We start from the raw sequence: 72,089 nt of genomic DNA, 5'->3' as shown, positions 1-72,089 counted from the left end.
AATTGCTGCGAGGAAATCCCAGACACAAGCTTCCAACAGAGAGTCATAACTAGACCTCAACCTTCCAGTGGATTGAACACCTACTTTGCCTCTGCCTTCACCCAAAAGGAAAGTGATGCCCAACCTGGTGATACATTTCCAAGCACAATTCAAAGTGTTGGTGCTGACCTTTAAAGCCCTAAACGGCCCCAGTCCTGTATATCTGAAGGAGCGCCTCCACCCCCATCATTCAGCCCGGACACTGAAGTCCAGCGCTGAGGGCCTTTTGGTGGTTCCCTCATTGCGAGAAGTAAGGTTACAGGGAACCAGGCAGATGGCCTTCTCGGTAGTGGCGCCCACCCTGTGGAACGCCCTCCCATCAAATGTCAAAGAGATAAACAACTACCGGTACCTGACATTTAGAAGACATCTGAAGGCAGACCTGTTTAGGGAAGTTTTTAATGATTGATGTTTTAATGTACTTTTAATCTTTTGCTGGACTCTCCTTCCTTGGAGGTTTTTAAACAGAGGTTGGATGGTCTTCTGTCATGGATGCTTTAGCTGAGATTCCTGCATTGCAGGGGGTTGGACTAGATGACCCTTGGGTCCCTTCCAACTCTAAGATTCTGTGATTCTATGAACAGCTTTTGATATTTTGCTTAGTGATGGGGAAGTGGATCAACGAAGGAAATGGCTTGTGAATCCACAGAGGAAATGGCTTGTGAGTCCACAGCTTCTTCAAGAAAAAGTAACAGGGGGAAAAAGAGGTTTATTTAAGAACACTCTCAATGTTAAAAATGCATTTCTAATGCATAAATATTTACTTATTAATGTGCATTGGATCTAGTAAGGGCCCAAACTGCACTTCTTCAGAAACGAACATCCAAAATACTCTTGAGCTATTATCTTTTCGTACCACTTATATATGCATTCTGCCTGCCAGTTTCTCAAGCTGTGTTTTCAAATTGTTTCTGCTGAGAATGGCAGAAGGAAATACTGTGATATTGTCAAATGGCCTGATGGCTACCTCCATTCTAAAGGAGATTTTCAGCTAGAAACAGTTGGTTTTATTATGCTAACTTGATGCTTTGGATTTAAAATAGGTTGCATGAGGCTACAAGGGTGTTCCATTTGAGGAAGGTGAGAGTTGTTGACAGATTGCATCACAAGCAAGCAAATTTAAAGTGCCTATGTGAGTTAGTCTCTTGGATACAGGCAGGACTAGGATTACAGGAATAGAAAGAAAGTTGGTAGGGTGTTGAACATGATGTCCTGAATGGGCAGAAGTATGTAAATTAATTTAGAGGGACAGGAGACAGGCAAGTAGCCTCTGTGAGAAAGGTACCAATGTGCAGATTTGCAGAACAATAATTTTGAGGCAGTGGAAGACAGGAGTGGCTGGTGTGCTCTGGTCCATGGGGTCACGAAGATTCGGACACGACTAAACGACTAAACAACAACAACAACAATTTTGAGTAACTACACGAGTCCTTGATCCAATGTGATCTACGTTACTAGAGCAACATGAAACAGAGCTGCAGGGGGAAAGCAAATACAGAAACATAAGCACAGACCCTGAAACATGGATTTTCAAGAACCTCTGCAATATAGTCAGACATAGCTGAAAATCAGGGCAGGCAGACTGAAATCTGTTTCTGTCATACTGCTAAAACTGTGATATAAATAGGTCTTCAGGTCTGAAACTGCAAGTGGAACGGTAGATGAGAGTTTGTGGCATCCATCATCTCAGGGCACCTGGTGTAAGTGTCATTTTCTTTCCCTTGAAATTAGCTCAGTTATGAATATATAGAATAAAGGAGCCTCATTTCCATAGTTAACTAAGGAAGCTTATTGCTTTAAGGTGTAATTGACCATATTGCACAGAAACATCATAAAATTTGTTACCCATCTGGCAATGTGTTTTGGAGTAAAGAAGCAGATTCATGGAAAGCATAAATTTTGAACCGAGTCCAACGAAACTTCTGTTTCTGATGATTGGGGAAAGGAGGAGATGGAGATTATGAGAGAGAGCTAGTGGGGATAGGATGACAGATATCATCTTTAAAAGAAAAGAAGGATTTGGTTCCAAGTTGCCTGGCTATCCACTGGGCATTTTGGGTTATTTTTGCTACTGTTTCCTAATAGATCACCACCATAGTCTAGTGGAAGTTTCAACATATTTTGAGATAAGCCAACAAACATTGGACAGGCATCATTCTATAGACTACAAAACAAGTATATGTCTGCAATACAAAACATGCATGTAATTACATTCAAATGGATCAAATGATTATTTGAATTACCATTAATAAAGGTTTTGTCTTTGTACGTGTCCACTCATACTTTGTCTTAGCCGACCCACCAATGTTTTGAAAAATAAATAATTTCATCTTCAATAATGTGGAGATCATTTTCTCATCTTTTTCAATTTCCCATAAGCAAAGAGCTTATTGAAGATATTTTGATACAGGATAAAGGATATTAAAAAAACACACCATGATTATTAATCTGGTCTTCAACTATGCCCCAAGCAGGAAACATGTTTGAAATATTTCAGCAGTGAACAAGAGAATTGCTTCCTAGTTGGACAGCAGAATGTCAAAAAGCAAGAGATTGGTTTTGGAAGAATAAAATAGGTTTAAGTATGCTTACTGGGATGCGAGTTTGACTTTTAAATAAACACATTTATGATCATGCTGCTAATCACCATGTGGTTCCGTTTCAAGCATTAGTGAGGCATTGAAGAGGACTGTTGGTGACACCAAAGTATGGGAACAGGCAGAAAAGAAAAAGGGAAATCAATCTGAACATTGACAGCAATGTATAAGTGTCGGGGGGGGGGGGCTCCACTCATTCAGATACTATGACCTTGGAGATCAATTTTATTTATATGCTTGAGAATATTCCAGTGTAGTATATCTTATACCAGCCTGCCAAACACTGATGAATCTTACATAATATTAGTAGTTAATATAGCGTGTACAAGAATGGAGTCTCATTAGTCATTACACCAATATTTTATTGCTATAGGGTGCCATCACTGTAGAAAGTAAACCTCCAAGTTGCAAAGTGGAGGACAAGGCATAAAAATATGGTCAAAATTAACAATTATTTCAATGAGTTAGGCTAATTGATGGCTCATCGCTGGAAAGCCAAGCAGGTCCATGGCCCCCCTAAGCAGGAAGCTGATACCTGAAAAGTCAGGATCTCTGTGTTGTGGGAAGCCAGCAGAGACCTCACCAGCTCAGTGTGTTGGGAGAAGGAGCTTCCAGCATAATGGTGTCTCTCTCTGGGATCAGACAGAGAAGTTCCTGGATTGTATTAAGGTACAGTGGTACCTCGGGTTAAGAACTTAATTTGTTCTGGAGGTCCGTTCTTAACCTGAAACTGTTCTTAACCTGAAGCACTACTTTAGCTAATGGGGCCTCCTGCTGCTGCCGTGCCGCCGCCACACGATTTCTGTTCTCATCGTGAAGCAAAGTTCTTAACCTGAGGTACTATTTCTAGATTAGCGGAGTCTGTAACCGGAAGCATCTGTAATCTGAAGCATCAGTAACCCGAGGTACCACTGTACTTGAAGTACTGAACTACATTGCCTGCTACTTAACTGCATTTTGCTCCTAGTAATGTAGTTTTAAGACTGTACTGCAGTAAAGCTTTGAAATTCATCCTTTGGGTCAAAAGCTTATTTATTTCTACATGAGTTCCAGAGTAGGGATTCCACTGAACAACTCTAATAAATATTTCTGCGTTAATATTGCATAACCTAAGTAAATAAAATATTGGCAGATAGCAACTCTGGGTTAAATTGTGGTGAAAGTGAAGATTGGTCCATTGTTATTTTGCATTCTTTCTGGACAGTTTGTAAGATTTGCTCAGTTGTACTTCAACTCAACTTTGCTCTAAAAATGCATGTGTAAAAGTGTTCCTTTTCAACCTGAATAGAAATGAAACATTAATGCGCCGCTCATACAGGACAACTTTGCTGTAATTGAAACTGGGGGATAATAGCTATAGATTTCAGAAACCAAATAAACCTCATCTCACTGTAACATGCAAATACTGATGCTCTCTGGAGCCTTTTCGCAGTCAGGTTGCACAGTGCTAACAAGAAAACAGAGAGGGCCATTATTCCAGTGTCAGGGACATCTTAAAATTAACAAGAATTCATGCAGGCTAATTACATTTTCTGCTGCTTCCTGGGAAAGAAAATATTCTGAATCAAATCAAGCAACTAAGTTGTCTTTCATGACCAATGGCAACATATGTTGTGCAGGATGGGTGAAAACATAAAGTAGTGTATGAGATCTTTTTCTTTGTGTTTGCAAGACTATGCTACAGAAAACAAAATAAAGGGAAATATATTTTTAAATAAATTTGTTATTCTGTGAATGATACACACAAGCTAGGCTTACAGAAACCAAACTCCTGATTGAACTGTAATTTTGCTTGCCAAGAGTCCCAATAAAATGTGTTTACAGAAAATTAATAAGGCAATAGGGACTCACAGAGGGTAGAGAGAGAAGAATGGAAGTAAGCAGTAGAAATACAAATGCAAAGCTAATTGGTATAAAGGAGCAAAACCAAACCAAATCACAATTAACCCCAAATGGGACCCTTTTTGTTGGTAGAGCTGGAGCCGCATTTCTTTATTTATAGTCAGAATCAAATTCCCATGACTAATATGTTTAATCAGTTTCATCACAGTTGGTAAGTGGCTTATGGGTTTATTTAAACAGAGAAAATGCTTATAAAAATGTGTTTCAATGGAAGCCAGATTATAATGAAGGTTTGGGTAATCAACTATTCTGCGAGTCCAACCCACCTGCTAGGATGTACACATGGAACTATGGCTCTGAATGGTTTCAACAACCCTAGGTGAGATTTAATTAGATACATTCACACAGGACTTTCGCAAGCTCCAAAATAATGTCTCTAGAATGCAAAGTCTCTCATTTATCCTCATAGCTATATTGCTACAGCTTCCTTCTAACAAATGGGGGGGAGGAGCAGAGAGAAACAGAAAGAACTACTGTATTCAGGACTAAGGCTGGATCTACACTGACCTATTTAACGTTATTAGAATGACATTAGATATATCGTTCTAAAACGTCCCAAGGCATACTGGTAAAATAAAGAAGTTCCTTGCCTTGTTTCCTCCGTAACAACGCAGTTTCCCTTACTGGAGGTTCCTGGTTGCTCTGCAGCACTCTCTGGTGTCACATTTTAATAACACTTTATTAACATTACAAGCAAAATGTAATGTGTCTACGTTATGATAGCCATTCCTTCTCTTCTTCCTCCTGCTGCAAAGGGAAAGGGGGGTTGAAGCAACTTCTGGTCAGTGGCAGCAGCAAGAGGAGGAAGAGGAGCCACTGGCCATTGAAGCCCCACAGCCGCCACGTTTGGCTTTGCCCCCAGCTCCCCGTGATGTCCTGACATATCATGTTGGGCCCCCAATGTCCTTTGCAAGCTGGTGCCTCTGATGCACAGATTGTCTCTCTTGTACCTCCAGAGTGAGTAAAATGGAAATGTTTCATTTGCGCTTTATTTCTGAAAGGCAGACTAATCCAGATATGAGTAAGCTATGTAATTCTGCCATATGGTACTTGAATTTGTTTCAACATATCACGAAACAACAGACATCCCAAAAACCACTTTGGGTAAAGTGTGTTCTTTCTTTAAAAAGGCTTAAAAAATAATAATAGAGCGGACAAGGGGGGTATACAGCGTGTCTGCAACTCTTCAAGTGACTGCAAATTCAGAAAGGAAACAAAAACAGGATTATATTTTATCAAGGCCTTTTCTCAACAGATTTCCTTATGCTTCCATTATTCTCTGCAGAGGATAAAGCATTATTTTTAATTGCCTCTATCGCTGATGTTTTGCCTATGAGTGCATGGTGTAGTGGTTAGAGTGTTGGTCTAGGACCTGGAATGCAATAATGCATTATATTAGGATAAATTACCTGCAAGAATGTGAACATTAGCCAAAAGTACATACAAAAATAACTGAATTCAAGACTGGAAAAATAGGAAAGTGAGAGAACCAAACTGACAGATCCATCTATCCCTACTAGTAAATAAATACACCGACTGTGTAGTGTGCATGCTGCACAAAAATAATGTGACATGAAACTAAAATCAATTTTTAAGTAATATTATTGTGTGTGCAGTACTAAAATCACATTCCTTCTTAAAGGACAACCATTTCTACTTTGAAAAGAGATTGCAAATGTGTTTGTTTTTCTATAGAAATGTCTTTTCGTATGAACTCTTTCTCATGCTACAGAATGGGACTCACATCTAAGCAGTAATGGCTGGTGATCTGATCTGCCTAGTCAACAATTAGTTTTACTGGAAGGAGGATTTGGAACTGGAGCCCAGTCACCAACACTATGCTCCAGATGGACTTCCAACATGTTCTGGATGGGTAATGAACAGGTTCCCACTCTACAGTCTCCTTCCCCTGAGCTGACAATTGGGAATGGGACAGGACAAGAAATGGCATCCCTTGGGGTCCAATTTAACCCAAAGGCTTAACTGGGATGCAGATCTTCCGTATGCAAGCTCTGGTCACCAGCTCTCCATCTGTGTGCACACATGCACATGCACACACCACACCCTTTTCTTTTTGCCCTGTCGGTTCTCTTTCACCCCAAAGTTCTTCTCTTTGCAACATGAGGGCTCCTTGCAACCCCTTGCTTGATAAACTTAGCAGTTCCTGAACCAGAAGGTTTTCCATCAATGGGCTCCTACTGCTCAGCAAGAGCATGAGCACATGCTATTTAAGTGGAAGTTCACATTCAAGCTGAACCTCCTCACACAGTAAAATCATATTAGGAGGGTTCCTTCTCACCTTGTCACACACACGCTTGGTTGGTGGTGGCTAGCAGATGTATCAGTGGCAGGATCAGGGCTAGCTCACCTCACTTTGCAAGCCCATTACATGTGAGAGGGCTTCTCTCCATATCCAAGGTCGACAGTTCTAGAAGCTGACTGGGCACCTAATGGTTAATAATTATTTTTAATATGCCAGAGTTAATTAGCCCAAACCATCTTTCACATTATATGTACCTGCTCTCTATCTCACCAAAGAAGGCAAATGAACAATTCTCAGTTGACCTTCTGTAGAAAGAAGAATGCATAGTTTTGAATATCCTAGAGAGAACATTTTATTTGCAAGCCAAAATTAAAACAAGGCAATCATTTAATTTTCTTCCTTTCCAATGCTTTGTATGTCGTTTGAACAGAAAAAAAACACACTTATTTTTCTTCTTTGCTTTAAAAGGCTTAGGAGGCATTTTTCTTGTTATATGATATGTATCAGGTTGTATGGCTCTCAGACCTATAATTTAGAGCTTTGGAATATCTATTCCAAAAGAAGGGTAAGTGGACCGAATGATGTAGCATTGTGCTGGTCTTTATTGCTACAAGGCATTGCCATAACTGCATTTTTTTACCTTGATTCTGCACAAGCCATAAATAATAAAAAAAGCCTTCACAAATCCCCTGAAATCGGCATTCTGATCTTTACCGGAGAAGTTCCCTCTGTCCTTTCCCACATAAATGTGAGGCTCTCGGCTTTGCAACCAACTTGCTTTTTCAAGATGTTCTAAATGTGACAGCTCCAAGACTGATTGGGCGTGTGGGCATGTGTGTTCACTGTGGATGCGTGTCTAGGGAAACTGTTAAAAGCTTTGTACAGCTTGAAGAAGTGAATGTGAGGTAATAGGAAGCTGTGTCATGTACACTTTCATTCACTTCCTCCTAGGAAAAGGCCGAGAGGAAAGTATGCTTTTAAAACTGATGAATATTTTACAGGCAATTCAAAGAGTGTCGGGGGGGGGGGGGGCACAGAAGCAATGATTGAGGACAAGGCGAAGAAAAACACTAGAAACGGAATCCATTTCCCCCCCACATGAATTCTAGCAGAACTGAATATGCCTCATCTCCAGCAACTAATGGATATTAATGATATTGAAGACACACTGAGAAACAGCCAAGGTCAAATAATTTCAATTTCAGTGCAGCACAAGTGGCTATAAAATCCCTTTGTCACAACTTCTTTCCATGTGAATACTTATAGGGATGAAATGTGAGTAGCCATGCAGCCTTTGTTGCTGAATTTGTTGCTTTCCTTTATCTTATGCTAGCAGCTTTTCCTGCATGAACATAATAGAATCATGGAATTATAGAGTTGGAAGGTACCCAAAGGGTCATCTACTCCAGCCTCCTGCATTGCAGGAATCTCAACTAGATCATACATGAGAGGTGGCTATCCAAATAATAGTTGTGCTGTTTGGACACTTCCACCACTGCTTGGCAGTGGGGAAGTCATCACACCGCAAGGAAAACACCAGAGGCTGTGGAATCTGAAGTAATGATGTAAGACATAAGAAGAGCCGGCTGGATCAGACCAGTGACCCATCTAGCCCAGCATCCTGTTCTCACAGTTGCCAACTGTAGGAAACTGGCAAGAAGGACATGAGTATAAGAGCACCCCCATTTTAGCTTCCAGAAAATATTGGCCAACAACCGTCCATGGTAATGGAACACATTCCTATCCTTGCTCCAGCCACAACAAAACATGTCTTTCCCATATTGGTCTCTAAAGCCACAGTTGGAGCTGTAACCAATGGTTTCATTTCACCACCAACCCCCCACACTCTTCCATTGACTCCCAAGATAGACTGAAGCCAACCACAAGGAACCCTGGGTGGGCCCTCTCCTTAAGTACTACTGCAGCAGACATGACACAGAACAGCCTCCAGTAAGTTCCACTGAGTCTTTGCCTCTCAAGGAGCCCAGGCTGGAAGCTGACAGGCTCCCCAAGTTTTGCTTGGTTCCTTACTGGAAAGCACACAAAGCAGGGGAACAGGTATTCCAAAAAGGCTAAAATCTCAGTCATTTAACTTTTTATTCAACCAAGCCTATGTTCACCAAATTCCTGCACCCTCAAAAAGGTAATGACCGCTCCCCGCTTAAAATGGGGGCGCCCTTTGCGTGGACGTGCGCAGCCCTAGATCTGGAGCGGCCCCATCAGCATAGGCTTGGCTTTGCCTTCCCTCAGGTGGGATACCTGGAGGTCTCTGCCTATCTCAGTCAGTTGTCCAATCCCACCTGGGGGAAGCGTTGCCAAGGAGACCAGGCCAGGTAGGGAAGGGATTACCTGCCCACACAATACAGGGAGGATCTTACCTGGGAATCCTCACTTGGCTCCAGAGCTTCTCCCACCCTACCCACCCTCAGTTAATGTCTTCTTTTGCAGGTTAACTTTTCTTCATAGGTTTTGCAGGTTAACCTATCTTCACAGGTATGCGGGTGCTGCTACGTTAAGGTCGCTGTTAAAGGGCCAGAAAGGAATTTCCCTGCATTGGCAGGTTTCGCCTTTCCCGTAGCAAAACGTCACAACTTTGGCGGTATCAGGCCTTGGGCGGAATCCTTTAGTCCATCTTTCTCTTTGCAGCGGCGATACCAGGGTTCCCCGTTAAAGGGGTTTCTGAAGGGAGGCTTTGACCGTACACCGAAAGGTCATCATTGCTCTCCCCAGCGATGGCAGCATAATGGGGGCGGCTATTTCTGCTTGAACATATGTTCTCCAGAGCCGGCCCATCCCCCCCCCCACACACTGGATAACCCTGAAGCTCCCTAGGTCCCCGGCTGGGGACTGGGGAGGGAGAACGCCCAATGCCTGAGCCAAGGTCTACCCACATTTGAAATTTAATAAAGTTGTGGCCAATTTAATCCCATAGCACATTGTCTTGAGTCGTTATTCCACATGACGGGGGTGGGGGGGTGGGGACCGCTCGGGATCTGGGGTCTCCGCCTGTCCAAGCAATGGAATTTCTCATCCCTTTGCTCAGTTTCCATGGGACATTACTTTTTGGCATCCCGCTCCCCAGTGGTTGAAATGGCTGAAAAAATATTAGCGTAGTTCTAGTTCTATGTATAGGCCCTGACATACATGGACAAGTTGTCTGATGTGCCATCCTTCTCTGTACCTAATGAAGCTAAGCCTTCTTAAGTTGTGTTGATCTCAATAGAGAAATTTGTCTGAAATCACTGGGATTTAAAAGTGCTTCGCTATGGTTGGATTGTGCTTCTTATCTTGCATTTCATTCTGGTAAAAAACAACAACACACAAATAGGTTTCCCCCCATGCCCTTGTTATGATATACACATGAATTACATTGTAATTTACCATGAAGTAACTTCCGTTTGCTGTATAAGGGCGCACCCATTAAAGAAGGAATTACATCAACAGGAAAAAAGGATGATTAAGTTGAACACTGAAACAATTCCAAAAAGCAAAACATAAGAGGCACATCATCTGCAAGATCTCAAAACACCTGGGCCATGAAGTCGTAAAATAATATTTCTTTTTGTGTAAGTAGTTTGTTTCCCCTCATACTGTGCTTTAAATGCTCACGGTAGTTACTTGCTTCTTTGCATCTGACTCCCATCTGCACTTCTGTGCTGATGGCTATCTCAGGAACACAAGAGCAGATGGAAGAATACTTTTACACCCCATACAGGAAGCACCAGTTATTGCAATATGGACACCCTTTATTACAAGTGATTATACACAGCAGTTGCTTTGTGTCTGGAAAACCATGGGATTTGATCATAATCCCAATTTCTTGGCCACACAGCTACATTAATACTTCTGAATATGAAGTTATCTGCTTCTATTCAGAGATAAAAAGGCAAGCTAGATTGGTGCATTATGATTAAAAATGAATGATACTATTCTGGATATATTGCACCCTCAATAGATCATTGAAGTTACAGCTGTTGTTTACCCAAATTATGTATTGCAATATTTTTCACCCTCTCTCCCTCCCCCCAAAAAACAAGGATCTGTGCTTCTCAACAGTAGCTGAATGTGTTGTTTCCTATTTGTCATTCTAACTTCCACACTGAATCCATTCTTTCCTGTCAACAGTGCTTATATCTCTAAGGCTCCTGCTGAGCACACCAGAAAACCTTAGAAGATAATAAAGTGTTTCAAAGAATCTTCTGTAGTTTTGCAGAGCAGGCAGAGACTTAAATGGATTCTCCTGCCAAACCCCTTGTTACAGTTCCTGGTCAGCACAATCCTGTTATTCTGAGTAGCATAGACCAGACTCCCTTCAGTGCAGGGATCTCAACAAGATCATACATGACAGAGGGCCAACCAACGTTTGCTTAAAAACCTCCAATGAAGGAGTCTATCACCTTCCAAGGGAGACAGCTCTTAATCAGAAAGTTCTTCCTGATGAAGAATCTCATTTCTTGTAACTTGAAGCCATTGGTTTGGTTCTACTTTCCGGAGCAGGAGAAAACAAGCTTGTTTCATCTTCCATGTGGCAGCAGTTTAGCTATTTGAAGATGGCTATCATATCTCCTCTCACTCTCTTCTTTCCCAGGCTAAACATACCTAGTTCCCCCAACTATTCCCCATAAGGCTTGGTTTCCAGTCCCCTGATCATCTTGTTTGCCCTCTTCTGCACACATTCCAGCTTGTCAATGGCCTTCTTAAACTGTGGTGCCCAGAACTGGACACAGTACTCCAAGTGTGGTCTGATCAAGGCAGAACAGAGTGGTACTATTACTTCCCTTGATCTGGACATTATACTTCTGTTGATGCAGTCTAGAATAGCTTTAGCATTTTTTGCTGCTACATCACACTATTGACTCATGTTAAGCTTGGGGTCTGCTAAGACCCCTAAATCCTCTTCATAAGCCATGTGTCTCACCTGTACTCACTCATAACATAGGTAGAAGGAAGGTCACCTATTCCTGAACCTTTCTCCACCAGCAGAAATTAACCAATTATTTTGGAAAGAAAGATAAATTCCATTTAGCACATTCATAGTTTGTAACTTCCTAAGTTGTTTATGAGCAAACAATGGAAGATATGTGGCCAGGTAATAACAAGAACCAGATAGATTGCTGTGGAATTTTTCCAAAGTAACTAGACTGTTTGATCCACTGATGATTGCTTCTTTTGCTACTGATTACTCAAGATGATTATGCAGCAATGAAAGATGATTGTACAATAATGAAAACTGCATTATAAAAAGCGTGATCTTTTTGATAAGCTACTTTATTAAAATGTGTTCTCTTATTGTAAAATATTAAAATATAATATTTTTATATTTTAAGATTGATGTTCTGGCATGCATGAGATGCAACCTTTCTCTCCTGTTAATTCCCTCTTCATTTTCCCCACAAGCAAATAATACAGGTTTGGAACTGCAGGCTGATCTTTACATGAATTGTCCCTAGTGAAGAAGACTATACTATCTTTCTTACTAAAATGAAATGGTACAAAACATGCTTAAAACCCCACCCCACCCCAAGCTTGGAGCTTTCTTTAGAGAAGTAAAACCAGCAACATGTTAAAACAAATACAATGTTTAAGGGTACGATCCATTCTCCTGAGGAGGTAGCTGGGATTTGCCTTAGGATCTGATGAAGCCATCTTTTCTCTCCTCCTCTCCCCAACCCTTCAATGTATGGACAGAGGCATATACCCAGCGCAGTGTACGAGCTAGTATTCACAGGGGAAGGCTGTTGGGTGCTTCCTATACAGTAGGGGTGGCTAACCTGTGGTCCTCCACATGTTGATGGACTTCAAATCAAATCATGGTTAGGGATAATGGAAGTTTGAGTCCAGCAACATCCAGAGGAGTTAGCCATCTCTGCTGTTTAGGATCCACCCACATCACTTTTCCACAGAATACATTCCAGACTATATTTACAATGGGAGGCTTGTGATCTCTCCTGTTTAAAGATGTATCCTCCATGATGTCTGAATTGTAGCACTGACTGCAGGGCAGAGAGCAAAGGGTTTCCATAGGGCTTACTTCAAATATCTACCTTTTCAAATACTGGCATATAGGGATGGGTGACTATGTCAATTTTGGTTAATCTCTGGTTCTTAGTTTTCTAGTCTTAAGTTAGTGGTCCACATTTCCACATCAGCTTGCATGATGTTGGTGTTTTTTAATAATCTGCTTGAATTCCATCAGCATTTTGATGCCAATTTCTCCTACTATATACATGTTTGAAGGAAACTTTCCTAATATACAAATTTTTGCAAACCAATTTCCAATCATATCATGGATTCTTGCATGTTATTTTCATGAATATATGCATTTACTATAAGCGTAATTTAGTCTGTGCATTTAAGCATAATTTAGTCTGTGCATTTTTGTACACGTGGCTGGAGAACCACTTTGCAAAATTGGGATACACGAGAATTTTGAAGGATGGCTGTGTTTCAGTTCACATCTTGTTTTGGAAATTGTGAAGTAGGTAGGTTCACCTTTAAATGTGAACTGTGTTGTGTTTCTCTGTCATCTCTACCATTTCTATTCTCACGGCTCTATGATACTCACAAAACATACTTACGGATCAGTGAAAATGTTTCTTCCCAAGCTTATGCTAACAAGATGAACAACTTCCAAAACCCATTTCTTAGAGAGAAGAATGTGATATTTTAAATTCTAGAGCAGTCTGCCGTGGCAAAATTTACTATGAATACAGTACACAGACTTACACTGTGTCACCCACCAGTAAAGAAAGCTATGCACAAGTACCAATAGCCTGTCCTAGACTTGACTAGAAACCTTGAGTGATCACTAAATTTCATTAGAGCTTATTAGAGTTTATGTTATACATGAATTGTGAGCTGGATAAGAAAAGGCATTTCATCTTAACTCCTTGTCTCCAATAAAATTCACAAAAAGGGCATCTTTGTAAAACCTTTTTTAACACACACAAATAGAGCCTATCTCACTCACTACAAAAAAGAATGTTTGGATCTTTGTAAAAAGAAAATGATCTGTGAGGTTTGTGGCAAATGCAATCTTTATGGAATTAGTTTTTTAAATGAAAATTAATGAACTTTGAATGAGACACCTAGCTTTCAGGAACTGTTAAGTTTTTGTCCAGGTATGTGACAGAACGGCATTCCGTTTTTGCTTCTAGTACAAGGGCTAATTCTAGGACTTAAAAAGGAAGGAAAATAATCTGTGACAAATCAGAGGGCTCAGTCACAGAATGATATGTTATCCTGTGACATTGACATTTGGCAGTGCGGGCTCAGGAGGATATTGAGCAGCCTTCTATACAAATTTTGTTGTACAAAATCTGGCCAATGATCTGCTGTAAATATGCAAATTCCAGTCTCCAGGCTGCTCCTCCACTGCTCTGGGCAGCTGGGCAATATGGCTCCTTGCCAAGGGCACAAGAGTGCCTAGGTACGCGTCTGATGGGCTATGGCTAATGTCATGTGTATTCTGCTTCAAATATCAGCAGTGGGAGTGCACTGGAGCTAGAGTAAACAGAAATGGGTACACCAAAAATTACACCATAAATTTAAAGCATTTGCCATTGCCCAAACAATTTGGGAACTGTACCTTACCCACCCACAGAGCTATAATTTACAGAAGACTCAGCGAACTGCAGTTCCCATGAGCCTTTGGGGCAAGTCTGTTGCTTTAAATTTGCTCTACATGTATGGTGTATATGCAGCCCAAGTTTACAAACAACCTAAGCTCTCTGCTTCCAGCCACTGCCACTACACACATATAAAACTTTTGCTTTACGCATTCTGGATACCATGTAATTGTGAAATAAATTTGTGCTGATATCCTTTAGTTTTCTTCAAGGTGATTTTTTTAAAAAATAAAAAAGAAAAAGCATTCTTCCACATTTTGAAAGACAGCCTCAGGATATACCTAGTTATTAAGTTATTGAAGAAAGGAGAGAGGTTAATATTTTTGTCTGTTTGCAATTGTTATCCTAGAGAAGATTTCAGAACTTGGATTAAACTGGAAGAACCAGCCTTATAGCTGACGTTCCCCACAGCGAAACATCCTGGAAACTGCACTGTGGTAGACTTTGCCCTATGCCTTGAATAATTTTGTCAATAACTTTAATATGCAGGTGAATGTCAGTCCCATGTATCAGCGGCATTCAAAGGCATTGCTCAGCAGTGGAAACATATTAGGCTATGTTTTTGACCAAAAGAAAATCAGAGCCTATCCTTTTACAAGCTGGTTTCAATTTTCTTCCAGGGTTGAGACAGGGGCAATCCAATAAATTCTAACTCTTATTATGAAATCTAGCTTTGTAATTCTTCTTACACAGAGCTGAATTGCACAGCTACAGAAATCTTATTAAGTTCATCTTGTCTTTTTAATGAAAATCACAAATAAATGTAAGGATATAATTCCCCAGAGTTTTCTAACAGCTCACATCAGAAGCAGAGAGCCAGTGCCCACAGCTCTGTAACAGTTCGCCAGCCAGATTATAGCAACCACCTTTCTGTGCCCTTGGCAGCTGCCTACTTGTGGCAAACAAGTCATCCTGATTCATTTCAGAAGAAGCTGAAATTTTGCCTGCCGCCGCAAATAGAACAATTTGTGTGGAACTGTATGCAAGCTGCTGTATGGTCAGATGGTTTGTCAACTCATTTGCTGCACAGAAGATTGTAAGTTCAGGATTCTTGTGGGAGGGATGGGGAGCCGTTTAACTTTCAGATGGGCAACAGATTAGGGTCAAACTACACATGATATGGAAATTGAATGGCTGGAATTGGAGCCTTGACTCAGCGAGAAGAGGGGAATCGAATCCTTTGTTCCTGTGTTATCATGGCAAGCCAAACCTCCCTCTCTCACAAACACATTTTACACATGCAATATTTGTGTGTATTCCTGCAGAGGGGGGAATTTATTTGCTTAAATTCCTGCTTCTGCAACAATAGAGGATTCAGTGTACCATTCTGAAAGAGCTGCTTGATGCAGCCTGGACATGCTGTGATTTCTGGGAATGACTTAAAAGGCTACAACCACTTCCATACTTCCTCTGGCCTGGTGAATGAAAGACCATAAACTTCATTTACCTACATAAAAGTTGATTTACCTGCATAAAACCTAAGGCGGAGTATGATTAATGTTATGTAAAGTACAACCTTGAAACACTCAGTGGGTGATTTGGATGGGAATATGGCTTGGGCACAAAGTTACATAATGGATTATGGCTTTACAAGAGCCATCTGCCTGGCCACTGAGGCTTGAATTTTGTTCCTAGTGCCCCCAATTTTACTTCCTTCCATAGGAGTTAATCCAATAACTATGAATGAGCAACTGCCATCAGCACAGAAAATAGTAGAGATCCTATGAGCACAAACACAAGGCAACAGCTTAATCAATGGAATGTGAACTTCAGAACATGTTTTTCTCAAAGAAGAAGCAGAGGAGCCCAGAATAATGGAAGCCTATTGATTCCACATAAACTTAAAAAGTCCACATCTGGAGACAAGAAACACTTCCAGCCAAAATTGCTACCACCCAATCAGCCATAGCAGCCACTCCATGCAAAAATGATGCATGGGTTCTTCAACCAAAGCTTCCTAAAATGGTATAATAATTATACAAACTTGAACCACTCCAGAGCCAATACAGTGGTACCTCGGGTTACAGATGCTTCAGGTTACATACGCTTCAGGTTACAGACTCCGCTAACCCAGAAATAGTATCTCAGGTTAAGAACTTAGCTTCAGGATGAGAACAGAAATCACACAGCAGCAGCGCAGCGGCAGCAGGAGGCCCCATTAGCTAAAGTGGTGCTTCGGGTTAAGAGCGGACTTCCGGAACGAATTAAGTTCTTAACCCGAGGTATCACTGTATCTGGAATCAGACTTAGCATTAACCTTCTTGCTGGGAGCACGACATGGAAGCACTGCCTTTGGTGATGACTGTGAAACCTTCAAGGCAGACTGTTAGGCTCCAGTCATCACTCACCCAATCAGTTGTGAGGGTTGAGGTCTTAGTATTGTTATGAGTGTTTGAGAGTGGGGGGTTAGGCTGAATGCCTGGGGCCCCATCTAATTATTGGAATAGCCAAGCTAGCTTCCTGGTGAGGTGATAGTCTTGGTAATGGGTCATTAAGACAGATGGCAAGTTAGAATGGCAAAAGCAGAGCTGAGAGTTGAGTGATGTGAGCCAGAAGCTAGAAGAAGAAAAGCTGCAGTCTGGGGAGCCAGAGAGAATCAGAGCAATGCTTGATTTCTCTTTGAATCCAAGGACATGGCACTTTTTTGGTGTGAAAATGTTGGTATCAGACTCTGCTGACCCATTCTTGCTTTGGTTCATTCTTCCCCTTTCAGAAGCTCTGATAACTGGACATTTTTCAGGAAATGGCCGCTAAAGGGCTCAGCAGCTAAGAAGAAAATTCTTGTCTGCTTTGCTTACCGCAGAGAGGACTGTGTGTGTATCATGCCTCAAGACTGAAAGGAGATGTGTTCAAATCACTGCCATCAATAACCATAATGATCTGGCTATTCCTGAAGCAGCAAATATTGATCACTCCAGTGCAACTCCTGTATGAGAATATTCAAAGTCAACACATACCATTGTACTTTTAAGATAAAGTTACCAGACATCCCCGTTTCCTGGGGACAATCCCCGGATTTACAAATCAGTTCCCTGACAAAATCCATCTATTTAGTAGGAAGTTGAAAAGTCTCCCCAGATTCATTGAAAAAAATCTCTTAACTTTATTTTAAGACTGTGTAGAAAGGATAATTTTTGGCAGAACAGTTTCTGCATTATTGTATTAAGGTAGTGGGTCTTGGCATTTGCCAACCATTTTCCTGTTTTAGGTCTGTGATTTCATCATCTATTTTATGTTTTGCTTTTGTGCTAGCAAGACGTAAACTACCAAATGTGTGGCTGTAGGAATGTGAGCTGATATAGGACATGTCAGAGATAGCAAACAGGAAGAATCAAGGTCAGTTACAATATACACAAGATTAAGCAAAGATAACTTCCCACTTGTTTGGAAATCTTACTAAACTCATTAGAGGTTAAATTATACTTAGAAAAACTTAAGATTTCATCTGGTTCATGAAAGATATTAAAGTGATGACCCAAAGCATGTTTTAAAGCCACAACATTTTTGTTGTTGTTAAGAAAAGTGTTTTTGGAAGGAAGTGATTGAAAAGAGAAAACCAGGCAAAGCAAGGGACAGTGAATGCCTCTCATTTTAAGATCCTATACATTCTCACTGCAAATACTAGAAATAAAACCTGCCAACATTCTCCTTTCCATACTGACTTTGTAAGGTCCCATCCCATATTGCCTGAGACCACTCCAGTCCACAATTGTGATTTATGCTTTACTTTGCAGCTGCAAAAATATTACAGACCTGCAGAAGGTTGTGTTGCCAAACCCTTCCCAAGCTATAGAACTCCCTGCCCCTTTACCCACACATTTGCTGTAGTCTGCAGTCAAACTGAGATATCACTAAACTTTAATGTGACTTGGCATGGTATGAATAATTTAATGTGATGAGCTGGCTGAAATGTAGAGAAAGGGAAGCCATGCTGGTCTTGATTGGATTGCCACTTTTGATCTGTTTTCTCTGCTCCCTCTGACCTGATACAGGACAAGGTGAATGGCTGAGCGAGAAGCCTGCAGCATTTAGCAATTGGCTCATACTGAAAACATCAAGCCTAAGTGAATTATTCATTAGTGATTCAGCATATCCCTTCTGCTTACAGGGAAGGGGAACCCCTGAACAAATGAGAATAGGCTCTTGCTTATTTTCAAACATCTAGGAAACAAATCTTATTAAGATTTTTTTTTAAAGAAGTGGGAGACAAACATAATTTACGGATGGCGTGTGTGTGTGTCTGGAGCCTATAAATAACTATGGTAAAGTAATATGTACTGATTATGTGCCTTGAAGTTATCTTAAAGGTACAGCATCATTTCACATTAAATCTAAACTACATTATAATGCAGTTAACTGCAGGATAGATAGCTGACCTTGCACTTCTTCCTTGTATCTCCAGGGGGAAATGGCTGCAGGGAAGATTAATTCAAAAAGTATAGATAGTTTTCCAAGACAGCAAAGCACTCATAATTTGGTTAGCTTTTAAACGTATCTCTGTCCGAAGGGCTTAGAGTAGGTTAAAGATCAGGACTAAACTATTGTAAAAGGAAGCCTTAACGATTAGCAGAAAGTGCCTGATGTCAGGGCCAGCCTGTTCATGAGGCAGGCTGAGGCAGCCACCTTGGGCAGTGGAGCACAGGAGCTCTGCCCACTCTGCCATCTCCACTGCTGGTGGAAAAGCAGTGGTGGCTTCCAGCGAGACCTTGTAAGAACTTAATGAGATATTGCTGGAACTTGCCTCTGCTATGCAGGTGCTACCATGTGACCCAGGTAAGGGAGGTTGTGGGGAAGGAGTTGGCAGCACAGTGGTGGCAGGGTAACACCTTCCCATTTTGCCTGGTGATATGGGATGCACCACCCCTGTGTGGTGTTGCTCAGGAAAGCCAAGAAACCAAGTGAGTCGGTGCAGTTCTGAAATCAGAGGATAAAACCAGTGCAGTTGGGAAAGGTTCCTTCCGCCATCTTGATTCAAATTGGTGCCCAGTTGTATCCAACCATAGGCAAAAATTTGCTCCTCAGTCTCAGCAATAATCATGCAAAATTAGATTATGATATCCCAAGAGGTGTCCAAATGCACAGAGGGCAGACAAAGAGACAAACAGCTTCCCCAAAAATATAGTGGGGGGGGGGGGGAATCTGTTTTTGATATATGTCACTTTCCCATGACATTTTCCCTAATTCTGCTCTATTGCATTTCTGGCTTGGTTCCAATCATTCTATTAGTCCAATCAGGTCATTTCATATAGGAATTCGCCACAATGAAGTTCCTTAGCCAAATCTAATTAAGCCAGATTAGGCCTAATGAGGCCTGTGGGCAAGACGTTCCCCACCATGGATAGACTTTGCCTCAACACTCACTCTGGCATCTACTCCTGATCTGGAAGACTCTAGTTAATTAACCCCCCCCCCCAATTATTTACTCATTTATTTATTTCAAAAGATGGGAGCCCAGTCTGCTACAATGGGCTAGCTGCATCTAAGAGACGAGTGCAATAGGACAGACTTTCTCTCCTTCAAAGGAGCATTTTAGTTTTGCTGCTATGCCTAGCTTTTTATGCAAGAATGTTGGTGGCATCTCTTTCACCCCTAAACTGAAATGCTTGAACATGATAGAAATCTGAGTCTACCTAATTCATGCAAACTAGCCAATGCATCACCAGCATCAGCCAGCAAGCCTGGGAAAATGAGACAAAAACTGTTGTGTAGAATCAAATAAAGCACAATGACAAAGGGAAAGGAATTCAGAAGGGAAGGAAATGAATTTGTTTTATGTTGAAGTATTGGTACCCCACAGCAGAAAGCAAAACATACCAATTTGGCAATTGTAAGGATTATCAATAGCTCAGAGGAATCTGTTGTGCTAGATAATATGCACAGTCCCTCTGGTTTTATAGATCATTTCAATAAGCTGTATGCAGGATATAAACCTTTTAGTAACTATATTAAGACTGATTTGTCTGGTGGTGGGTTTTGTAGAGATGGATAATAAAGCATACAGCAAACAGAGGGTCACAAAGCAGCAAGCATGCCCTCTTAAATACCACTTTGTCCCTGTAAGCCAATGCAGCAGGGCTTGTAGATGGTCCTAGGTGAACCATTTGCATTGATTTTCCCCACACAACATGCTAAACCATTCATCCATTGTCCAGAAAAATATATATTTGTTGCTGGGAGAGCATGGTGAATGAATGCCACTAGTTTACTCACCGAAATACTATGAACAGAAGACATCCTCTGGCTTGTCATTTATAAAAGCATCTCTTATGTGGATCTGAGCATGAGATCATTTAGAATTCTCAAGAAACACAAGATGAACACTTTAAATCGCCCTCATGCACCCATTGTCCATTAACTGTGCCGTTTGCTCCTCACAGATGGAAACAGGGACACCTCAGTCCTTTTACAAAGGAGCACTTCCCAAGTCACATATGCAGAGACACATCATTTCACAGGCTGAAAGCCCATATGTGCCATATACTGCTTTCATTTACTTGGCAATAGCCTGCCTTTGAAAGAATTAAAACCAGGAGAGTGTTTATGGGATATAAGGGGCGGGCACGTACCTTTGGTGCGTGACACGCAGTGCTCCTTCTGGAATAGATTGTTCACTTTTGGTTCCCATCCTGCACCCAGCTCTTACCTGTGGCTCCTAGAAGCTGTAAGCATGCAACAGTGGTCACAACACCAGGAAGAGCTTTGACTGGCTGGCTAAACGAGGCGAGAGGGAGGGTCGTCAATGGGTCTCAAACCCTCGGTGAGTTAGGGACTTTCCCTGCATGTAAAGACAAGATCTAGCAGATCGAGCAGATGAGACCAATAGTGGGTTCAACAGTCAAGAAGGTGATTTCTGCACATGCTTTGAGGAGCAGATGGAGCTCATCAACCTGGGAAGGTAGCCCACCTTGGAGAAGGAAAACTCTGACCCTAAACCTCTGCTGCCCTGTGAGATATCTTTAGGAGAAGAAAAGGTTAATGAGTAAACTACACAATTCCAGTCCAGCTGGTGCCAATCATATTGCTCTGCTTTCCTTTGAACCGTATCAGCAAGGCTGAGTTGGGCCATGGGTCTGGGCAGCCTAGGGACTCCATATACACTACCCAAGCTTGTGCCTTATGGAGGTCACTTCGGTGCTGCTATTACATCCATTTGACTTTGCCCCCATGTGGCCCTTGTCTTCATTTCTTGCAGGTGGGACTGGGGAAATAGGACAAACAAAAAACAAAAAAAGGGGAAGGAAGTGAAGGAAGGATGAGGAGGAGGAGAAGGCCTCTGGGGGTGTTCAGTTCTGAACTTTGCAACAGTGATCCTTTGGCAACATGGAGAAAATTGGGGTGGGAGAAAGGAGGAGGCAGAAATAGAGAGAAAGGGATGGCCATGAAAATTGTTGGTTTTGATTCTGCCTACCACTGGCTTTGACCTCTGAGGGAATGTGATGCTCAACAGAGAAAAAATTCCTCATGCCTGGAAGGTGAAAACACCCAGCTAATCTCTGCTTGGTATTTGTCATCTCTAGACTCAGATTTCTATGTAGTTAAAAAGAAAAAAAGGAAAATTAGGATGCTCTGAAGCAAGATTTAGTTTCCGGTTACTGTTAAGAATAATACCTTTCCCACTTAAAGAAGAAAAAAAATATCTCTTTGAATAGATATGCCTGAGCTGCATAGGGATTAATTTGAATATCCCGATTGGCTGCATGCTGTGGTTTCCTGAAAGGATTTATTATTTCATTTGAAGGAACTCTAAACACAACTCACGTTCTGTCTACAATCCTGTGAACCTCAACTCTAACCTCAAAATTGTTATATTTGCTAAGCTGGAAGGGCCAGTTAACTATGATGGAGATATGCAAAAGAGAGTTGGAAAAATACTGCTTACAAAGTTGTTACAATATAGCAATGAACATCACTGCAAACCTACCATTTTCTAAGGGAGAGGAAGAATCTAATTCATATATTTTTACACAGCATATTTATATAAAACGTTAGTTTTCGAACCATCATCCATGGCTGCATTCTATTTTGTTTTTTTGTTTTTACCCAGAAACAGTTGAGTTGCATCTATATATCATTTTCATATATCTTCAAGCTGTAGAAGGAAATGTACTCCTGTTTAAAGTAAGAAGTGTGAGGCGAGGAGAGAAGAGTCTGAAGAGCCTGCAAAATATGTCAAAGAAGAAAGGTTATAGGGGTGCATGGACTGCAACCTCCTTGTTACTCATCAATTACCTAACAGACAAGATTCAAGCACAAAGGAAAACCTATTTTGCATCTTTTGTTGGTTGTGGTCAGAATGATCATCTTATGGGTATCCACCCCCCCCCCCCAGCTTTTTCCTTCATAACTATACTGCCTCATATTTTCTTTCTAACAAATCTAGGAAAAAAACACCAGGAACCCAGCAAGTAACTGAATCCCCTTTTGTTAGCTGAACAATGCACCCTCTATTTCAGCCTACTTTGACTTGCTTGTGTTACAGTGCTACTGGAACTATTTTCTAAAGTGTGTATTGCTCATCCAAGCAGAAAAGGTGGCTTTTTCACACACATCCCACCTGATGTTAATGCAGATGTTCACAGAGCATGGTTCTGCAAGCCCCTGCATGCCAGGGTCCAATTTGTGGGGCAGTGCAGCTGACTCCAGTTATGCAGGAGGCCTGGTCTTTCCCTGGAACTTGCAAGGTCTCACATGGCCTTACAGGATATTGGGGAGGGGTGGAGGGCCAGCCTTTTAAAGGACCTTCTCATGTGCCAAACCAGACCTTTGCCCATCATTGAGCTCTCCCAACCTACTCTCCCTCAGTTTAGCACCTTTTACTGAGGTTTTAGGTGGTCACTGGTTTTTCAGGGCCAGGAAGGAATTTTACTCTCTTTCACAATTGGTTCTTGGTTGTGAGGTTTTTTCCTTTTCTCTCAGGGGCAAGCTGGCTTTGTCTCCACTTGGGCAGAAATGGCATCTCAAATATAGGGAGGACTCTCATATAGAATCCTGAGGTGTTCCACCTGGTCTCAGCCATAGCTTGGGTGGTGATGTCATTCACTTCAGGTTTGCCAGCTGAATCCCAGGTACATGACCTGCTCCATGTTGGGTTCTCAGCAGCTGTGCTAAGAAAGATTTTCCTTGAACAAAACATTGGATGATTGAAGTCGAAACAGATTCTTGCCACAATGCCCTGCCAAACCTCACCTACCTTGCTGTGTTATGATGTAATACATGTATTTTGGTATTTTGGATGTATGTTACCCACATCCTTGTCTCTAGAGCAGCATAATGCATCTCTCCCAGAAATATCCAGTCCTGTTGAACTGGCTGGATGTACCTTTCGATGAGGATAAGATACACAACTCTATCTAATGACCAAAGTTGAGTACGACTGAAATCGTATGTATGAGTTGCTACAGCTAGATCAGGGCCTATTACAGCATGCCACACAGACTGGAACTCGGGGAGGCGGAATTGCATTTGCTTGCTGTTTTGAACAATCATTCCCTACAGCAGATATTTGTATTTAGAACATATTCTAAAAACAACAACAAAACTGTCAAAAGAGTTTTCTTTATCTAAGGGGAATTCAGCAGTTTCAAAGCATGTGATTTTATTAAGATAAAGTTCAAGATGAAAAGAGGGGTTTTTATATATAAAAAAAGTGATAAGGAAGAGTTAAGTATTTTTCAAAACAGAAACTGGTTTCCTGCTGTAACTGCAAGTTCCTTTGTAGTGAAACAGCAGCACTAGCAGCTAAGTAACAGTTGTGTACACAGAAATAAATCTCTCAGAATTCTAGCTGTTTGTGTAGCCTTAAAATAGATTAAATGTAAGCATAATCCATAGCACAAATCATTCAGAAGGAAAACAGGAGTAGGATAAAAAGGATGGCAATTGATAAGGTATTGTTACAAATTTATGCTTCATTTCAGACATCAAAATACCAGGTAAAACAGAAGAATGACACAGTATTGTCTATTAACCCAGTTTTTCTCTTCAGTTCAAGGTATTAATTATGCATGCATGCTTCTAGATACACCCAGTTCCTACAAAAGTGAATGATAAAATTCTTCAATTTTGGGGGGGCCTGGGATTGCTTTCATTAAGTGAATTAATACTACCAGAAACATACCCACTGTTTCTCCATTTTGGGGTACAGAGGCTACTACTTGTGGCTCAGGTCCTCAGGTCCATAGCTTACAACGAAACTGAACTTTGGAAACAATTAACTAGATCTCAGTAATTTGCTGCATCTGGGGAATATCAGCATGTCTTCTGTGATGATACCAATTTAGTAATATTGTTCTGTGTCAAAAGCGGAGGAGGGGGTAGGAAGGCAAACAACAGATTTATTATAAAAATGTGTCCTTTATAAGTAAGAGAAGGGAAAGCTCAATGTTAACGTCTTGTAATGGTATAATGCAAATAGTGGCCAAGTACAAATGGAAATGATGATTAAAGAACATGCAAATTGTCAGATGTTTCTGTTAAGCAATCCACTTGGTTTCAATTGTCAACGATAAATTATCTGAGGCACTGATGTAGAATACTAACAGTAGTGCAAATGTTCCCAAATATATAAATTAAAATCTAAGCCTCTGCTGTATTGCATCCCACTAACCTGTCACTGTGTTCTCAGTTGTTGCCAGAATCCTCTTTCAGTATCTTCAACCACATGAGCCTTTGAAAGAATGCATGAAGTATTGGCAGTAACACAAGGGCCAGTGTGGTGTAGTGGTTAAGAGTCTTGTAATCTGGTGAACCGGGTTCGCATCCCTACTCCTCCACATGCAGCTGCTGGGTGACCTTGGGCTAGTCACACTTCTCTGAAGTCTCTCAGCCCCACTCACCTCACAGAGTGTGTGTTGTGGGGGAGGAAGGGAAAGGAGAATGTTAGCCGCTTTGAGACTCCTTCAGGTAGTGATAAAGCGGGATATCAAATCCAAACTCCTCCTCCTCCTCTTCTTCTTCTCCATGGCATTTCCCAATATTATATGAAACATCCCTTTGACAAATAGACCTTATAACAGACCTTAAAACTGGAAGTGATAGCTGAGATTTACAAAATCAATGAAGAAGTTAGTAGAAGATTGTGACCACGAGTGGTTTTGGGGGACATTTATGATGTGAAAAGTAAACAGGATATGTGAGGTCATAACAAAAATTACAGAGTCACAATTTACAGGTGAGGGTGAAAGATACAGACTTTTAGGAATATGAACTATAGATAAAGAACAACTGGCTAACTCCAAATACAGGAAAGGGCTTTTACTGTGCCTGATTTTTAATCTATAATTTTAATGTTTTTCATACTGAGTCATTTCATTATCTTTGAAGAATATCCTATTGTCTCATTATATTGTGCTGGTTCCAGATTTTGGGGAGTACTTGGACAAGACACTCTCAGAAAAAAGAGCAGGGCAAACAGGCAGCGCCTTGTTTAACAACAGGGCTTTACTGGAGCATAGGCCTCAGCAATGTCATTATGCCATACTCAAGGAACTATCTGACTGGGTTCTTAATACTAATATACTGTATTGCTATATTAAATGTGTTGATCTAAGTCAAGGATTCCCAAACAGTGGTCCATAGAACTATGCATCTTTCAGGAGGTCCATGGCCTGACTGCAGAGTTGTGGTTGACGATGGGAGAGGGCACACCCATTGCATTACATTTTCATTTTGATTTTCAATTGTATTTTTATTTCTTCTTTTACTTCTTATATTGTTTTTTCTTGTATTGCAATTAAAAGCCATGCAGTGTCTAGCACAGCACATTATAATTGCTGCAACAGGCAGATAAATTGTTAAGTGGTTTTCCAAGACCCTCAGCAATTTTCAAGTAGCTGGGAGGGGGAAAAGTTTGGTAATCATTGATTTAAATCATGTTTGATTATGTGCTTATGGGGAATGAATTTATCATATTTGGATGCCATATTCCTAATAAACTTCATTAACATGCACTTAGCAACCAGCAAGTACAGAAAAGTACTGTATTTTGCCCTATAGACAAAAATGAAATTTTATTTCACTGGCCAGGGGATAGTCTGTAGGTACATGAGACCGTCACCATGCTGAAGCAATGCAGACCTGAAGCTCAGTGCCTAGGTGGGTGAACGTCTGGGAATGACTTCCACATTGCTTTGGGTTTCATAACATAAGAAAGGTGGAATATAACTATGAGAAAACTACAACAACTCCATTCATCCATGCTGCCTGCAGTCCAAGATTCAAGACCAGAATAAGCAAGAGAGTACATATCCATTCATTTACTATTCCCCTTAGATTTAATTTAATTTGATATTTTTTCATTATTTATGACCCTCAGTATATTGTTAGGGCATGTAACAATATTCTCTACCTCTCTGCAGACCCCCCCCCCCCCCCGTTCCCTGCTTTAATGCGGATGGTTTCTCCCTCTGCTGTTTTGTTACAATTCACTTGCCATCTCCACACCAGGAAAGCAGTCTTGTTTTAGTGACAACTACATTCTGGAACAATTTGTGTATGTTTGGCATGTGCTAAACCGATAACTTGTCATCTTTATGGCATTTGACTTTGCACTGAAAGCTAGCCATGCTGAATCACAGAAGAAACAATGTTAACAAACTTGGAAGAAAAATACAATTTAAAATATTGATTTCTGAACAACAACAGTAGTTCCCAGGAAAGCTAGTGTTAAAAAGCCTGTTCCACAGAATTATAGTATCAAAGGGATGAAAATAACCTGGAGAGTATCCAGTCCAGTCTTGACAAGAATTAGTATTATAAAGTGATACCTCGGGTTACAAACGCTTCGGGTTACAAACGCTTTGGGTTACAAACTCTGCTAACCCGGAAGTAGTACCTCGGGTTGAGAACTTTGCCCCAGGATGAGAACAGAAATCGTGTAGTGGTGGCGCAGCGGCAGCGGGAGGCCCCATTAGCAAAAGTGCGTCTCAGGTTAAGAATGGTTTCGGGTTAAGAACGGACCTCTGGAACGAATTAAGTTCGTAACCCGAGGTACCACTGTACAGAACTTTTCAAAGGACCCAAGGCATACCACACAACAAAAATCCTTCCTCACTTCACTTCCTCATTAAGTGAACATTTTTTAATAAAAAAAAAATGGGGGAGGGAGCAAATTTGTAAAGGTTTTGTAGAGGGCAAGCTTACTACTGACTGTAATGCAGCACCCGATTCTTCTTTCTTTTTCTTAATACTAAGAATGACTTCAATGAGTTTCTCTTGGTGACTACCTGTTCAGCAGCACCAGCTGCTATTTCCACCTCCCTGAGAACATTCTGTATCAAGGCAGTTTCGGTCTCCACCCCGGACTAGAAACCAGACTAGAATGGATTCAAATAATGAGTTTATCTACACTCATTTATGAATGATTAGGAACTGAGTGTTTATGATTTATAGGTGGTATTGTACATTATTTTTTGGGGGTATAAAATTTTATTTTAAAGAGAATCTGAGCTTGCAAATTCATAGCATAAATGTTGCCCAAACACTTGTGTTTTTAGGGAGCTTGTATTCACAATGGCTATTTTCTATCTCCACTGCTGAGAGGCAGGGTGCCTCTGAATACCAGTGGCTGGGAACTGCAGGTGGGAGCAGGCTACCATGCTCAGGTCCAGACTGTGGGCTTCCTATGAGCATCTGGTTGGCCTTTGTGAGAACAAGAAGCTGGACTAGATGGGCTCTTGACTGATCCAGCAGCTTTCTTCATATGCTTCAATGTCAAAATCAGTGGTGTATGACAGAGTATTGGTGAAAAGGTATGCAGGTATTTCACATTATCACATTTTGTGAACTCAGTGGGATTAGATAATGTGCTAGAGTGATTGGGGGAGAGGCCTGGGAATAATCTAAAAGAGTACTTCAGCAGGCTTAAGTCTCAAGCTGCCTTGTTAATAAAAAAAAGTTCCTCAACCATGGATAAAATTGCTGAGGCACAGCAAGGTGTATTGGAAAGCTTTTGCACTCTGCAGTAATGCAGTTATTAAAAAAGAAGGCACAGCTAGTATTGGGAAAGGCTAGGTGAATGAACGATAGTCATGGTTAATATTACTGAAGATGAATAGCAAAGTCATATCTTCTTCCCTGCCCCCCAGCACATACAATTTTTTGAAATGAACCCATCCAAAAAGAGATGAAGTGTGTCTAAACAAAATGATACCACCTGTGCAATCTGTATTACCTGCAGCATTTGTAAGCCATATGCATGGTGTCTTCTTACTGCCAAGTTGGACACTCTGAGAGCTTGTAACTATTCATTTTATATCTATGAAGGAAAGTGGCCTGTTGTGCCAACACCGAGCCAAGTTATTGCAATATCCTACAATCTGAATCCCCCCTTTTTTTAACAGAATGGATTATTGTAGTTCCCCCAAGGAATATGATATCTTTATTTCCTGCTAGTAAAACCCTGCAAGACCATGGCTTAAAAAGTTTCCACTAGGACACTGTAAAGAATTCTGTTCACCCAGTGTAGGTAAAGTAGCTATCAAGTGATATGATGGATTTGTAAAAATGATTGGCACAGAACAGTGGCAGCAATAAAATATTGCATTATAATCTGCATGAGAAAATAATTGCTGTGGGCTGAAGTCTTTGAAAGAAGGACGGATGTGCTCTCAAATGATGGAATGTGGTTGCAGCTGAATGCAGAATATAGGAAAGCTTTTTACCCAGTAAGATAATAATATGAGGTAGTCACTTTACCTTCTGTGGCAGAAGCAGAAGCTTATGTCATTTTGATTATTCTGAAGCTTTATCTCCCACCCTTCCAGCAGGTTGCTGAAATAGGAAGGGAGGGGGCCAAACAAATCCCAAGTAGATCAGAGAAATGGAGCAATAATGCCCTTCTTGCCACTGTGATTGTTCCACCCTCCCTATGTTTCCTTCAGCACTATGACTCAACAATTGGATATTGTGCCTGTGCTGGGCACAATCCAGCCCATTGTGAAGCTTTGATATATGCCTTTATGTATAGAGTTTTGTGTAGGTCTTTTGTCTGCCTGACTGTCTCACTGCTCTGTTTCACAGATGAAGAGTTTCATTATTTCATTTTTTCATTTGAAATAATAATAATAATAATAATAATAATAATAATAGTACGAAATACAAGGCCCAGAGAGGCCAGTGACGTAAGACTAACAGGGTTAGCATCTAGTCTCCCCATAGTTAATACATGCAGATCAGAGTATCACATTCCTCTTACCCATATGGTGTAGTGGTTAAGAGTAGTAGTCTCGTAATCTGGTGAACCGGGTTCGCGTCTCCGCTCCTCCACATGCAGCTGCTGGGTGACCTTGGGCTAGTCACACTTCTCTGAAGTCTCTCAGCCCCACTCACCTCACAAAGTGTTTGTTGTGGGGGAAGAAGGGAAAGGAGATTGTTAGCCGCTTTGAGACTCCTTAGGGTAGTGATAAAGTGGGATATCAAATCCAAACTACTCCTCCTCCTCCTCCTCTTCTTCTTCTTCTTCTTCTTCTTCTTCTTCTTCTTCTTCCATGACCACATCTCTTTATCAGAACCCTTACCACACCTTCATTTTGGCATGTTATGGAATAGGGGTGAAAGGATTGGCTTAGTTCCAGTCCATTATTCTTCTGACGTTCCAATATCCTTTGGGTTCCTCTTTGCTTAAATTCTGGTGGGAACTGCAGATTTTGGATTGTCAGTAACAGACTATAGGTATGTACAGTAATAAAAAATTAAAAATCCCAGGGAAGTAGTATTGCGATCCTTGTTTTATTTTTCTTTAGCATTCTTGGTTACCTAACCTATTATTATTTCAACAGTTCCAGCACATGCTAAAATAGTTTTTTTTATTATTATTAAAGGAAAGCTCCAGCCTTAATTGGTAGAGGTGCCTTCATAATATATATTTTATAAATGTGTGCTGTCTTTAACTGGCAAATAGTAGAGAGCTTATTCAGTATGTCTGCCAGAGCTAAGGTCAGCAGCACAGACAGAGTTGGACAAAGAACACCATTTTCCAGCTTTTTTGTTAGTCTTGGCTTGAAAAGACCACACATTTCCTTCCCCGCTGAACAGTTTAGCCTTTGTTCGGTACAATTAATATGCTAGGCTGAGAGCGAAAAATGTGTGAACCTTAAGAACACCGTATGATTGTCAGGTAATTAACAACTGGAGAAGCTATGCTTTAAGAACCATAGATAGGACTGGCTGTGGACACAGCTTTAGTTAATCTTAGTCCTTTGTATTTTTTCTTCATCTACCAAGTGTATTGTGGCTATGAGAAGCAACTGTGTTTTTTTCACATGTCAGCTGTCTGAATCCCAGTACATCCAGTTAGCTTAGTGCAGACCATGTTGTCTTGACTGTAGAAAAATTAATTAACTAAACTGCTTTCAGGCTTCTCAATAAATTATGAAAACTATTTTTTATATTAAAAAAAACTTGCTCAAGAGACAATTGTAAGGCTTGTTAATTATTTCCTAGTATCTATTGTCTTGGCACTGAAATCAAATAAAAACTTTGGATTTTTGTTTTTAATCGTTGACTATATTGCCCACACTATACTTCAAACATTTAATTTAAAAGTGTGGCATCCTGCAATGTGTAATCAAACCTCACTTCCATGTTTACTTGCAACATACAGCCTCCTTTATTAAGATAACAGTTTTTAATACTCATGCACGCTTTCAGCTATTGATCCACAACATTCTGACTTGGAAACACTTGGAATTAAGATTTCAGCAAACTTCTGTGGTGCTCAGTTGGCTTAAATTCATGAATGCAACATGTAAGTCCATCAGCTTGCTACAATTTCAGTGACTTGAAGAACATATATGTCATTAGAGGTTAAATTGGAAAAGTGCTTTCACTTGGTTTTCTGGAACATTTTAACAGGCTAGCCAAAGTATATGTGTAATGGTCACAATTTAGAAAACTGTTTAACTAGCTGTGATGCTGATGCTTTTTTCTAATGGCCCAGTATCTGTATTGTGCAAAACAGATATCCTGATAAGTTAAGTTTCTGCAGGAGCCCTGCAAAGCACAGTGATCAATTGGGTATAAAAGGAGTGAGGTTATCTTTCAGGTATCCTGGTTCCAAGCTGTACACCTTGAACTTAGCTTGGTCGCTAATGGGCTACCAGTGCATGTTTTTTCAGCAGCTGAGTAACATGGTGGCAATACCCTGGTGGTCTTCAACTAGTGGGTCAAGTCAGGAGTGAGTACCAAGTTGCAGTCTGATCTAAGGTGGGTCACACCAGCAGGTAGACTACTAACCTAGACCATATTGAATGGCAAAAAGACTTCTGAAATGTGAAAGCTTAAACTGCTGTTTAAGGAAATATATCCCATGGAAAACATTTGATCACATCTAGGAGCTAAGAAAGTAGCCCATCTAGGAGAAGGAAAACTCTGATCCTAAACCTCCACTGTATTACAAGATATGTTCAGAAGAAAAGACTGAGGAGTAAACCCTACACAAATCCAGAGTGGAGGGTCTAAGACAGTTGGATTGCGCCTTGTATGCCTCCTTCCAGCAACTCCTGCAGCCAAGCTGATGCCAAATGTATTGCTCTGCTTTCCATTGGAGCACATTAGCAAGGCCTGGGGGAGGTCCTGTTGTCTGGGCAGCCCAGGACCTCCATACACACTGTCCAGGCTTGAACCCCAGGGTGGTCATTTTGGCATTGCTAACACAGTGGTTTGACTTCAGCCCCAGAGGCACACTCCATTGTCTCTCGAAACAGACAAGATTCCAACAACATTTCCAGGCTTCTAATGTTTCATTTTAATGTAGTCTTGTGGCATAGACTGAAAGAATGGTATTGTTTTCCTGTTGTTGTTTCCCACAACAAACTACAGTAACTCAGAAAGCTTGGTATAAGAGACTGGGACTGCCATTCTCTACCATCTACCTTGGAGCAAGCCCAAGTTAATCAGATAAATAAGATGAGCGACATGACAAGTTGCACAAGAATGGAAACCAATCAGTGCCTAGTTTCTGTTCCTTTGGCCAGGTCACCAAACTAAGTTTAGTTCATGCATTTTTAATGTCTGAGGGCCATTACCAGGCAGGACACTGCAGAGGAGGGTTCCAACCATATGGTGCTTAGCTTGATGCCATGCATTCATCTCACACATTTCATTACTCCACAGGTGCATCTAAGGAAGCTGGTAATACTTGAAATCTGTACATAAGACAAACAGTGTGTTACATTTATGTATCAGGATTTTTTTTTTATTTGGATTACTTTTTCAACATACAACCTAATGTTAGCTACAAAAGTTGTGAAATGGTAATACTACGAACTGAAAGAGGGGTGGGGAAACCACCCCACCAAGTTTTGATTTCTTCTTTTTCTTTTAAAAAAGTACATTTACAGCTTTCCCCATGACTAAGATAAACCACATTTTGATGGATCGTTTAATAAAACATAGCATACATTTAGAAAAAAAATAAATTATAAAAACATTAAAGAAACTAATACCATCAACAGCATGAAGAACCCTTCATTGTTCATTGTCAAGAGACAGAAATGAAATCTCTAGGCACAGTTTTAGGCATTATAGAGGACACAGAGGCAATAGGTTAGTGTGCACTGTTCTGTACAAAAATACAGTCTGAATAAATTACATTGCTAGCCATAAGATTAAACTTCACTTTATCAGTCAGTTCATTGCATGTTTAATAATATACAGTTTACATGCTAATCCATATATATATATATCTATATATCTCTCACTTATATTTCAAACACATAGTTCTCTCTATATTTATGTCTTTAAAATTTACATGTTGAGCTTACAAAAGCTGAACGTAGTTGTGCAGGAAATCCAAGAGAGGTCCTAGATAGTTGTCAGCACCGGACAGAATACTTTAAGCTTTAAAAATACAAATATCTAGCCCTGGTTGCAGCTTTGCTATATATAGTTTTATGTGTGTGCACGCGCATCTGTAAGTTAAAACAATATATGTGTAGTGTGAGAATTCATCCCGTTAGTGACATAAAGCCAAATACAACTGAGTGCTAACAGTTCAATACAATAATGATAATCATACATTAAAATGTGATCTTTTACACATACAATCAAACACTAAAGTGTCTAATCCTGTAGATAGAAAAGGGTATTTCTGATGTGCATTATAATTCAGTACAGAAATCCTATGCAAGGTAGAACTGTCAATGTTTCAAAGAAGGTGTAAATGAAGCATTAAAATCTGCACTGAGGTAACAGGGACAACAGGGTGGGGCAAGATGTAATCTTTTTCATTCCTTATTTTTTCCCCCCTGGATTTCTTATGGTAAAGACTCAAAAACATTGTACTCATGCTATAGTTAATTGTTCTGATTCTATGTTACAAAAACACAGTAAAATTACCGAGCTGTATCCAATTAAGCCATACTCAGAGTAGACCCACAGAATTTAACACAGCTAAAATAGTTTTGTCCATTAATTTTAAGGGGTCTTCTCTAACTTTGAATGCAATGCTATAGTACTAAAAGAATACTAATAAGAATCCTGGGTTCGCATCTCATAGTGATTCATAAGGTTAACCAATCAACCTTGTCAGTTTGTCACTGTGATTTCCATTTTCTTTCAATGGAAGCTGGAGAATCTAGTCAAGACCAAACTATTTCCCCACCGATCTAAACCATGGGCACAATAAGAAACCTGTATATAATGTGCGGTAAATCAAATCACACAAACAGTAGGACTCTGTGGCACAAGTTGTCAAAGGAAGTTAAACCTATGGAACAGAGTCAGGCCTTCACTTCAGCTACAAGTTACCACTGTTTACAGCTTGAAATAAAATGAAAGCCCCACACTGGCAACTGCTTATAAAAAGATGAAGCTGCCTTTTGTACTATCTTTTCTGGCAGCATCTATCCAAACTCTTAGCCATAAATCTTTCTCAGCACTTCTAATGTTGTTGGATCACAACCCCAATGACCCCTGGCTGAAGCTGATCACATCTGAAGTCCCACAACATCCAGAAGGCCACAGGTTTCCCATCCTTGCTGTACATGAACGAACTTATGCCTTTCATCATACAAAGCATTGTCACTGGGCTCTAGTGCATATGGGAGTATGCACAGAAATAGAGTATCTTATATTATGGAATGAAAAAATGGCACAATCATTGAAAATGGTAGCCACTACTGGGCTTACCAATGCCATAAGCTCCAAATTTTATATTATCGCATATATATTTACAGTTCTGCAGAGCCAAACAATAGCCTAACATCCCAGTCCAGAATATAATAATAATATGCCACCATACTTGCTAAACCCTATTCAAAATCCTTTGGCTTATTTAAGCTTCAGTCACCTGTGAATGTACATTATAGTCTCAGTTGCCAAAATCCCTTTATCCTTTGCTACTGGTGCTGCACATTCAGTGATTCTCCTTTTCATTCTAAACACCCTCCTATCTTTCTTGGATGAATTTATAGCTACATACTTTTTTTTGTTTTGTCTTATCGTACTCCATCAGCTACCTACCACCATAGATAGCATCTGTTGCAGGATGAAAGGTAAGAGGGAGCTGACCACAGTAATAAGTCCGTTCTGCCAGTGTATGTGTAGTGTAGCAGGGGTGGGGAAACCTGTGGCCATTCAGATGTTGCTGGACTCCCAACTCCAGCCAGCGTGGTCAATGGTCAGGAATGGGGAGAGCTGTAGTCCATCAACATCTGGAAGGCTGTGGTTTTTATAGCCCTGAAGTACAGGATCACCACAGATGCACTCTTGCTCCTGAACGTGCATGTTCTTACTGCTCCCTCTGCCTCATGCACATACCTATGTTTGCACACAGAAGGAGTACAATTTATTTTTTATAAAACAATATTGCATTTTTAATAATGGCATGGGTAAACATATTTATCATGGTTTTATGATTTATAAAACATACCTTTAATCTCTCTCTGATTTGCTGTAATTAAAATTACTTCTGAGGTCTTAACATTAAAGAACTATAGTTCTATAGTTTTGAGGACTGTGCTCTTAAAGAAAATCCATGCTAGGATATATCTTAATTTCCATTTAACAAAAATAATTGTTTCTAAATATGTATCTTAGAATTGTATACACTGTATAAAAATATTTTCAGAATTGAAAATACTCAATAAGCTGATTGTAAATAAAAATAAATGTTATGTTGTGTAAATCAATTTAAATTTTCTACCCCAGATATTAATCTTGGGTCTTAAATACTTCATATATTTTCTGCAAAATTTAAGTAAGAAATAACTTAAACAAGCTGAGATAAATGCAAATAATTGTCAGCCAATCCATTACATTTTGAGGATAAAATAGTGATACTGATACTATACTGTTAAATTATAATTTTCGTAACAGCTAGTCTCCTACAGAAAACATATGTTCACTGGATTACTTTTAAAAATAAAATATAAGTGAAACAGCAATTTGCCACATTAGTATATTTTTCTTCTTCTTCAGGAACTTTTGGTTGTGTCGTAGAAAGCATTATTTATTTTAATGATTTCATTTACCAATGAAACTCTGTAATAACTTCCCTCCATTGGGACCCACCTATCAGTATATGTTTTTGAGCCAATTGTTACCATTAGGAAATTAGATATTTTTCTTCTACTCCATCTTAATATCATATTAACTTCTATAGAAGTTTTCATTTTAAAACAATATTAAAGAAGATATCATTACATTGGCCTTTTTATATACATAACTATCATTACCATAGTGCCTCTGCCAAATAGACATCATGGCTGCATTGGGACATCATGATTAACCATGGTTTATCATGATGTGAAAAAGCCAAACTGAAGCCCTCTTCTCTGGTGTAGCTGTGATATCAGATGAACTGATATTTTGATTAACTGCACTTTAGTGTTATGTCTAACCTAAAATGTGGTTAATTATCACTTTGATTTTTTGAAATGAACCAGCTTCATAATCCACAGTTTGCAGGTGGCTTGTTTTGAACAAAACATTATTAGGATTAACTACCGGTACGTTTTGTTGGGTTTTAACAAGACAACAAACCTCAGTTAATAAAAAGCCATATCAAAAGATTTTAAACCACTTCATGGTTCTGAACCAGAAGAGGAGATGGCATGGGGGTCTCCCACAAGTCTGAGGGTTGCCTATGCTCATTCCTGTTATAATAAACCATGGGTAGAATTCCATGTAGTGCTAAAGAGTTTGTTCCATCAGTGCAAACATTTCTGCTTTTCTGATAGGACAATCTCCCATCACGTGCTGTTCTGGGGGTTCTCCCAACTCTCCATAATAGATTTGGAGGAGGAGGGACTAGAGAATGGGGAAAATCCTATTGCATTAGCAAGAGTCCTTGCACTGGTTTCTGCTAACAGAACAGGTAGTTGAATCCAGCTTCATCATCTAAATGAAGCCAACGCCATGTTTTCTAACTTTGCAAGCACTTGGTTCACCCCATCCTAATCTGGCACATCAAGCTTTAAATCAAGCATTTTGAGAAGAAATTCATATGGGAAAGCATTCATTAAAATATTTTGAAGACTACTCAATATTCAGAAACAGTTCTTGAAAATCTAGTTTCATTTCGAACCTTTACTGTTTCAGCCCGCTGTTAGGAATAGGTTGAGCTGACCTATGTTCTCTCTTGATAGTAATACCAATAAACGCCTTCTATAAAAATAGTTGTCCCTTATGGAAACCTTACTGCAGTGTTTGGAAATCAAAAGATGGTCAGGACTAGCACATCTCATGCATGTATTCTCTTCTTTTTATTCTCTCACGGGAGTCAACGGATTCAGTGTCCTTCTCTGCTTATACTTGGTTACAGCCGAGACACAAAGTCCAACCACATAATTAGAAGAATGCACTCCAAGTTTTGACTTCCTGATACCACAGCTGGCTGGAAAATGTGGATCGCCAAATGTACAAACTTGTGTTGTCAGGAAATAGCAGATTAATATGTACTTTCAACTATGTTCGCTTTTCTCAGCATCCAATCATTTAGAAGTTTGTTTCAGCAAAAGTCCCAATGCACCAATACAACATAGTGGTGTAACTCAGTGACCAACAGAGAATTTGAATCATGTATAATACAAAGGAGCGTCTACTTAGGCCAGCTACTCCCTTGCAGGCGACAGCAAATGCAGGTGCCATATTTTCATTCCAGCTTGTTTCTCATGACGACTGCTGCCATCTTCGTCCTCGAGTGGTACATCTTTGCTTACCAAAGGTAATGTATCAGTAGCTTATAGCATTTGCCAATGTACTGATGAACAGGTGTAATTTTTGCCATTCTTTTAAAGGGGTGTTAAAAAAGTTAATTGCAAGAGTTGTAGCCCAAAGTAAAGGCTGATAAATCAACAGGGCAGACTGCTGGACAATCTACAAAACTTCTAAAAACACAGAGTTAGAAAAAACAGGACAATCCTTGTGTTATTTCTTCTTCTTCTGCTGCTTTTTAAAGTAGCTCCCTTTAATAGTAGTCTTCATAGTTCTTAGGGTTTAGGCAATACAGTATGGCACCCCCAAATGAAAATATAGTTGCACCCCAAGCTAGTCCATAGCCCCAGTTGAACTCATGGTATATTCTCAAATTGACTGTTTCGATGAACTTGATTGGATACAGGACGAGACTGCACACCTGAAGAACCACTGGGAAAAAAAGAAAAGGGGGGAAAGGTCAAATATGAGGCTTCATCTATTTTCTTAGAATAAATAAAATGCTAAATCACTAATACTTTGGTGGAGTTTTTGGTGTACGCTAAGAGCATACTACATACAGGCAACTCACAACTTAACGCACATTTGGCTCATGTGCAACCATGTATATGTGTGTGCCAGGAAATAAATAAATACCAGTAATTCAATTCAAACCTGGAAATGGCTGGAGAGAGTGAGAGAGTCCTTGTGGCTCATGAGGAGACCCTCCCTGGAGCCTGAAGAGGATGTCAAAAGGGTGGATGAAGCCCTGAAGAGACCGGAGGCGCAGCAGGGGTTTTTTTAGGCTGCTCAGTCTCCCTGCCTAACAGCTGGTGTGTGCGGTAAAACAGCAGCAGCAGCAGTAGCTGCTGCTTTTCCACTCATCCTCCAGCCTTCAGCCAGGCGCAGAGCTTCAATTCTGGTTGGTCTGGATTGGAGCAATAGGGTGTTTAAAGGGGACGCAGGTTTCCAGAACGGAACTCCCACATTAAGTGGAGAGTTGCCTGCATTTAGAAATGCAATCTTGATTTCCTGCCTGAACTGTACCATTTTCAAAGTGCAATCTTGATATGAGAACAATCTTGGCATGAAACTTTCTTTAAAAAAAACACACAACACTTCTGAGAAATAGAAAAGGTTAGAACTCTGTCAGTAGCATACTCCTGATTTATTTAGGGCAGCTGCATGGTTCTAGTACTTTGAATTGGCTTGGGAATAAATTGGCAGCTGGTGCAGTCAGACCAGGGTTGGTGTTATGTGCTCAAACCGCCTTTCCCTGGTGAGCAACCTGGTCACTGAATTCTGCACCAGCTGAAGTTTCTGATCCATTTTCAGAGGCAGCACCACATATAATGCATTGCAGTAATCTAACCTAGAAGTTCCTGGAGGGTAGATAACAGAAGTTAGGCTATCCTTGTCCAGACAGGGGTTTAGCTGGGCCACCAGCAGATGGAAGGCACTCTGTGCCAATCTGTGCACTTCACTGGCTCCCAACCTGGACAAGGTGGGATTCTTTAGTCATTTGTTTGCTTTATTAAAAATGCTTATATCCTGTTTTTCCTCAACAAGCTCAAGGGGGCTAACGACGTAAGCTACAACTGTAACTTAGTTTTACAAACTGTTGTTAAACAGCAATAAACATTATAAAACAACAGGAGGAAGAAGGTGAAACAAATAGCCATAGAAATAGTATCCCGACAGCAATTAAAAAGTACTAGAAAAAGAAAAGAACCACTTATGGCTCATAAATCTTCCTTTAAAGTGTTATGTGTATAAGGAGAGAAAACATTCAGCTATAGTTTCCTTCATCTTCCAGGTGAACTGATATGATCCAGTAAGCGCTGTAGCTGCTGATGTTTCTAAACCTGAATTTAGCTTCCAATTTATGGGCATAATGCTATTGGAAATTCTCTGAAACAAGTCCTGTTGAAATGACAGAACTAGCACAAAAGCACAGTGGCAGTCATTTCAATTCACATAAAACAGCATTTGTTTCAATAAACCTTGTACAGCATTCCTGGTGGAATGTGCAGTCCATGTAAAATATATTTAATCTAAAATTTATTGAGTCCACACTCTGGTAACCTTCAGGTTAGACTACTGTAACGTACTATATTTAGCCCACAGAGAATATGGCAATCTAAATATAATCCTATGTACATAGACACATATTTCTGGAACAGGGCAATGGCCTGATATTTCAGGGTTCTGAAGAATAAGCCATATCAATTATCTTTTTCCCTTTACTGCAAATCTTTCTTTGCAATAACAGAAGAACACAGGTGACTAAGCTAATGGCTTCTATAAATAGATCATAAAAGAGTGGGAAAAATAAAGTAGGGGATGATGAAGATAGATAATTTAGGAAAGCTCATTTATAATTATATGACTCAATGTAATAAAGAATATCATTTATCAACTAATTACAACAAAATTCATTTGGAATTGCACTTTAAAAATGCATATAACCTCCAATTAATATCTTACATTCCTGACACAGCCATATTCATACCTTCCACACAGTACAATAAAGCTTCCTAATAATTTGTAACATTCAAATATTTGTTTTGAACAGTAAGTACTCAATAAGAAATAGCCTTGATGTCACTGATTATTACCAAAGCAAAGTTGTGCAGTCAAAATTTTATCAGGTCTATGTAACTGTCTGAAAGACAAAAGTTAAACAAAGTCTGTGTACCTGCACAAGTAGTAATAAGATGCCATAAGTAGAGCATTGGATCTGGATGTGGATGATAAATGTCAGCTGACATTACTATGGTTACAATTATGAATTAGATCCTATGGCAAAGGTACCAAGTGTGCATTAGATTATGCCAGGAAGCCCTCTCTAACCCTGTAATGCAGAGGGGGCAGGGGCAGAGGAAGGGGATGCAGTGGGTGCGGTCTGCCCCGGGTGTCGCCACTGAGGGGGGTGACAAAATCCTGGGTGGCACTCTCCTGGGAGAGATGTGGTAGCTTGGGCGTGTGCAGGCTTCACGCTGCCCAAACGGTCCGCCCACTGCCCCCTCCCCCCGCTGTAGGGCAGCAGAGTGGGAGGAGGCAGGCAGTCTCCGGAGGCCCTGCGGTGCACCCCACCTCTATGGGTGGCTCGTCCCACCCCTGGGCATACTGCCCCAGGCGCCTGAGCGGCTTCCTCTGCCGCTGAGGGGTGAAGGATCTTTTTGGCTCCACAGGCCAGATCCTTATCAGGATTGGCCTCGCAGGCCAAATTCAATAGATGGGCAGGGCTGCCCACCTGTCAAAATCCCTTGTATGGCTTTGCAAATCTCCGTAGCTCCCCTTTAACCCCTGACATTAGAGAGTTCAAAGTGAGAATGGGAAGACTTGTGCAGGCTTTAAGGCAACCCCTGTGCTCCTGTATTAACATCTCAGGTCTTTTTTTTTTGCAAAGAAGGAGCCACCCTCTTTCTCCTTTAAACATTGGAGCAAATCGCTTCTCCCGCTCCTCTCAACATCTGTTCCACAGAATCCATGCCTGCTTTATCCTTTTTCTTCTTGGCTTGTAACAGATAACCATGAAAGGTTAGCAGCCTTGGCCTGGATTTGGACCCCTGTTGACTTGAAAGGAACAGTGGTATAGTCCCTGTCTTTGGATCCTGCAGCTCTTGCCAATTATAGGCAGGCATACAATACTTGATACTTGAGTGGGTGGTTGCTGAACAACTGCAGAGTTCTTGCAAATGCGGAATGGGTATTAAGTGGCACTTGTAGTAGTGCCAATTCTGCCGATCGAAACAGTCAAGATAACTGAGCTGAGAGTTTGTTGGACCCTGGGTGAGAACCTGGAGGCTGAGGGGTGTGTGTGAGAGAGAGAAAGAGAAGCAAAATGAATTGATATTGTGTATATATATTAGTAACTTTTTAATAATGCAACATCTTCTTTAAGTTGTCAGTTGCTGCTTTTTTTGTATGCTATATATATATATATATAGATAGATAGATAGATAGATAGATATAGATATAATCATAATTGCTATAATACTTAATATATAATCAATCAATCAATAATCAAAACTTGGTTCAATTTGTATAGAATGCCTGACTATTGTTAGGTGCAGGCTGCTGTGATTGTTTTACACCTCATTTAACACATCTTCATGAATCACCTGTTAGTTTCTGGACTCAACTCAAGCCACTGGTTTAAATGGTCTGAGCACTGGCACTGAGCACTGAGCCAGCAAGTGCCTTCTCTCATGTCATTCCAAACAAATTTTGAGTGCCTTGCCCCACAATTCCCAAATCTTCTAATGAGTCATCCCTGTTATATGATGCATACTTTGGCAACTAAAGCAGGATTCTGTAGTGGATAAATGTCCTTTGTCAGTTGTCTTTCATTGTATCCTTTTTTGGAACATCTTCACTCCACCAAATTGTTAATTTATGTGTATGTTCTTTTGCTGTTTTGTTTGAGTGTGGTTTAAGTTTTATAGCATGTTTAAAGTGCTATTTTGATTGTATGGGAATCTTGTGTTCTCATATGTGCTGTATTGCATGCTGGGGGCAGAGAGAAGTTGGCATTGCAACAACCGGAGCACAAACATTTCTTCTGCCCAAATAGAGCATTATTTTCCCCTGCCTTGTGCTGCCCTAGGGGTTCTCCCATCCCCCCAGAGCTGATGGCGGAGCAGGGAGTTTAGGGATGAGAGGGGGAAGCCCTGGTGCATTAGTGGGACTCCTTGTGCTGGCTATTGCAAGCGCAGCTAATCGGTTGAATCTGGCCCATGGGTTTTATATTGAATTTAATTTGTTCATCTAGGCTGAGAACTAGTGGCTTCCATATTGTTGTGGAATTACACAGAAGGCAACAACTAGAAGTGGCTAGAAAAAATAATAATAGAAAAAGGAAGCCTGGAAGACATTTTTTTTTTTTTGGGAAAAAATAAGCAATTTAAAACTCATTTTTAGTAAACCATTCTGTTGCCAGCACTGCATCAATTATGCTAGATAAAACCAATATATTTCATGAATCTATTTTGCTAATTGCTTTGACGACTCATTGAGATTTAGAATTCTGGTAGCCTAAACTCCTGTGCCCTCTGCTAAACTACAGTGGTTTAACTAAAATAATGGAAACAGCAGGGGGCAGTAGGATACTTCCCCTTATCACTGTTTCAATTCTTGAAATACTAAGGACCTATCTTTCCACCTCCTTGTAAATGGATTTTTAAAATCCATCTAGCAGAGAAGATGGCCTTGTCATTCTCTCCATTATGGGATATCATACAGGCTTACTGTTTCAGTTCCAGCACAGATATGATTGACAGAATGGAGGGATGCTGTGCCTGGAAAACTTCAGGGAGAAAAAACTGTTACTGGCTAACCCAAAGGACACTGAAGTGCATACCAAGTGGTGATTTCAATGCAGATGGTATGCACTGCATTATCCTTTGGGCTGATCTGTTTATGTGGGTCTTTCTTAAAAGTATTTCTGAGCACAAATTCTTTCCTTTGAAGCTTTGCAAAATAAAATATAGGCTTTACAATGTGATGGCTGTTACAAAAAGTAAATCTGACACAATGAAATTGATTCTTCCTGTGAAGCATGGGGAAGATATAAACACCTTTCAGTTTAATCCTATTTATTTTCATACAGATGGTTTTGAGAGCTAGTACTTAAGGGACTTTTACAATCAAATATTTGAAAAGAATAGCATTAAGCTGAAAGAAGGAAGGAAGGAAGGAAGGAAGGAAGGAAGGAAGGAAGGAAGGAAGGAAAGAAAGAAAGAAAGAAAGAAAGAAACCATCAACACCATCAAAAGTTGCTGCATATAGGCTGCAACTTTTTCATTAAACATAGTGGGATTTACTATCACTTAAACATAAATAATTTGCACTGTTAATGGCTCTGTCCTTACAAAGGCCTGGAATGTGGACAGTGATGATTACCCTATATTAAATTTCAAAACTGCAACACTACTAGGTTAAATACCAATAGGCTTCTTGTAAAAGTAATGCACCTCTGTCATACAACAGCATATAGAGTTCATTTGCTCAAGTAGCTGGACTGTGGGTTGTTGAATAGTTGAAAGCTCCATACAGTCCTGTTCATGGATTCTTCATACTGTAGATTATTGTTATTAATATCACACCTTCCCCCCCGACCGGGACTCAAGGTGGCTTACAGATAAAATAGAAAAAGTAAAAACAGAAAAGATAGTAATTTAAAAAGCAGTTAAATACTAATAGAATTAAAACATTAAAAAAGATATATTTTAAAATACAGGTAATAATAATAAGGTGGGGAAAGGCCCAGGAAACCCAGCCAGATGGGCAGGGTACAATAATTATTATTATTATTATTATTATTATTATTATTATTCAGTAGAGACAGCCTACAATGAATTGCAGTGCAAACATGGGGAATGAGCAGTCGTCTCCATATTCATAAGTACAGTAAAAAAAGTGCAGCTAGGATTACAAATCTCCACATGTTCAACTTGGTTTGCGACAGATTTTGGGTATGTACCTATGGAATGGAAGGTACATGGAAGAATGGAAGAATGGAATGGAAGAATTTGATAAGAATGAACTGACACTCTGATAATAACCCTTTAAATCACATCAATCTCATGACTATTTTCACATATCAGGGAATGAAAAAAATTGAAAAAGCCCAGTCTATGTAAAGAACCCCCGGATCACTTGATATTCTTGAATTTTCAAATGAGAAATAAGGGATTTTAAAAATAGCATGATAATGCTTCAGAATGCAAGACAGGTTGAGTTAAGGCATCAATTACTGCACATGAATGCTTAGCTGTGAATGATTTGGCCATTGGTGCTAGAGATTCCTTGTCATGTAAGCAAAGGTTGATCATGCTGTATAATCAAGAACTTCTGAAATAACCTTGGGCAATGATCTGATTATTGGCTTACAATGCACAATGAGTCACTCTTTTCTGCACAAACGTAAAACTACAGCTAGGAAATTCTAGCATACTTCAGAGATCCAATCTATTTGATTTACCTGCTGCAAACAGCATGACAGCAACTGGTCTGTAGAACCGCCTCCGGGATCCCACACAGATAGAAATTAATCCAACCAAGAAAGCTATAAGAATTATGGCGGCACCACCCAACAGCATAGAAAGTGTAGCGATCTGCCAGTCTGCAGAGAGAAGGAAACACAAATAATTGAAAACTAGATAGTAACTCATATAAAAAGGATGTCTATGTAAAATGCAAAAACAAACCAAGACTCCAGTAAACACAAAAAGGTGTTATTCATAACAGAAAATACAATTGCATTCAGACTTTTAAAAATAGCTTTTCAGGACAGTTCTCTTAGTCAGATTAAAGCTGCTATCTGTATGTATTCTATTTTAGCTACTAAAGGAAAAACTGCAAGATTCTGTGTAATGCAGATATCGAGTGCTTATAATATTGACCATTTATCTCTTCACCACTTTCCTATAGCAGTTAATGGGATTCCCCTCCCTTAATTTACAGCACAATCCTATGCATCTTTTCTCCCAGGGAAGTGTGACAGAACTGTAGCTTTAGTTATAAAAGGTTTACAATAGTGAGGAGCTCAATAAAACTTGATATACTAAAGTAGAATGGAAAAATTCATAGTGAAACCATCAGAGGGCTATCTGCAAATTAACACACTCAGGAGTGCCAGCTTGGCTTTGTGATCATGGGTGCCCAGGGCTGTGGGTGCCATGCAGCATGCATGGCCCTGGCACCAAACCTTTTCCGTGCCTGGCCCCTGGGGAATTTTGTGGGTGCTTGGGCACCCAGGGCCCCAGGGAGCTGGCACCTATGAACGCACTTGAATTTCAACAGTTAGTTAGCTAGAGCTATTAATGGCCCAATAATCCTAAGGTGCATTTGAATGATGGGTATAACATGAATACACCAAAACAAATGATACTTCTGATTGAAAACAATTCTATTGTTTCAGATATACTTGTCCAGGCTACAATTTATATTTATTTTAAAGATTTATAGCCTGTTATTCATTGGCACAAATATCAGGGTAGGATACAACATTAAAAAAACACAAGCAAGCAAAGTTCAAGTCAGCTAAACAGAGAAGGCTAAAACGGACACATTCTAAACTTAAAAATAGGAACTACTTCACTTGGCACGAAAATGACAACCATGTCAGACAACGTGCAAGGGGGGGGCATCCCACAGAGAAAAATCCATCTTGTTTCACCACCAAATGAATCTCCTCTAACAGTGGAATGCAAAGAAGAGCCCCAGAGGCTAATCTTAAAACACAGGTATTCAGGGCCACAGTTCAACAGTATGTGGAGACCATTTATAATATAAAATATAATTAGTGAGCTATTTTGCAAGAAAATAGCAGCACAGGGGAACTGAATCCATTCTCTCAGGCCCTGCAGTTGGAACCTGGTGGTGGGAAGGACTGTAGCTCACTGGCAGAGCACATGCTTTCCATGCAAAAGGTCCCACATTCTCCAGGTCTAGATGGAAAAGTCTCCTGCTTGAACTCTTGGAGATCTACAGCCAGTCAGCAGCAACAATACTGCACTAGATAGGTCAATGATCTTAGTTGAGATTCCTGCACTAGGGGCTGAACTAGATGGCCTCAGGGTCCCTTCCAACTCTATGATTTTATGATCACTCACACACAGATAAAAATATAGCTGCCCCCATGTGTACATTGGGGGCGGTCATCTTTTTCTCTTGTTAACTACCCAGGAAGGGGTGCTCTGTCATACCATACTACATCTTCCAGTAGCTTTTTAGTGAAATGTGTTCAATGAGTGCAGGAAGACCACTTGCTAAATGGTCTTTAAAAGAAAGAAAAAATGTCAGGGAGGACCGCAGACCACCTTGGACGTACTTATAATTTTATTTTATTTTTTAAGTATAGGGGGTTTTCTTCCTAGGTTGACTTAGGACAGGACACCACTGGCTTCTTTGCCTCACACAGAAAAATGTATTTGGTGAGACTAGGTAAGGACAATAATTTGCAACAAATTAGACTACAGGATTTTGTGCTTTGTGTAGACAAAAGTTTTTTTATACTGTATAACTTTGGGAACTTAGTTTGCACGCTCTCCAATCCCACAGTTGTATTAATTTTAAAACAGGACTTCTCGGCAAAAGAAATAGGGCATTATGTTATATAATTGATGGCACAAAATCAGGTTAAACACAATACACCAAATAATCTTGGGCTGAGATTTTCAAAGCCAATTTAATGAGTGTGGTGAATTAAAATCCCCCAGCTAATTTAGAATTTCTTAATGCAAGAGTTCTAAAGGCTCTTCAAGCTAATGAAATGTAGCAAGAGCTGAGGCAAGGGTAGAGCTGCTCTCAAATTCAAGAGCAAATTCTGTCACACATGTGTATAATATTTATTTTACTTTAGAAAGAGAACTGTAGGTAGTGGAATGTTTTATGCAACCCCCCCCAAACCAAAACACTCAACACACCAGAACAGAACAGTACTGTACTGTTAAACAGAGAGATGTAAGTACCATATTTTTTGCTCTATAAGACTCACTTTTTCCCTCCTAAAAAGCAAGGGGAAATGTATGTGCGTCTTGTGGAGTGAATGCAGGCTGCACAGCTATCCCAGAAGCCAGAACAACAAGAGGAATTGCTGCTTTCAGTGCACAGCGATCCCTCTTGCTGTTCTAGCTTCTGAGATTCAGAATATTTTTTTTTCTTGTTTTCCTCCTCCAAAAACTAGGTGCATCTTGTGGTCTGGTGCGTCTTATAGAGCGAAAAATATGGTAATTGAAGGCTTATGAAAGAATTCAACAAAACTTTCTTTGGTTCAAACAAGTCCTATTTGGATGCTCAAGTTATGTATGATTAACATCACATGAGGCACCCTGCACCAGCCACTTCCCAACACTATCCAAATGTTTGGGAGGAAGTCTGCAGCAGGGCAGCATAACCAAAAGCAAGTAGGGTGTCTCTTGTGACCTCAAACCCTGGGTGCTTAGTCTGTAATCACTTTAGGATTGGGGGGGGGGGGGGGCTGGGCAAGAGTATCTAAAAGGTATGAAAATGAGCCATGCATAAGATTTAACTTAATTCTATATGTGAAGCTGTAATGGAAGTGTGGATAATTGCATAGTGATACATTCATTGTGGTCAATTTTTATTACAACTGGAGTGGAGAAAATTACCCAACACATTACAGTATATCAATACCACACTGTTAATACATGAATACAAGTTTTAAATAGAAAGAAACAAGCCACTACCTTTGACATGTGATAGTCTTACATAAACAGATACAGATCCCCCAACTCCCCCACTCAAAAAAGAAAAGAAAAGAAAGAAAAGCATATTGAATGAAATCATGGTAGGAGGGACATATGGTGAATTGGTGATAGCCAGTTCACGGATAAATGATTAATCAGTATACCTTTGCTTAAGAGTCAATTCTCTAGTATCCCATTGAATGAAATGGACTTTTTCACACCTGCTTGGAAGAAAAGTCCTCAGTCAAATCACTGTACTCCTAACCTTCATGGACAGTGTTGGAAACAACACAGTCCCCAGTCTCTAGCTAGCATTGGGGAGGGGCCTGCCTGAGTCATAATGGTAGGGGTGCATTTAGTGAAAATGACCCTGCTCTCCTGCCTCATAACTGACTGGCAAAATAGGTCTACAGTAGCACAGGAATGCAATATATATGAAATGTATACTGAGTAAGGTCACTGCATGCAGGCCACTTTTCCTGTGGCAGCTGATTTAAACTATCTTCAAACTGTGTCCCTTTGTGGACTTACAGGCTCTTTTTTGTAGTTTTGTGGCAGTACAATGAGTTACTGGTAATACACAAGAATGTATCATGCATACCACTCCTAACTATGGAAAGTATCTGGATTGCTGGCTCAGATAGAACAGATCTAGTTTATGTCACAATTAACATTCTTTTATTCTTTTAATTTATTTTTTCCTTGTTCTTCATCTAGGGAACCTTAGAGCAGATAACGAAAGATTTAAAAATACAATAAAACAACATTAAAACTGAAGAGTATAAAACAGCTTTTGAAATAAATTAGTGACAGCTCGGTTGAAATGCAAGAGAAAACTACAATATGGAAAATGCCTGAGCAAAGAAAAATGTTACACCTGACTCTGAAATGACATCAAACTTGACATGAGGAAAGTCTATCTGGGGAGAGAGCTCTAAAACTTAAAAAAGGTACTGGTTCTAGGTCACTATCTGCTTCATCTCTCATGGCAGATGCACTCAAAGGAGAGTCTCATGAAAAGATTTCAGTGTCCTGGCACAAGACAGTCCTTGTAGCCTTTAAATGTAAGAACCAGCACTCTGAATGGTGTCTTGAAGTAGACTGGGAGCCAATACTGTTATTTAAGACTGGCAAGATCTGTTCCAAATACCCAGTTTCAAGTCTGCACTCTAACAACTGTTTTGCACCAACTGAACCTTCTGGGAAGTCTTCAAATGCATGTACAGTAATCGCTAACAGGAACTGCTCTGCAACTGCTGTTATCATTTATACGCACAACAGCCATGTAAGATAGATGAATTAAAAAGGTAGAACTAATTCATTTTTATACAAATCCAAAGAAATTATGATCCAATTATTAATGGGACCTAAATTAGTCACAACAAACTTGTCCTATTGATTTCAACAAGTCATAAGCACGGAATTCTCTGTATTTGGACCAATATATTTTTAGCACAAAGTTATGTAGGTTATCAGATGAAAGTTAAGTATTGAATGTACAGCAATAGACTCTTGTTCCATTTATTTCATTATACAATAAGATCACAGCTAACTGTACATCTGATAAGCTTCCTAAACTGGGCTGAATGGTGGCATTGCAATATAATGGGAGTTTGTGGTGAAGCCAACAGTCTTCCCAAGGGTTCAGCAGGAACTCAATAACGCACTCTTCATTATGTTAAAGCAGATTAAACAGAAGTTTGTTACATCCATACACAGTGAGCTTACAATCCCGGATTCAAAATTTCAGAACAAGTAGTTTTAATAGCTACATTTTGACCACACTGAAGCATCAGAGCCCTACAAAGCAAACTGTCTGCTTTACAAATATTTACAAGAACTTGTTTCAAACTTCAGAAATACAGATTCTCATTGCTGTCACTGATAACTCTAAACATGTAGGCAATCCCAATGCAAGAAATATATAAATCTGTCTTTGTGCTATGAAGCAGATTGAAGCCACTAATGTTTAGAACCTGTGTACATAAAGGACTCGCTCTGATGGCCATTCCTTAGCGTAAGACACTATGACCCTTTTGTGAAAAGGCCCATGTGAATTAACAGGGCAGCAGGTCTGTGTTGTTCACACCCCTAGGGTTGCACAGCTCCTTGGCTTTGTCCCTGATATCCACACATTAAATGGAAAATTTTGACCAATGGGTCTAATTAGCCGACCCCAGTTGGCCCATGAATCTGCTTTGGCCATACTGTGCCCACCTGCCCTATACATGGTATCACATGTAATTTAATGTGTGGAGTAGGTGAAGATGCTTCTGGGCCAAAGGGACTTGAGCAGTGTTCCACAACAACCAGCTGATCACTGATGCAGACATAAACAGGTTATTATGGGACATCATTATGATGGATAGTTGGGCAAACACAGCCACCTGTCAAGCCACAGGGGATAGGAAAGATAAGGTTCTGGCCCACAGACCACATTCAGTTCCCCACTTCACGTCTACATGTTTGGATCTTTACAGACCAGGAGCAATCCGACCCTAAAGCGCAGGTACTGCTGCATGGGTCTACTGCCCCTTTAATTGGGCAGAGACATTGTGTTTAACATATGATGGGACTTTTCTGAGATGAGTTTTCCCTTTAGTTTTTTGTGCAGGGAAATAGTTTACCCAAACACCAACATATGGTAAGATCATCCAGGAAATTAGTATTTGGGCTGGAATCCTGACCTGTCAGTAAGCCCCACTGAACCCAGTGGGAAATTAGACATGCATAGGATTCCATTGTCAGTGACTTAAAAAAATATATCTGCTGGTTATGTGAAGAAAATATTTTGCTGATTAAAAAAAGGGGGTGATGACTTACATAGGTCTGATCTGTTTTAAAATGCAGTCGCAGCCTGATTCTGTACATCACTACCCAGTGTGATTTTCACAGTTGAACATAGTAGTTATTACATCACTTGTCAGACTTTCCAGCACACTAGAGTATACAAACCTTTGCAATTTAAAATATAATGCTGCTTTAGTACCAGACCAAAATATAATTTTTAGAACTATTTCTATTGATCTTCTATGTTTCAGCAGAAGATGATTTCTTGGGTAAATACATTTTCTTACTAAGTGGTTGAATCTAAAGTATAATAACACTAAGAAACATAAGTTCAATGAAAGTGTACTTATGATGCTTCAGTTCTTTCCTAGAATGAGAAAATGTTTTTTCCCCCCTGAATGGAACTGAAAATAAGACATGATAATCTATGGCAGCTATTTCAAAAAACTGATGCAAACCTAGTTAATTCTTTTGGATAGCCACAAATGCTTTAAGCCGAGAAATGGAGAACTAGCATGGCCAAAGGTTGGGGTGATGGAAGTTAGAGGCCAACAACATCTGGAATGTGATGGCCATCAGCTTGAATGGCTTTAAAAGAGGATTAGACAAATCATGGAGGATATGGTTGTCACTGGCTACAAGCCCTACCTTCACTGTCAGAGGCTGAATGCGTCTGAATACCAATGGCTGGAAATCATAGGAGGGAAGAGTGCTGTTATGCTTAGGTCCTGCTTGTGGGTTTCCCATAGGCATCTGGTCAGCCATTATGGGAACGGGATGCTGGACTAGATGGGCCAATAGTCAGATCCAGCAGGCTCTTCTTATATTCTTATGGAAGGCCACAGTTTTCTCACTCCTGTTTTGTTTTATGCAATATCTGTCTTCACTTACATGGGATAAATTGGGAGAGGAGAAAGTATCTTTTTTTGTGACAGTGTCAATGAACAATCATTATTTTTCTAGTTAGGATTCAGAAGTGTAGCCAGGATAGTCTGAATAAAGGCAGGCTCAGAAAATACTGTGGTATCCTTGGAAATAATTCACCACCACCACCGAAGAAATGTTCCCCTGCAAAAGGGTTTTATTGCAACACCTTAACACTGCCTGCAATCCTCCTGAATGGCATCATACAGGTATAAAATAGTATCACCATCTTCAGAGACTGAATTACAACAACTTAAAGTAGAACAGTAAAATTAAAAGAATGTTTCACATGATGTACAACAAATTTATTATCATGCTTGCAGAAGGGTAATCAAATTTCCTGAGCAAGGTCAGTATTTGGGGGATAGGAAGAAAGGAAATATTTCATTCCCTTGTACCACAATTTCAGACCTTCTTTCCCTTTCTCATGCCACTATATCCACCTCATGTCAGTAAAACAGTTGCCCATTCTCTCCTTAACAGGATAAAAGAGTATTCATCGTGATGTTGGTGGCTATAACAACCTCAGTGATTCCCCATTGTGATGTCTTGTTTTGTAAGATTAGATTCTCCAAGTGCAAAACAAAAAGGCCTGGTTCACACAAAACACTAAGACAAGTTAACCATTAGTTGCTCCCTCAGACATTCATGGATTGTTTCTCCAAACTTTGATTTGTTTCCCAGCTGCTCTTGCCTTGTGCCTTTGTACTTTGGTGAGAGTTTGAGGTTGATGCTGGATTCACATGCAATGCTAAGTCATAGTAAGAATAGCCAAGGTTTGTAAGCAAACAGTACATGACTTCCCATTATGCTGGCAGTAAACAAACCATAGGTGAGCTGCTGGAGTGCGCTCAATAAACCTCCATGCTATATTGAACTTCCACAACAAATCAGTTTAATCTAAGCAAAATATCACAATATCCTACCTTTCACCTCACACTCTACTTCTGTATCAGAGTGTTATTAGAATTTAAACATTCATGCTGTTGTTTCTTACTTCTTTCTGCACTTCTACACAAACAATAGAAACCTCCACTTTCCACAGCTCCTTTAGGAGGAAGGGGGATATAAAATGAAACAATAATAATAATGCCTCCTTCTGTACCTCTTTGTTACTGCCCCCTACCAATCGCCTATCTAGTTAGATAACTGTCATTTAAGAGAAGGCTGACAATTAAACCATATTAATATACCCAAAGTAAAAACACACAACTGTACTATGTAAATACCCTAAAATCTGAGCCACTCTTTATTCTCAGAAAGTGGGGTGGGACACTGTGTTTCTCCTATAATACAGTACAGAAGGTACAAATCAAGAAAACCCAAACCATTATATAAAATTTTGGAAACTTCAAGCAACACAGCATGCAGTATTTTCACTGCTGCCTTGTGTGTTCATATGGGAGTCTGTTGAGGTAGCATAATAATTTGTGGCGGGAAAGGCACTTTTTATTTGGGAGCCAACTTTAAGCAACCTATTTTCTTTGATAGCCAAAGCCCAGTACCTTTCCCCAGACTCAGCCAATAAGAATACTGAAGGTGTGGATCACTGTAGCCCTAGCTAAACCCCTTAATTCTATTCTTTGTCAGCTGTCTTTGGCTGTCACACTTTGTTGCTCCTGCCTTTCCACCAGTGATGTGGGCCTGAGGAAAACATCTCCTCTGAACTGGGTATTTGTATGGGGAGAAAACACTGCATTAGCAACAGTGTAAATATCATGCCTGATGCAAACTCATTAATGATGACTTTTGTCCCCAGCAGATGTGATTTGCTTTAAAAACAAAAAACAAAACCCTGCATATTAAGTGCAAAGCCACATTTAATATCACATCTAGTTTGGCCCTTATAACTGTGGGGAGTATCAATTCCATAGACAAGTTTTCCTATCATTACACTGAATGAAGGCATTTGGGGTCAACTTTATTCATGCCTTAGTAACTTCCATGATCTCTTTCAGCTATTTAGTTTTATCTTATTGATTTCATGTGTTGTGTTTGTCTGCCCTCCAGCATTCCCCTCTCCGCCCCCCCCCCCGATTTGCTGCTTCTTTTTCTTGTTACTGTGCCTCCTCTATTTTCATAGTTACTGCTCTTGAAAATCAACCGTAGCCACATTTCAAAATATTCAATGTAAATAGTTTCTGTCAAAATTTTATTTTTACTTGTCTTAAATAACATTTTATTTATTTCCAAGTGTCATAACTAGGCATCGGGCAAACCAAGCATCATAACCAAAGTGGCACTTGAAATGTATACAATAGATACAATGCATGGATATACCCTCTTTGCACACACTGGCCTCACAAGCTAGAGAGCTGAATCTTAAGAAAGTTACAGGATAAGTTGGCCATACACTTTTGGCAAAGCCCCTCACCAAAGACTTATGAGTAAACTTAGCCATGGGGATAAGAGAACATGTCCTCTTATAGACTGGAAATGGATTAAAGAACAGGAAGCAGACAGACGGAATAAATGGATAGTTCTCACAAGGTAAGGTATAATAAGTTGGATTCCCCAAGGGTCTATATTGGGTTTTAACTTGCTCATTAATGACTTTTAGTCAGGGGTGAGCAGTGAGGTGGATGAGTTTACTGACAACACTGAATTATTCAGGGGGTAAAAACAAAAAGGGATTGGAAAGAGCACCAAAAGGTTTTCTCCAAACCAGGTAAATGGACAATAACATAGCAAACACACATTAGTAGAAGTATAAACTGGCACACAGTGGGACAAAAAATACACTGATGAGGTCTGAACTGGCAGTGGCTGACTAGGAAAGGGATCTTGGGAGTTGTGGTGGATAGCTCAGTGAAAATGATAACCAAGCACACAGCTTCTGTGACAATGGTTAATTCCATTTTAGGGATCATTAAAGAAAGGATTAAAAATAAAACTGCCTGTATTGCAATGCCTTTATACAAATCTATGGTATGATCACACCTCAAATACCATGTACTGTTCTGATCACCTCATCCTAAAAATAATATTGTAGATCTAGAAAAAGTGAAGGTGGACAGCAGTCGATACTATCAGGAGGCTGGAGCAGTTCCCTTTTGACGACTAGTTATTTAATTAAGGGGACATATGATAAAGGTGTAGAAATTATTCATGGTGTTGAAGAATGTGGACAAAGGTATGTTTTTCTCCCTGTCACATAGTGCTAGAACTTGGGGTCATCCAATGAAGCTGGGTAGTGAGACAAAGTTAAACTATAGAATTCTCTACCATAAAATATTGTTATCTTGTGCTCTGTAGCATTTGCAGTTCTCTCTAGTTCTCTAGCGCTGCAAACTTGGAGAACGGTTCAGCAAGTGGTCATTCTCATTGATTCCAATGGAAGAGAGCCATGTGGGCTCACTTTTCCACTGAAATGTATAAAGTGCTAACTTTGGATGGTTTGTGTCCTAACTTTCTATACTCTCCATTTCTCCATCGGAGTCAGTAATGACTGAAGGGGCTTCTGTGGAATGCCACCTGTTACTGTTTCTCATTTTGACAGTGATCCAATAATTACTATTCCTTATATCAGTGCTTTCCCCCCCAGGAGAATTCAAGGGTATGGAGTACCAGCACCTTGTTGTTGTTGTTAAAAAGTGTGGCACTTATTGTAAAAATTTCATGGTGAGTACCAGCATCTATTTTTCTAGGAAAAAACACTGCCTTATATTAACTGAAGAAGTCAATATTCCATAAGCTAGCACCTACCTCCTCCCACTGATTATGAATATGAATCCTACCGCATCATCTTTTGCAACTGAGTATGAGTCAAGGTTACAGTCCACTTGATTCTAAATATAAACCTCATAAAATATTTAGACTACTTATATTATCACTAGCAGTAAAAGCATCCTTTAAATTCCGGAAGCCCAATTAAAAATATTTAAAGGAGAAGCAGGCATTAAAATTTTAAATGCTGCAATATACAAAAGCAGTAACAGCAAGATAAATTAGTTTAGGATACACTTCACTGAAGATTTCTTCCATGCTTAGAATAAAACAAAACTGAATACAACAGTTGGCTTATAAAACAAAACTGAATACAACAGTTGGCTTATACATGATATGGTCCAAGCACAAACTTCCCAGAAAGATCTAGAAGAGTTATGAGAGACACAGAGAAAGGGGCTATAACTCAGTGGAAGGCCCAAGCCTATCCCTGGCATCTCCACATAGGGCTGGAAAATACTCATTTGAAACGTGGAAGAGCCACTGCCTGTCAGTCTGCATTTATTCCTGTTGTGTCTAAAACACAAGATGGGTGTGTAGCCTTTTCGCCATAAGTTAATCAAGGTAACCAACACAGCTATGTCTATCCTCTAGAAACTGACCAATAGGGATTTTATTGGTTTGGGGTTGGGGCTCACTTATGTTCTTTTTATGGGAGATCTTAAAGCACATGTGTCTGTTGCTCTGTTTGCTTTTTCCTCCCTTTTCTAGGCCACTCGCCATAAACTCCATCAGTATTTCCCCCCCTGATTTGGGTAACATCTCAGGCATGATAAGGAACCTTTGCTCACTTGATTCTTAAGGTGCAAGAACACGAAGAGGCAGTTAATAAGCTGTAGAAGCTGCTCCCTGACATCCCATTCTTGTGTGTGTTAGTGTGTCTTCACAGGACCAAGTGATAATGTGCAGACTCACAACTAGATCATAATCAAAGAAACATGGGTGCTGTGTGTCTTCCCTGATATTGTGTTGGCACACAATGCTAAAGGCAAATGAGCAACCTTTCCTAGAAGTGCAATTCTATATATAGACTTTCCTGGAAGCAATCCACATTTGGCTTACTTCTACGTAGACACCTATAGGACTACCCTGCAAGATGCACAAAGATTTCAAGTGGACCTGACTCTAGCTCTTCTTTGACTAGAGGCAAGTACAGGCATTGATGCTGCTGACTACATAAGGAAATGCATGGCACTGATGAAACATTGCTATAGTGCTGGTGATGTGACCCTATGGAGCATAGGAACATGCACTGACCTTTTCATTCCTAGACAGGGGTTAAAGTGCTGGACTAGACAGAGGTTTAAAGTCCCCACTCAGCCATGAAGCTCACTGGGTGACTTTGGGCCACTCACTGTCAGCCTAACCTACCTCACAGAGTTGTTGTCAAGATAAATTGGGAAGGGTCAGAACCATGTACGCCATGTCTAATCCTCTTTTAAAGTTGCCCATGTTTGTCCATGACTTTGCCATCTGTCTAGGGCTATGTGGCTGACGGGGGGGAGCTTCTTGTGGTCGCTTCAATGGGCTTGGTCCACCACGTGGTGATTGACAGGGCTTTCTCTGGTGTGGCCCCTGACTTTAGAAGTCCCCTCCTCTGGAAGTCCAAATAATGGAGACTCTTATGGGCTTCTGCTGGCAGGTAAAGATAACATGGGCTTTTGGAGCTAACCAGCAACCACTAGTTACCCTATTACTATTCATGCTTTATGCTGTTACCCTATTACTATTTTGTTAAATGCATTGTTTCAACATTTGTTTTTATTTTTTTGCTTATTTTGTGTCTATGTGCATGTGAATTGATGGAAACCACTCTGAGATCGCATTGAAGTGATGAAGGGCAGTCTACAAATCTGTAGAAATTAATAAACAATACAGTGGTACCTCTGGTTACGAACACTTCAGGTTACGAGCTCCGCTAACCCAGAAGTAGCTGCTCCTGGTTGCAAACTTTGCCCCAGGATGTGAACGGAAATTGCGCACCAGAGGCGAGCGTGCAGCAGGAGGCCCCATTAGTGAAAGCGTGCCTCAGGATAAGAACAGTTTCAGCTTAAGAATGGACCTCCAGAACAAGTTAAGTTCATAACCAGAGGTACCACTATACTATAGAATCCATTGAACTGGATAAGGATTTCTGAATTGGAAGTGTCAGAAATGTTGATGTGCTTACTTTTTAAAATCTGATTTTGCACATTTCTATCCAATTCCTCAAAGTAACTACTATCTATTTAGTGGTATGGCTGCCAGTGAGGACCATTTAGACACCCCCAGTTGCTGCATGCCTTGCCAGCAGAGAAGAAAAGATTTAGAAGAATCATAGAATCGTAGAATTGTAGAGTTGGAAGGGACCTTGAGGGTCATCTAGTCCACCCCTGCAATACAGGAATACGCATGTGGCCCTTAAGGGGATTGAACCTGCAACCTTGGTGTTATCAGCACCACACTCTATGTAGATTAGCCTTCCTGGATTGCAGAGGAAGCATCTTGAACTTGTTCAGAATGGGGAGGGGTTCCACCACAGATGCAAGGATGCTGTAAAGATTTGCATTCTTATACAATATATCACAATTACTCCTTTGAGAAAAGAGGGTACATTCTGGAAAGCTTTAAAATAAAGCCTTCTTTAAAATCCATCTTCTAGTTACGTTTCAGAGTAAGACATGAATTTGCCTTTTATACAGCTTGTTGGCCATGGCGTCTGTAAAACTTTTTATGTTAACAATTGCTTTTTCCATTCTGCTTAGCTATTATTTTTCAGTTTTAAGAAAACATTTCCAGGAAGGCAGGGAAGAATAGTGTGTTGTGACTATCAGTCTTGCTGAGCTATTTGCAAATATCCATCACTATCAACTCAGTTAAAGCCATGATCTACATATTCCCAGGAGGAAGCTGCTTTTGAGCTGTCAATTCCACTTGGAACAGCTGCTCTCATGCAAAATAAGCAGACACACAAACTATGACTGTTAAAACATAGGTTAGTTAGTAGATAATAGATTTAAAATGGGATATTGCAATATTTCGGTAAAGCAATGTGGAAAGAAAGGAGCAATTAATTTGCATTACATTTTTAACAATAGATTGAAAGATCCTAGATGAAACTAGTAAGCATTTAGTCCTATGGATTCCCAAAAGTTATAAGGAACACATCTGAATGCTGCTGTATAAACATTATGATACATGTTTCACCAGAGAACAATAATATCCTGTAAAGAAGAAAGCTTTATAATGTTTGTTTATGTTTTTCTCAGTGTAATATTATTTTGATGATTCAGACTCCCAAAAGGCTTTTTTTTGTATAAATGCATGCGTATGTGCTTAAGTGAAAATACACATTGTCTAGAAAGACCATATCTCAAAGTGCCACTTAATTTTGACAATACTACAAAGGTAGTATGCCTGATCTGTAATAAACAACATAGTATGACAAGCATAATTCAGCATCATACGATTCTACAGCAAAGGCTTTGAAAGCCTAATGCAGTGTGCCATACATGTGGGCTACATTCTTCACACGTCAAATGCCATAAGAAAATACAGTATGCATGCACTTACACATAGCTCTGATGTAAGAATAAGCCATGTTGCTATTTTAAATGGCCTAATCTACCTCAAAACAACAATGTCAGACTTCCAAGCTATGACTCTTCACAATTTTACTTCCATGTAGCTCCAGAGAAATCAACAGGGCTGGCCAGGAGTCTGGGATCTTAGCTGAAATCTACCGACTTATTTTAAAATGCCATGATCAAAACATGCTTTTTTTTTATCAAATCATCTGCACAGATGGGGGACAACTGCATGTCTAGTTTATTATCAGGCAAATTTAATATGGATGGATGCCTCCTGAAATATTTAAAATATATACACAGCCCTCTCTCCCACTTTGGTATTAGCAGTGTTAGCAGAAACATGCTGATGCTCAGTGAGTGTTACAGCTATATAGCACATTATATAGTTAACAAGGGATATGCTGGCCGTTAGCAAAACTGGACAAAGAGACTGTTTTCTGGTAATTGCTCAGAGGATGTTCCTTGCTGCAGATACAACCAAATGTGCCCTCTCTGAGAGCAGTCAGGACCTAAAGTCTAATTAAGACAAAGGTTTTTAATTAAACCCTGGATATGCTTTAGCAGGCTCCGGTGTGTGGCTGCCCTTGATTGTGCCACTTGAGGTGCTCTCCTTCAAGGGACAATGAAGCAAATGTTTTAAGACGGTAGGGGGAGATGCCTTGTGCCTCTGGCTCCTTCTGTTTCTCCAGTGACAATGCTCTTTGCCCTGGTGTCATAATTAAAAAGTCTTCCTAAAGGAAGCTCTTTCTGCTTATTTCCCGTATATCCCAATTATTTTAACCTTAAAAGCCTTGCCTGCAATGAGAGAGAATAGGAATACTTTGTTTTACGTAGAAGAAAAAAGGCTAAGTTCTTAACAACAAAGGGCTATTGTGAATGTAGAACAAAGCACACTATAGACTTAGGACCCAATCCATTACTCACCCAATGCAATGAGGGCCTTTTGCCAGCTTGTGCAGAGGATTTGTTTGTATCAAAGGACAAACATTTGTGCATATGCATGTCTGTGTAAACAGTGCACATTCTCATATTTCAGGAAAGCTTTCAAAGCTTGCCTCTAGACCCAGATACAATTAAAGGAAAGGTCTTGCTTAAAATAGTCTCAGTAGTCATTCCCAGCAGCTTGTAAAACATGCAAAACTATTTTAAACAAACCAAAAAAAAAAATCAGTAAAGCTTAGTCTATGACTTCATAGAATGGGAGTGCCTTGAAATTTCCTGAAGGAGCAGGAAGGCATTCAGGAAGACACAACAACAAATACCTGCTCTTCCCATTCATTTATTGTTCAAAAATGCAATGACAAGCCTTCAGCTCACATCCAACCCATTCCCCTCACTCACACTTCTATAGGAAAAATCTAAAAAGGGAGATGTCTGCCAGATGCAAATGGAGAGTGCTTAGTAGTCCTCTAATGCTGATCTGTGCACTATTTAACCTTCCTAATTCCTCATACTTTGGAAGGTAAGGAAATAAAGTAAAACCAGCTGAACTGAAACTTGGTCCCCCACTTCCCACCTCCACCCAATTCATCTGAAAAGTCTTTATGCAATCAAGGGATATCATTTTAGAAGACAGAGAAAGGGGCAAAAGGATTCCTGTTGCTAGGGAGACACATCAAGTCAAAGCTGACATTCCTACATAAATTTCAGGGGGTGGGGTGGGAGGGGAGAAGAGATTTTTTAAAAATACAGCTCTGTTACAAAGTTTGTTTAGACTCCCTGGTAACAGCGCAAAGAAGCAATTCTTTAAAAAATAAAATAAAAATGATTTACTTTACATGACACAATTGACAGCAAACCTCACCCAACACCAAATCTTACTTGATGGAGTGATAAAAAGTACAAAATAAAAGAAAGGACCTCTGCTGCAGTTTTGAAGCAAAGATCTCCAAGAACATTTTTAAGAATTTTCAGAGAAACAAAGGCATGTAGCAAAATACACAGCAGGCAGTCAAACCAATAGGAAACCAATCTCTTATTGCACAATTTCTTAAAACACAAGGGTAATACATGATTCAAAACCAGATTTAGGGCTTAGTAAGTGAAGGCTACAGTTTAACTTGTAGATGTTTCCAATAGAGATTATAGAAGCAGCTGTGATACAGTGGAAAATAGAAGCAACTCTCACAAAAAGGATTTTTGCAGACTGAGCAAGCCACTTGATATGGGGATGGAGGGATGATTTTGAAACAATCTTGCTCATTTCAAGGGGCAATTTTTCCATTAGGGAGAGATATTATTTTGCTTACTGAAAGAAAAAATGAAACAGGATAAATGCCAATAAGGCCAACAAGATACGGTACATGGGGGAGGGGGGAAGAGGCTGAGAGACAAAGCTGCATATGTTGCCTAGTGAAAGTTCTCATCAGGGACAGAAAAGGAGGAGAGCACAGGAATAACAGAAAAGGGAAAGTGTCAGAATACAGTGACAGGAGAGTGTTGCTTCTTATGTTGGCTACAGATTCAATGAACTGAAAGCCACAACTTTTTTGTCAGCTTCAGTTCAAGGACTGGGAACTGGGCATAGGGTAAAATACTGATTTGAAGTTAAAAACAACAGCAAGATAATCCACAAAACACCTTCACACCACAACATGCAGGATTGAGGATCTTTTCATGAATGAAATATGCCAGTTCATTAAAAACAACAACAGGGTATCCCATGATGCAAATGCTTTGAAAAAGCTAGCCCTGTTTTCTAGCCCTTGCTGTATCCTGACTTCCAAGACAAGAGAAAAGGAGTGCATAATGCTGTATGTGTGTAGATGTAAATCCTTAACTGCCTGCTTCACAGACACATCATTTAAACATATTGCTTCTCTGTCTACATGGGGCTATGAGGAGGAGGGACAGCTGGGGAAATAAGCAGGCAGACATAAAGAATAAATTCAGCATAAGAAAGAGGGAAAGGTAGAGGATTGGAACTTGGAATGGCAGACTTGAGACTGCAGCTCATGGGGTGCTGGGAAGGAAGGGCATTGGGGGCACGTATGATGGATTGATCACAACTAAAGCAGAATGTGGCATTTGGATTTGGGCAATGAGAAAGACTACTGGAGAGGATCTGAGATGAGGTGGGAGGAAAAAAGGAGTAGGTTCAAATTAGGATGCAGGGATGAGTGTGCTGTGGTGTGAAGTCAGGTGGGATAGAAAAGTGGTCAGGGATGGAGAGGCGGGTTGCGCTGGGTCCAGGTGGGCAGCAGGAGGCAATGTGAGGGCAATGAGCAATGCTCTACGTGGGTAACAACGGGCTCCCGACTCCGGATGATGGGACAAAAGAGGCGTTTTGAGAAGGCGAGGCTACCGCTATGGAAGCAGAAGTGTTCAGGATAAGAAAAGGCGTTCTGTTAAGAGGTGGCGCTGATGGATCCTGAAGAGGAAAGAGGGGCAAAGCGGGGGCAGAGGAGAAGTCCGGTGCTGCGGAGGAAAAGGCTAACCTGAGCGGGTGGGGATGAGGGAAGGAGATGCTATTCTAGGGGCGGGATGCGGGGGGGGGGGAGCAGGGAGGACCCTCTCCGAAGAGATGTTGGGGGGCGCTGCTGCAATGGGTGGGGTCAGAGGGAGAAGCGCGGGACGGGGAGGGAACGGGGGGGGGGATTTGAAGTCAAGAAGAAGGCAGGGAAAAGGTGCCGGGCAGGTGCCCCCCCCTCTCTCACCGCTGTTCAAGGTAGTTATGCAGCGCCAGGTCTCCGGGTTGTTGAGTTTCTCGCAGGACTCCCACAGGGAGAGGTAAGACTGGTGGTCGGCCGTCACCCAGGCCGGGCTCAGCACGGCTCCCAGATCCAGACACAGCGCCAGGAAGATGCACACCAGCCCCACCAGCTTGAGCGGGGTCAGCACCGAGACGCGCACCTCCTCCATGCCGCTGCCGGAGGAAGCCATGGGCGAGCGGGGAAGCAGGCGCCCCTCGGCTAGCAGCGCCGCCGCCGCCCGAGCCAGGGGAGCGAGCCGACCTCGCTGCTGCTGCTGCTGCTGTGGCTCCTGCCGCTCAGGTACGGACGAGGAAGGCGGGGAGGCGGCAGCTCCCTCCAGTCGCCACTTCTCGGCTCGCGCAGCCCGGCTCTCCCCAGCAGCACATCACTCCTCCCCTCTTCCCTCCCCCTGTCTGGGCAAGGGGCGGGAGGAGCTGCACGGGGGCCGGCGTCGAGCCGCGCCGCGCACGTCACTCGCAGGGCTCCCTCCAGGGAAAGAAGGCGGGAAAGGCTTTCGGCTGCCCCGGGCAGCGGACAGCGCGCGCCCCTTCTCCCGCCCCAGCCCTTCCGCCGCGCATTCCTCGCCCTGTGGCGAGAGGAGGAGGAGGCGGGTGGGGAGGGTCGCTCGCTCTCTGCGGCCTTTGTGGCGTCCGAGAGGCTTTTCAGAAAAACGAGCGCTTCCAAGCTTTTCTCTGGAGTTTTCTCCTCGGGCTCTAGCCCATGTCAACAAACGGTTTTCAGACGGGGGGAAAAAAGTTTTTTAAAACTTAGGTTTTCTAGGGATGTGTGCCCGTTCTTCTTGGCCACCTGCCATCTTCAGCTGCCTCTTGTTAGTCCCCCGTTCGGCGGCCCTTGCTTTGCTTTTGACGCAAACTCCCCGCGGGGGCTGCAAAGGTCCAGGACAAATCGAATAGAAAGCGGAGGACTGGCAGCCGCAAGCAGTCGGGCGGCGGAGGGATTTCTGGAGTGATGGGTCGATGGAGACGTGGTCCCTTTGCTCCTCAAGCCTCTCTTCGAAACCTGCTCCCTGCTACCTTTATTTAGTGCTGAATAAATATCAAATACGAGTGCTATAGAGCACTGTGTGGAGGGATAGTGGCATCTCATTCGCTACAGTGGGATGAATGGGGAGCAAAGCCCATGAATTTAATTGCCATGCCTGGATTGGAGGGCTTTTATTTATGGATGAAAATATAATAACTAGGCTGGTGTGACAGCGTTGCCTCGATAATGTCTTGAGACCAACCAACACCCCCTACAATAATGATAGTAACTTAATACAAAATGATACAATCAATAATGTAACGTTGGAATGGCAGGAGTAACTGGCAGCAGTGAATTCGAAGCAAGGAAAATACCTCTAACTTCACCCTGGAGTAGCAAATGGTGTAAAAAAATAAATAAAACGTCCACTCAGATATTTACATAGAGATTGGCAGGAAGCATTTCATTTGAAGTGACAGTGGTGAATTATAATGACATTAATTCTAATTGAGATCCTTTCTTTTTAGTCTTCATGCTATAATCTTATGCTGTTTTGATAAGTCTTTCAACAAATAAAGTCATTCATTTTATTTATATGCAGCATTTCCCACAAATACATTGGTTCCCAAAGCAATTCACAGAAAATAAGCAGTCTTTAAATGCAATGGTACAAGAAGAGCACAAAATAAAAACAATAATATCACCACAACATAACCCTAATAATTCCATAATTAACAGTTCGCGTGAAATATATCAAAGAATATTCCACTGTAGACTGTTATCCCACCATTATACCTAGTTAGATCTTCCTTCTGTTTACACTGCATGGGAGTGAGTGTTGTTGCTTATGTATCCCAAATGACACCACCTTGGAAAAAAAGGACGGTATGAATCCACTTGGGGAAAGCCCAAGGTTTGTAGAAGAAGTCCAAAAAGTATTTATGTGGGGGGACATAAGGAGAGGAAACCTCAAAGGCACCCCGATGAGCACTGAGCATGCTCAGCAACCTTGGAATGCTGACTTGACTTGGAGAGTAGAAATGGAAAACCATGTGGAATGGAATAGGCTAGAATATCTTGGAAGAGCAGAGTGCATGGCTGATACGTTGCAACAATAAACAGGAGCATTCCACACTCCAATGTTTTGTTTTTGATACCACTCCTTTCCTCTATTTCTAATGTTTAGGCCTGAGCATCTTACAGAAGGCCAAGGTTTGCAGAAGTACAAAACATGTTTAGTGGGGTGGGAGCCCCATGAGCATGTTCAGTGGTTGTGGAATACTGACTGACTAATTAGCAAGGGAATAGAGAACTGAGGTTTGTCTGTGAATGACTAACTGGGACAGTAAACAGGAGCACTCTGCACTGCAACTTTTTTTTGCAGGTCTCACTTGTACTTGTCATTCTATTGTGGATATTGCCATTACTTTTCAAAATCTAAAGAGAATCATTCCACCACAGGCAATTTCATTCACTCTAGATTTTTTTTTAAAAAGTTGCTTATTCCACACTAGAGTCCAGACAGCTTCGTTCCACATACATTGTACTCTAGACACCATCAATCTATCCTCATTTGCTATGCTTGTCGTGCTTTTTCATCATTCCTCCTTCTTTTTTTTAATATGCCCCAGAGGCCTCTGAATCCCTAGTAGACTTAAATCAATTTTCACAGTTTTGAAATCAATCCATTTTCCAGTTCACCCCCACACTTGTTCTCTCCCCCCACCCACTTCTCTTTTTAATTTGGCTGCATTCATTTCTCTAGCAATTTGTTCAGACAAAACCCAAAACCAAACACTTTCAGGAGTACGATTAAATCTGCAGTGCTTGTTTGGGAGTGATTCCAACTTGGCTGAGAGGCATGCTAGGTTTCATGTCATGTAAGCAATAAACACTTCACTGTGCAAACGGTTGCTTCCTTTGAATGTATGGCCCAGACAGCCTTTTATAAGGGAGTCTAACTCATCTTTTAAATGTGTGATTTGACCTTCACAACACCCCTGATCACATGCAAAGAAGAAATGTCTGCTAATCAAACTGCTCAGGCTTGGCTTGTCATAAACTCTGTATTTAGTGTTAGGTGAAAGAATCTTCCCCAAACATACTTGATCAATGTTGTGTGGTTTCTTCTTTTTTTATTATTTTAAAGGCTTGTCACAATCTGCTTCAGTTCTGATGAACCATTATTTCTAGGTCAATAATGAATCCTTTTGGGCAGGGGGGAGGAGAGCAAACATAAAGAATAGCAAAGAAAACAAGAGGCGAAGGAATGCGTTTGAAGCCAACAGTTTCCAGCTGTTAGTCTTGATTCAAATGTAATTATTTTCCAAAAGAACTAAAGAAGAGACACGAAATTATGTTTCTGGGTCAGGGTTTGCAATGAAGTATGCAACTAATTCATTCTAAGGCACAAACATGCTGTAGCTGTTTTCTTCACCATGGTAATATATTTTCTTCACCGTGGTAATATATCACGAGAATGTATTCTGCACCACATTGCCTAGACATGTACCATATATTCGGGCAGACCTGGATTATTCAAGGCCAGGACAACAGGATCATCACCACTACCTTGGGACACATCAATGAAGCACTGCCACGCATTCCTAAAGTGTGCAGAAGAAAGTGTATTCCTCACATCTGTATTTTTCCCTTTCCCTGGTGAGCTCATGAGAGTGTATGTGGAGTCTTTTTATTTTATCACCACAACTGTTCTGTGAAGTAAATTCCAAAGATAGCAAATGTTATGTTGCACCCAAAGCAGACAAAGGTCCTGTGGCACTTTAATGACTCACAAACAATATTCAAGTAGGGACATGAAATTTAGGGTCATAGTAGCCCCTACAGAGGGGATCAACCCTGCCAAATTTGAGGTGGGTAGCTCCAGAAGTTTTCATGTTAGCCACCTTTAAAGTTGACTTTGTCCCCACCTGTTTCTCTCTCTCTTTTAAAATACATTTTGAATTCATATATGTTGCAGTTCATGAAAATTCTAGTAAAAGTTATCTGAAACATGCAATTGCAATTGTATAAATATTCCTTTTCTTCTTCTGCATTCCTTTGCTTGTTGGTTTTCTATAAATGGGCTGGAGATACATGATTAAGAGTTTCTGTCAAATCCTGTGTGCACCACTTCAAAAATGGTGTTGTCTGTTCTGCAAGTTGAACTTGAATATGGATCGGTGTTAACCTCTACATTGCAAACACTTAACCACATTGTTTCTCAGTACAGGCCACCTTGGTCCAAGACAAATTCACCAATTTCTGAATACTCTGAACCATCGAGCTTGAGGATCATGCACTGGATTTAAAATCTGGTTTAGACTTCTAGTCTTCTAATACTTTAGAAATGTATTGGGGTAAAACATCCATTTATACTCAGGAATTACCTGTGCTGGTATTAAAAAATGTTACTTAAAATTTGAAGGTTGAAAGAAAGAAAATAAGGGCATTGGTTTATTTACTGTCTGGTAAAATTTCAATTAGTACGTTACAAGACATTGATCCATAAGCCTACCAGACTGCTGGGCTAATCTCAGCATTCATTCTACCTGATGATAATTATTAATTACAACATGAAAATATAATTAGAAAATGAGGAGGGAATTATAAAATGATAAAAAATATTCTTGGGCCCAGCTATAATATAAACAATAATCCCAGGCTACAAAGATGTCCACAGTAAAGCTTTAATGCTTCCCCTGGTTATTCTGGAAAGGGTAATAGCTAATAGCAGTAGCAATAAACCTTTCTTAGTTGAGTAGATAATAATATGGACCCAATCTCATCTGTGCATCCCTTTAACAAAAGAGAAAATAAAATTTCCAGGCTGCAACCCCAACTCCCAATGCCGATGGATGGCATGGTGCGGGTTGGGGGACAAGATTCTGCACAGTGACCTCTGCTGGTGGAGGCCTGTGCTCCCCCTGAGTAGGCAGAAAGCCACCAGTGATAGGTCTCCCACTTGTGGTAGCCAGTACAAAGTCCTGATAGAGGATAGAGTGCTAGAAGCTTTAAGGTCCACAGCTGGCACAGCAAAAATCTGCCCCCCCTCCACCTTGAGCTCTGGCCAACAGGAGCTGGTGGGGCTTTGGGTGCAGCAGTAGCTCCTCTTCTCCAAACTTTCCCAGTGTTAGTAGTTAGTAAAGATTGCATTTCTCCATCATTTTCCCCTCTGAAAATTCCATTCTGTGTTTTTTGCAAACAGCCATATAGAACAGGAGTTGTATTTCCTGAAGGAGATGTCTCCACAGGCTAGGAGATCACCCTTCAGAGGAGAAACCAGTGCAAATGAAGCAACATCCTAGCCTGGAGCTGAAATCTGGTCCAGTTAATTCCTTTGTTCAGTTAATTCCTTGTAGCTGTGAATTTAGCTTTAACCCTTCCTGATCTGCATAGCTGATCCCTGATATTTGCAATCCTCAGCCACCATTATAGACCACTGGGGACACAGGCGGATGCTGCTCTGGATCGATCCTAAACTAGAAGTGTTTTTATCTTGTCCCTGCCAAAACAAGACAAGTGTATAATGCACAGCGCAGTGGAAGGCAGCAGTTGATTAAGATGCTACACATTGTGAAAATGACAGTTATCTGAGAAACAGAGATGATGCTGATGCATTTATCCTGCAGCAAAGAGAAGGAGCTTGTGATTATGAGGACTCTTTATTATCTACTGACATTATATTACCCCGCGCAGCCAAGTGAGTCACCACGAACCCTCCAAGCCAACGCACTTGAGGAACTGGCTTAATTTTGCTCTTTGTTGCCTGTTAGAATTCTGTTCACATTGAATCTTGGAATCTTTTCCTGAAATTGTTTCTGTTTGTATGGCTGACAGAGTGTGTTTCTTCACTCATAGTTTGAGACTTCACGCGTGCCTGGAAGCAAGCTAGAACAGGAATCTATTTGTTACTGATGGAATTGATGTTATTGCTGCTGTTTTATTATTTTCAATTTTTTGCTTGTTTATGGGACCTTGAATTCATTTGTTGTGCCAATTGCTAAAGATGACACCGTCTCTGAAAAGCAACCAGCTTACTTGAAGTTCCTTTTAGGCCCATAAAGATAGAGCCTCCTAATTCTTCTAGTTTGATGGTGGTTCCAGTCAATGCCATTTGAAGTACAAAATCAGCACTTTGTTAAAATGTCATTACTGGAAGGAGTGGTTTTACAAGACAAAAATAGAAACCCAAGACCTGCAGCCACATTCCTGCATCCCCAGACTCCGGTTCTGCCCTCGTATTCCAGTCTCTTCTTGTATAAAGGAAATGATAAAAGATACACTTCCACACATAGTCTTTCCCCATCCAATGTTCACAGGGGAGGTGGTATGTAACAATTCTTTTGAGTGCACTGCACTCCACCACTTCTCAATGGTGGTAGACTCTCCTTCACTAGAATTTTTTAAGCAGAGGTTGAATGGCCATCTGTTAGGGATCCTTTAGCTGTGATTCCTGCATTGCAGGGGGTTGCATTACCCTTGGTATCTCTTCCAACTCTACAATTCTGTGATTCTATGTTTGAGCCAATAGGAGTAATCGCTGGTCTGTGTGCAAGATGACACCTACCAGGCTCTTGTTATCACATGCAAAAGTTTTACCTTAGGCTCTACACAGATAGGCAACCTGTAGCCCTCCAGATGTTTCTGGGCTCTAACTCCCTCCGCCCTAGCCAGCATGACCAATAGTCAAAGATGATGGCAGTTATAGGCCAACAACATCTGGAGGGCTACAGGTTATTATTAATATTAGACTTAAACCCTGTACCTTTCTCCAAAGAAGCACAGAATGGCAACTTGTCCGTACTTGGACTACCTTGGACTTGGACTATTGTGTTAATAGCTCTGGTCCACAAAAGCTTATGCCACAGTTGAAGATCAACCCCACAGTCTTACAATTATAGCTATGAGAAGTTCAGTAACAAATGTATAATGTTCTTTTTTTTTTTAGTTCAGGGCCCCTCTGCCAAGCACCCAATTTATCGTTCTTTCAAATGAGCAGGTATCTTTATTATTACAGTGCAGCTGCACATAGCTGTCAAAGAACCTTACGTTCATTAACTATAGTGTCAGTGATATCTAGTATATACAAGAAAAATCCTGTTATCCAATGAAGAGAGCAGTAGGCCAACGGTGTGACTAAGCAGTTTTCAGAAGTGTGGTTTTCAGAGGTTACAGCAATCACTAAATGAAAGAAAATGTTATAGGCTATGTGATGGATTAAAGAAAAAAATCCTTCATTCTTTTCACTGCTTTTTTTGACCGAGTGGACCTGCATATGAAGGAAACGGAGAGATATAGTGAAACTTCAAAGCTTCCCCCAACAGTACTCTTTCCTAATGAGTTAAAAAACCATAGGGCATATAAGATTTCCTTTAGTTCTCAGTCTGCAGTGAATGACTGACAATGACCTCATTTCCATCATTACTGGTAAAGGACAGAATGAGAGACAGTCCATGAAATTTTGTATTTCTACAGGCTGCAGAAAAATCACACCCAACTGACAATATCTGATCCTTAGTTCAGCTGCACAAGGAAAGGTACACCAGAACTATGTGTCTGTTTCTGGCAGTGTTTGGTCATCAAGAAAGTCCTATACATTTGTTAGTATGTCTTATTTCAAAGGCTTACTGAATGCAATAACAAGTATTAGCTAGATCTGAGCCACCATTTCTGAAAAGAGTTTTCAGTGACATTTTTTGATATTTTTAAAAAGAGAAACTTGGAAAAATACAGAATTTTGCAGAATTTTCTTCAGATATTCTCTGTGTAATTTGTTTGTTTGTTTCTACACCCACAATGCCCTGGAGCAATGCTAGGTTTGGAACACTGTGAAAGATACAAAATGCTGGCTGATGGTGTTGACCATTTTCTTTTCCTAAGTAAAAAGAAAACAAAGAGTTGTGCCTCTGCTAATGGTGAGCTCAGTCCCCAGCAAATTGTTGAAGAATTTATCCTCCCCATAGAAAAATATAGATGAATTGGTCTACTCTCCCCACCTTTTCCCTGTCCACAAATAGGGTGGAGAATTTCTAAAAGCCATTTACACCAAGTTCTAGAAAGAAATGTGGAACAAAGAAGAAGAAAGATAAAGAGTATTAATGCCTTCTGTTCCACTGTAGCAAGAGTAGACAATGTGGTGTCCTCCAGAATTTGTGTGACTCTAAAGCCGTAGCCAGCATGACCAGTGGCCAGGGTTGTTAGCTATCTCTGCACTGTGATCCAATTGGGTTTCAGACTCTTCAATTCTTCTGAGTTATCTCAGTTGTCCAAATCATTGTAGTTCCACAAGCAACCTTCATGTGGAGGTACCAAGTCACACAAATCAAGTGTGTGTGCTACTGGGATCAGCAATGCCATCTGAATGTTTTCAAGAGACAGACATGAATCAGCCCTCAGTAAATAGCAAACATTCATTAATATGGAATTCCATCTGTACAAATCTAAAAGGATCAGGATGAGAGAGAGAGAGAGAGAGAGAGAGAGAGAGAGAGAGAGAGAGAGAGAGAGATGCCACACTGATGGGGAGTAAACAGGAGCAGATAAACCTATTACTAGCTTGTAAAAAAGAGAATATGGTGTGTTTGTTATTGATTTGCTTCAGATGAGAACCAGAGGGGACAAATGAAATTAAGAGTCAGTCTGACATGAACAGACGTTGCAGGCCTTGCAAATTTCACTCTGGGGATGGATAAACATTATTAAAGTGGCCATTCTTCCATATATAATCTATGGTATTTGAGCTTGCTAGTGATAATTCCACATAAATACTTCATTAGGATTGATCAGATACTTAGGAACTTTTTATGGGTCCACAGGATAGGCCATGGTGGGCTTACTTAAAATTACAAGCTACGAGCCCAGAAAGGAGGCTATAGTTTTCTGAAAATGAATTTATATCATGTGACATTCATTTCATCACATGGAATGGGACAGACTATTAAAAAGTATTGATGGCCAGCTAAGTTCAGGTAGACTTAGCTTTTATTAAACCATTAGAAGGTCTCTTCTCCACCTGCTTCTTTTTCTATCAATCCTCTTTAAGACCACCCCGACCCCCACACACTGATGCTGCATAGCAGACGACTGCTAGGAATTTGTTTCTACAACAATCTTCTGACTTGTTTTTCCCCATTTTTGTAATCCTGAAATACATAAAGTCAGAGAAACATTCTTGAAAATAGGCAAATATTACATGCTTCTTTTCTTCCTTTCTTTTTGTTCATGTGCACATCTATACATAGGATAGGGAGACAGAACAATACTCATCCCTTCCACCAATCATAGTTTCCTGGGACAGTTTTCAACTAAACAGTTGCGCTAGCACAAGGATTAGTGCTAGTGCAAAAGGTTTCCCCGCCCTACCCTACTATTCTCACGCATGTGCCATCTGGGGAAACCTCAGAACTCTCTGCCTGCCTGTCTTCCTGCTTAAATTCATTCCAGGGGGTGGCACTGCCTGTGTTGCCCTTGTAGAAATCAGCAAGGAGGAGGATGGGGACAGAACTAGAATTAGCTGGCTTGCCTGTTTGTGGCTCTGGCTCCACCTATTGTTGGTTACTCTGCCTTCTGCCCTACAAAACCCAATGGCACCAGCTACCCACTGGGATTGGGAGAACAGAAACA

General features: G+C 40.6%; 1 protein-coding gene across 1 annotated transcript; it reads right to left on the bottom strand.

Annotated features, from left to right (window-relative positions):
* Positions 1–32,595: 32,595 nt before the first annotated feature.
* TMEM47 (transmembrane protein 47) lies at positions 32,596–63,052 on the bottom strand. The gene is made up of 3 exons (XM_081003483.1): positions 62,445–63,052; positions 44,551–44,691; positions 32,596–38,015 (listed from the first exon to the last, which is right to left on the bottom strand). Exons 1-3 carry the CDS (start codon positions 62,668–62,670, stop codon positions 37,837–37,839), a joined length of 546 nt encoding a protein of 181 aa, XP_080859609.1. The 5' UTR covers positions 62,671–63,052; the 3' UTR covers positions 32,596–37,836.
* Positions 63,053–72,089: the final 9,037 nt, after the last annotated feature.

Source organism: Podarcis pityusensis (assembly GCF_964106645.2).
Source record: "Podarcis pityusensis genome assembly, chromosome: 4".
NCBI lineage: Eukaryota > Metazoa > Chordata > Lepidosauria > Squamata > Lacertidae > Podarcis > Podarcis pityusensis.
Note: the sequence above shows the minus strand (reverse complement) of the source record. Positions and strands in the feature narration are given on the sequence as shown.

What these genes read in the sequence shown, in the direction of transcription:
- TMEM47 (XM_081003483.1), bottom strand. Translation starts at nt 62,670, where the DNA reads ATGGCTTCCTCCGGCAGCGGCATGGAGGAGGTGCGCGTCTCGGTGCTG. An exon ending in CATAACTACCTTGAACAGCG is followed by an intron (nt 44,692 to 62,444) that starts GTGAGAGAGGGG and finishes TTCTCTCTGCAG; the next exon opens with ACTGGCAGATCGCTACACTT. An exon ending in TGTCATGCTGTTTGCAGCAG is followed by an intron (nt 38,016 to 44,550) that starts GTAAATCAAATA and finishes TTTTTTTCCCAG; the next exon opens with TGGTTCTTCAGGTGTGCAGT.